This window comes from Oryx dammah, unplaced genomic scaffold, assembly GCF_014754425.2.
Source record: "Oryx dammah isolate SB20612 unplaced genomic scaffold, SCBI_Odam_1.1 HiC_scaffold_5, whole genome shotgun sequence".
Lineage (NCBI taxonomy): Eukaryota > Metazoa > Chordata > Mammalia > Artiodactyla > Bovidae > Oryx > Oryx dammah.
In genome coordinates, this window is record NW_024070189.1 from 97,682,782 (window position 1) to 97,754,870 (window position 72,089).

General features: G+C 48.1%; 1 long non-coding RNA gene and 1 other non-coding gene across 2 annotated transcripts; one reads left to right on the forward strand and one right to left on the reverse strand.

Annotated features, from left to right (window-relative positions):
• The first annotated feature begins 30,952 nt into the window (after positions 1–30,952).
• Positions 30,953–31,025, forward strand: TRNAG-CCC. The gene has a single exon. It is a non-coding gene; the product is annotated as a tRNA-Gly (tRNA).
• Positions 31,026–31,353: 328 nt separating this feature from the next.
• Positions 31,354–36,526, reverse strand: LOC120864094. Its single transcript, XR_005721133.1, has 3 exons — positions 36,514–36,526; positions 36,179–36,279; positions 31,354–31,676 (listed from the first exon to the last, which is right to left on the reverse strand). It is a non-coding gene; the product is annotated as an uncharacterized LOC120864094 (long non-coding RNA).
• Positions 36,527–72,089: the final 35,563 nt, after the last annotated feature.

Genomic DNA, 72,089 nt, shown 5'->3' on the forward strand with positions numbered 1-72,089 from the left:
GCTTGGGCGAGACAATTCATCTCTCAGTTTCAAGTCCGTTTCCGCACTTCAAAAACGGAGATAACATTTTTGACGTCACTGGGGTTCACTGTGAAGGTTAAGCGAGTAAATACAGAGGCAGATAAGACAGTAAGTCTTACCTATGATTTGCTGCTGTGACTTTTGTTCTGGTCCTGGCATAGACGTGGGTCATCCACTGGTGATAGAAATGCAAGGCTTTTGGCTTTCCAGGAGATTTGATGGCGGTCATGCCTGTGCCATCTCCTTGCTGGTGCCTCATCCAAGTCAGAATTGAAAATTTTTTGAACTTCCCTGGTGGTCCCGTGGTTGGGACTCTGCCTGCCCGTGCAGGAGGCATGGATTCGATCCCTGGTCCGGGAAGATTCCACATGCCTCGGGGCAGCTAAGTCTGTGCACCACAAGAACTGCAGTCCATGCACCTAGAGCCTGTGCTCCATAACAAGAGAAGATACTGCAGTGAGAAGCCTGCGCACTGCAACTGGAGAGTATCCCCCTGCTCGCTGCAACTAGAGAAAGCCTGTGCACAGCAGTGAAGACCCAGAGCAGCCAAAAATAAATAAATTACTTAATTAATTTTAAAAATTGGAAAAAAATTTTAAACTCCTAATGGAACCTCAATTATGATTAAATAACCCACATTTGTTGTTGAGTTGCTAAGTCGGATCTGACTCTTTTGAGACCCCGTGGATGGTAGCCTGCCAGGCTCTTCTGTCCATGGGATTTTCCAGGTAAGAATACTGGAGTGGGTTGCCATTTTCTTCTCCAGGGGATCTTCCTGACCCAGGGTCTCCTGCATTGGCAGATGGATTTCACTGGGCCACCAAAGAAGCCCAACTCACATTTAGAGGTGCTCGTTTCAGGCAACAATGCTCAGTGCTTACACGGGCTGTTCCCTCTGCCTGGAATGCTCTTCCCTCACATAATCATGTGACTGCCTCTTCTTAGCCTGCTTTGAGTGCTCAAATGCCACCTCCTCAGTGAGTTCAGCCAGTTAAAGCTGCAGGCAGTACCCCTGCCTGCTTATAACCCTGCAGGTTTTATTGGGTTGGCCTCAAAGGTCATTTGCATTTTTCCATGAGATGTTATGGAATATGTCTCTCTACAGCAATATTTTTCTTCATAGCACACACCACCACTACAGGTACTGAAGGCTGTGTTTGTTGGGTCTGTCTGTCTGCCCCACTGGAGGATCAGCCCCAGGGCACAGGTTCATTCATTCACCACCCAGCATAGCACCTGGCATGAAATAATTCAGTAAATATCTGTGGAGTGAATGAATGAATGAATTCCACTTAGCCATTCCCAGAGGGCCCCTAAGGCTGCTTGGGCCTGTCAGCAATCCTGGGTTTTCTAGGGGTGAGGGGTGGGAGTGACCAGCCATGTGTCCTCCATCTTTGCATGGATACTTCTTTTTTTTGCGGGGGGGTGTGTGAAATTCACCTAATGTAAAATCAACCATTTTATTTTTTTTAAGCTTTATCATCCTTACACCTGTTTTAAAAACAGAATTTAAAAAAAATATTCATTTGGCTGCACTAGGTCTTAGTTATAGCATGTGGGATCTTAGTTTCCTGACCAGGGATCGAACCTGGGCCCCCTGCACTGGGAGTGCAGAGTCTTAACCATTGGACTATACAACTACACAACTCAGTGACATCTAGTACCTTCACAATGTTGTGAAACCATTACCTCTATCTAGTTCCAGAAGTTTTCATCAACGCTAAAGGAAACTTGTATCCATGAAAGCAGTCACTCCCCAATCTTCCCCTCCCCCATCCCCAGTCCCAGGCAACCACCAATCTGCTTTCTGTGTCCATGGATTTACTTATTCTGGACATTGCATACAAATGGAGTCATACGACATTCAATCTTCTATGCCCGGCTCTTTTCACTCAGCGTGAGGTTTTCAAGTTTTACCCACAGTGTAGCAGGTGTCGGTACATCATTCCTTTTTTATGACGGAATGTGGTCCACTGGAGAAGGAAATGGCAAACCACTTCAGTATTCTTGCCTTGAGAACCCCATGAACAGTATGAAAAGGCAAAATGATAGGATACTGAAACAGGAACTCCCCAGGTCGGTAGGTGCCCAATATGCCACTGGAGATCAGTGGAGAAATAACTCCAGAAAGAATGAAGGGATGGAGCCAAAGCAAAAACAATACCCAGCTGTGGATGTGACTGGTGATAGAAGCAAGGTCTGATGCTGTAAAGAGCAATATTGCATAGGAACCTGGAATGTTAGGTCCATGAATCAAGGCAAATTGGAAGTGGTCAAACAGGAGATGGCAAGAGTGAACATCGACATTCCAGGAATCAGCGAACTAAAATGGACTGGAATGGGTGAATTTAACTCAGATGACCATTATATCTACTACTATGGGCAGGAATACCTCAGAAGAAATGGAGTAGCCATCATGGTCAACAAAAGAGTCCGAAATGCAGTATTTCGATCCAATCTCAAAAATGACAGAATGATCTCTGTTCGTTTCCAAGGCAAACCATTCAATATCACAGTAATCCAAGTCTATGCCCCAATCAGTAATGCTGAAGAAGCTGAAGTTGAATGGTTTTATGAAGCCCTACAAGACCTTTTAGAACTAACACCCACAAAAGATGTCCTTTTCATTATAGGGGACTGGAATGCAAAAGTAGGAAGTACAGAAACACCTGGAGTAACAGGCAAATTTGGCCTTGGAATGCGGAATGAAGCAGGGCAAAAGCTAATAGAGTTTTGCCAAGAAAATGCACTGGTCATAGCAAACACCCTCTTCCAACAACACAAGAGAAGACTCTACACATGGACATCACCAGATGGTCAACACCGAAATCAGATTGATTATATTCTTTGCAGCAAAATATGGAGAAGCTCTACACAGTCAGCAAAAACAAGACTGGGAGCTGACTGTGGCTCAGATCATGAACTCCTTATTACCAAATTCAGACTTAATTTGAAGAAAGTAGGGAAAACCACTAGACCCTTCAGGTATGACCTAAATCAAATCCCTTATGATTATACAGTGGAAGTGAGAAATGGATTTAAGGGACTAGATCTGATAGATAGAGTGCCTGATGAACTATAGACAGAGGTTCGTGACATTGTACAGGAGACAGGGATCAAGACCATCCCCATGGAAAAGAAATGCAAAAAAGCAAAATGGCTGTCTGGGGAGGCCTTACAAATAGCTGTGAAAAGAAGAGAAGTGAAAAGCAAAGGAGAAAAGGAAAGATATAAGCATCTGAATGCAGAATTCCAAAGAATGCAAGGAGAGATAAGAAAGCCTTCTTCAGCAATCAATGCAAAGAAATAGAGGAAAACAACAGAATGGGAAACATTAGAAATCTCTTCAAGAAAATTAGAGATACCAAGGGAACATTTCATGCAAAGATGGGCTTGATAAAGGATAGAAATGGTATGGACCTAACAGAAGCAGAAGATATTAAGAAGAGGTGGCAAGAATACAAAGAAGAGCTGTACAAAAAAGAGCTCCAAGACCAAGATAATCACAATGGTGTGATCACTCACCTAGAGCCAGACATCCTGGAATGTGAAGCCGAGTGGGCCTTAGAAAGCATCACTACGAACAAAGCTAGTGGAGGTGATGGAATTCCAGTTGAGCTATTTCAAATCCTAAAAGATGATGCTGTGAAAGTGCTGCACTCAATATGCCAGCAAATTTGGAAAACTCAGCAGTGGCCACAGGACTGGAAAAGGTCCGTTTTCATTCCAATCCCAAAGAAAGGCAATGCCAAAGAATGCTCAAACTACCGCACAATTGCACTCATCTCACATGCTAGTAAAGTAGTGCTCAAAATTCTCCAAGCCAGGCTTCAGCAGTACATGAACCATGAACTTTCAGATGTTCAAGCTGGTTTTAGAAAAGGCAGAGGAACCAGAGATTAAATTGCCAACATCCGCTGGATCATCGAAAAAGCAAGAGAGTTCCAGAAAAACATCTATTTCTGCTTTATTGACTATGCCAAAGCCTTTGACTGTGTGGATCACAAGAAACTGTGGAAAATTCTGAAAGAGATGGGAATACCAGACCACCTGACCTGCCTCTTGGAGATACCTATATGCAGGTCAGGAAGCAACAGTTAGAACTGGACATGGAACAACAGACTGGTTCCAAATAGGAAAAGGAGTATGTCAAGGCTGTATATTGTCACCCTGCTTATTTAACTTATATGCAGAGTACATCATGAGAAACACTGGGTTGGAAGAAGCACAGGCTGGAATCAAGATTGCCAGGAGAAATATCAAGAACCTCAGATATGCCGATGACACCACCCTTATGGCAGAAAGTGAAGAGGAACTAAAAAGCCTCTTGATGAAAGTGAAAGAGGAGAGTGAAAAAGTTAGCTTAAAGCTCAACATTCAGAAAACGAAGATCATAGCATCTGGTCCAATCACTTCATGGGAAATAGATGGGGAAACAGTGGGAACAGTGTCAGACTTTATTCTTTTGGACTCCAAAATTACTGCAGATGGTGATTGCAGCCATGAAATTAAAAGATGCTTACTCCTTGGAAGGAAAGTTATGACCAACCTAGATAGCATTTTCAAAAGCAGAGATGTTACTTTGCCAACAAAAGTCCGTCTAGTCAAGGCTATGGTTTTTCCAGTGGTCATGTATGGATATGAGAGTTGGACTGTGAAGAAATCTGAGCACCGAAGAATTGAGCTTTTGAACTGTGATGTTGGAGAAGACTCTTGAGAGTCCCTTGGACTGCAAGGAGATCCAACCAGTCCATTCTGAAGATCAGTCCTGGGTGTTCTTTGGAAGGAATGATGATAAAGCTGAAACTCCAGTACTTTGGAGTTGAGAAAAGTTGACTCATTGGAAAAGACCCTGATGCTGGGAGGGATTGGGGGCAGGAGGAGAAGGGGACAACAGAGGATGAGATGGCTGGATGGCATCACTGACTCAATGGATATGAGTTTGAGTGAACTCTGGGAGTTGGTGATGGACAGGGAGGCCTGGCATGCTGCGATTCATGGAGTCGCAAAGAGTTGGACACAACTGAGCGACTGAACTGAACTGAACTGAATATTCTACTGTATGGATGGACCACATGAACTTATCAGTTCATCTGTTAATGGATGTTTGGGTTATTCCCATCTTTATTGTGTGGATCTTAAAAGGCACCCCTTTCTCTGGGGACATAAGGGGAACAGATGATATCAGCCCTTGCTCAGGCTTCTGTCAGACACTCTTTAAAAAAAAAAAAGAAGATTTATCTATTTGGCTGTGCTGGATCTTAGTTATGGTACATGGGATAGTTGGTCTTCTTTGCAGCATCCAGGTCTTTAATTGCAGCATGTGGGATCTAGTTTTCTGACCAGGGATTGAACTCCGGCCCCTGCATTGGGAGCATGGAGTCTTAGCCGTTGGACCACCAGGGAAGTCCCTATCAGGCACTCTTGTGCAGTGCACAAACTACACAGCTGTTCATGGCAACCCTGTCTGTGTGGTGCCTCATCTGCACAGTGGGGGAGATAAGGGGCACTGTGAAGACCAAGTAATCAGGAGCTGTACCCCCTCGCCTAGGCTTTCAGATGACCAATCCCCAATCTCTGCGCCCAGCTAACCCTGGGGAAAATCTGCCAGGGAACTGGGCCACTCTGGGTAGTGCCCCAAACTCTCCTTTCCTGTTGCCTTCAGCTATAGCTTCCTTGTCCCTCCAGACTCTGGGGCCCCTCACTGTCCCCAGCGTCTCCCCTCTCCCCTCTGCGCGCATCTCCACCTAGCCTGGAGTCCCACACCCGCCTACTCCTTGCAACCCTCTCTCTCTCTCCAGCACAGTGGCTATTTTTATTTTTCCTTCTTATTAAATTTCCAACTTCTGCAAACACCACGGCCCCTGCCTCGCCGCCCCCTCCCCCTTTCCCTCGGAGCTGATTTGATTCACTTGCGTTTTATTAACAGATTAAAAAAAAAAAAAAAAACCCCACAGCTGCCACCACAGTTTTCTTGGAGGTTTAGGGAAACTAGAAGAAGGGAGAAGTAGGCTGTAGGTTCCCTCTGGGGGTTTAAAAATTCTCCCTCCTCCTTCCATCCGAGGATGTCTGGACCTTTCCATCGTAACCTGAAGGGGGAGGGGAAGGGCTGGGGAAAGAGGTTGGGGCCCCTTGCCGGATTTGGGGGAATTTGATGGATATCAGGATTGTGCAGTCCCCTAGTCAGTACCCTGTCCCAAGACGGAATTGCAAATTAAAAAAGAAAGAAATCTGTATGGAGGTCTCGCCCTTGCCCGGCTCCCGGGTAGAGGCGTGTATTACAGAAGGCTTAGGGTGGGGAGCGTGCGGCTGCCCTGGTGAGCCTCGGAAGTGAGAGCTTAGATTCAAAACACCTCCACGCCAGAGCCGAAGCAGCCCCGGCCCTCTGTCCCTTGGATGGCTGGTGGCGGAGGCCACGGAAGGTTCCAGGCTTCTGGACACCACGTACTCTGGTCCGGCTCTCTCTCTCACCGCGTTTTCCTCCTCAGGAAATGCTGATCCTTATTCCCCACCAATCCCCTGCCTCCCAGAGCTGAGAGCAAATTGCTCCTTCATGCCCCCGGGGTGTTTTCCCCCCCAAATTCTTTGTGTCAGTCTCCATGGCAACCAAGAACCCAGCTGCACTTTATTTCCTTGGGATACAGGATGGGGTGGGGGCGTGGGCGATGGGAAACAGACGAAGTTCCTTTTAGCTGGGACCTTTCTACCCCATTCCTTCCTCCCCTTGGTCCCCCGCCCCTCCCCAAAGGGCTTGAGCCAGCCTTGTTCCATGGAGGCCAGGCAGCCTATCTGGATGGGTTGCTGGGTTGTGGCTCCTCCGGGGTCCCTCGTGGTCCCTCATCAGTTTGAGGAAGGTCCTTAATTTGGCCAGAGGGCTAAAGTTAACTAGTGCCCCGGGTTCCCAGTGGAATTTCTTTTCCCTTCTTTTTCTCTTCTCTTTACCTCCTCAATCCCCTAATCAGGGTGGGTTGGTATGGTTGTGCAGGTTAGGCACTGCACAAGAGGACATAGTGTGAACTCAAGCCATGCTACGAGTGTCCATTTCTCTTTTGCTCGGGAGCACCCTATGAATTAACCTCTGCCCTGTCCTAGCTGACACCGACTCTAGAGTTCACTATTAAGAAAGCCAACTATGTCAATAAAAAGTTCTGGGCTTCCCTGACAGTCCAGTGGCTAAGATTCCATGCTCCCAATGCAGGGGGCCAGGGTTCAATCCCTGGTCAGGGAACTAGATCCCACATGCTGCAACTAAGATGCGGCACAGCACACCCCAAAACTGAGGAGGAAGAGAAGACTTGACAGAATGGGGGTTTTGAATGACACAAGCTACAGATCCTTCAGGATCTCAGTGAGCAAACACGTGCAGGAGTAACTTCTAAAAGGGCCAAGGTTGGGTCAAGGACCGTAGACCGGCTTAGGCTGAAGAGGGAAGGACAGGGAGTGAATATCAAAAGCCCCCAGAGACATAACAGAGCTGGCGTGGATTGACAGCTAAATGAACCCAGTTCTACCCTCTCAACATCCTCGCTCTCTGCCTCCTCATTGGGTAGCTCCTCCCATCGGGAGGAGGGGTCTATCTCCACCCTGGAATCTGAGCTGGTCTTGTGACCCGCTTTGACCAATCAAATGCCACAAAAGTACGAGGGCGGTCCTGAATCTGGGTCTCAAGTGATGCTGCGTGTTTCTACTAGCTGCTTAGAAACAAAACAAACAAACAAAAAACGTTGCCTCTGCCGCAAGACTAAAGCTGGACTTAGCTTGCTGGTGGAGGAGGGACATGGGGGAGAAACCTGTTACACCAGCTGAGTCATTCTAGACCAGCCAAACCCCAAACATGTGGAGAGCCCAACATGGGTAAACAGAATGTGCCTCCCTGGCTCACAGCTGACCAAACACTCAGGAAGGAGCCCAGCCAAGATCAGAGAAGTGGTCCAGCTCACCTGTGGGCTGTGGAACCATAATTAATGCTGATGGTCTAAGCCTCCGAATTTGGGGTTGTTACACAATAAACTGTGGAAAATTCTGAAAGAGATGGGAATACCAGACCACCTGACCTGCCTCTTGAGAAACCTATATGCAGGTCAGGAAGCAACAGTTAGAACTGGACATGGAACAACAGACTGGTTCCAAATAGGAAAAGGAGTACGTCAAGGCTGTATATTGTCACCCTGCTTATTTAACTTATATGCAGAGTACATCGAAACACTGGGCTGGAAGAAACACAAGCTGGAATCAAGATTGCCAGGAGAAATATCAAGAACCTCAGATATGCAGATGACACCACCCTTATGGCAGAAAGTGAAGAGGGACTAAAAAGCCTCTTGATGAAAGTGAAAGAGGAGAGTGAAAAAGTTGGCTTAAAGCTCAACATTCAGAAAACGAAGATCATGGCATCTGGTCCCATCACTTCATGGGAAATAGATGGGGAAACAGTAGAAACAGTGTCAGACTTTATTCTTTTGGGCTCCAAAATTACTGCAGATGGTGATTGCAGCCATGAAATTAAAAGACGCTTACTCCTTGGAAGAAAAGTTATGACCAACCTAGATAGCATGTTGAAAAGCAGAGACGTTACTTTGCCAATAAAGGTCCGTCTAGTCAAGGCTATGGTTTTTCCAGTGGTCATATATGGATGTGAGAGTTGGACTGTGAAGAAAGCTGAGCACCAAAGAACTGATGCTTTTGAACTGTGATGTTGGAAAAGACTCTTGAGAGTCCCTTGGACTGCAAGGAGATCCAACCAATCCATTCTGAAAGAGATCAGCCCTGGGATTTCTTTGGAGGGAATGATGCTGAAGCTGAAACTCCAGTACTTTGGCCACCTCATGAGAAGAGCTGACTCATTGGGAAAGACTCTGATGCTGGGAGGGATTGGGAGCAAGAGGAGAAGAAGGGGATGATAGAGGATGAGATGGCTGGATGGCATCACGGACTCGATGGACGTGAGTCTGAGTGAACTCCGGGAGATGGTGATGGACAGGGAGGCCTGGCGTGCTGCGATTCATGGGGTGGCAAAGAGTCAGACACGACTGAGCGACTGAACTGAACTGTTACACAGCAGAGAGGCCAATAGGGAACTGACAGGTTCATTGGGCACAACTTGTCCCTCCTCAGGCAGGCGCTGGACTCACATCTTGGGGAACTCTTGTTTTGGTTGCCATTATCTTCATATCTGCTAGGAATCCTTCCCACTTCTTCCATTACTTGACATCTCTCTGACTGCATCCCCTCCCTCTCTCACTTCCATTCAGACACATCAACCTCACACTTGCCAAACTTGTTTCCACCTCAGGGGCCTTTGCACCTGCTACTTCCCTGTCTGGAGCCTTCTTTCTTCAGAGTTTCACGTGGGTCCCTCCTCTGTCCACTCCACTGAGAGGCCCTTCCTCACTCAGAAAAGTATACTGTCTTCTGATCCTTCCCCAGTTCCTTCCTTAAAAAAAAAATCACTTGGCTGCCCTTGGTCTCAGTTGCAGCACATGAGATCTTCCACGCAGCATGCAGGATCTTAATTTGTAGCAGGCAAGATATTTTAGTTGTGACGTACAGGGTTAAGTTCCCTGACCAGGGATCGAACTCAGAACCCCTGCATTGGGAGCATCTTAGCCCCTGAACCACCAGGGAAATTCCACCCTTTCCTTTAATCTTTGTTTTTACACCACTTAACACTGCGTGTGTGTATGTGCTATTGCTTCAGTTGCATCTGACTCTTTGTGACCCCATGAACTATAGCCCTCCAGGTTCCTCTGTCCATAGGATTCTCCAGGAACGAATACTGGAGTGGGTTGCCATGCCCTCCTCCAGGGGATCTTCCCAACTGACATCTCTTATGTCTCCTGCATTGGCAGGTGGGTTCTTTCCCACTAGCGCCACCTGGGAAGTCCAGCACTTAACACTAACCTGAAATTATTTCCTTCTCCTCCCCGTCTCACTTCCCCATGCACTTTCTGGTCAATTCCCAATCAAAACGCTTGCCCTCAAATCCTTGTCTCAAAGTTATCCTAACCAAGCCAAGACAGCTAAAGAAGATTCTAGATTTGGGTCAAGGACACCCAGTAGTGCTGGGTGCCATCTGTTGATCCCACTAGAAGCCAGTTCACCACCAGTTATATCATACTTAGGGATGCCAAAGTCAACCCCGGACTTCCCATGGGGGCAACAGAGCCCACCAGGAATGTGTTCTTCATCTGCCTTTCCCCTAATGATGCCACCATCCATGGATGATCATGTCCCAGACCCATGATTTCATTTTCAGTTGCAAAACGGCTACTTCCAGTCCATCATTGCATTTCCCCATTGATGTATCTGTCTTCTTCATTAGGCTGCAAACCTCACATTGCCAGAGATGGAGCCACCAGATACCAAGGAAACATTGGTTGAAAGAATTTGAATTCAGAAGATGGAGCCCATTGGAAAAAAAAATCAAATAGATATTCATTGTTTAAGGCAGAGAAACGTGGTGCCACTCCTGCTTCTGGGATCCAAGGCTACCCAACTCTAGCCTCCTCGGAACTCCAGGCTTGGCCCAAAGTCCCAGGACACAGCCTGACCCTTGGTGCACCTCTATCACCATACCATCCATAGACTCGGGAACTGGAGGGGGCTTTAGGGAGAAAAAATATCGTCTGTCTATAGGTATCAACACTGTGTGTGTTCATGCTCAGTTGCTTGGTCACGTCCAACTCTTTGTGATCCTAAGGATTGTAGCCCACCAGGCTCCTCTGTCCATGACATTTTCCAGGCAAGAATACTGGAGTGAGTTGCTATTTCCTACTCCACAGGGTCTTCCCGACCCAGGGATTGAAACCGAGTCTCCCATGTCTCCAGCGTCGGCAGACGGAGTCTTTACCACTGTGCCACCTGGGAAGCCCAGGTATCAACATTGCTTTCCTTTAAACATTAAAAAAAAATTTTAAACCTCCCCACAATTCAAATGTTTCTCTTATTATCTTCTGCCGAGGGAAAAAATTAATAACACAGCACAATATAAAATACTAAATTAAAGGCATTTTGGAACCAGCAATTATTTCATAAGCTTCTCTTTTATTGCTGTGCTAATGTGCCTAATTGCTGTCTTAATGAGGACATTAATTTCTTGCTAATGTGATGTTATTATAGAAATTGCAGTCAATCTCTTAAAAGGGGGAAAGTGCTGGAAAGCTGTCCCATGAGGCAGGGGTTCTGGTCACCCCGAGGCTGAGGGGCAAATGAGAGGGGAGGAGATGGTGCTGGAACCTAGGCTGGGGGCAGGGGTGCCCAGGAGCCAAGGAAGGAGGGAGGCAGGGGAGTCTGGGAGTGGGCGGTCTGGGGAGGCTCTGGTCACCGAACCAGCTGTCGCCATGCCTGGGGACCTGGGAGATGAGACTGAAGAGGGGAAATGTTAGAATGATAGTAAAACCTAAAATATCAGTGGCAGGCACTGTTGGAACATTTTGTATCTTAATCCTTGCAACAACCTGTGAGACAGAAAACATCATCATCTCCATTTCCAAAACTGAAGCACAGAGAGGTTAAGCAACTTACTCAAGATCACACAGCTAGCAAATGATGGAGACGGGATTTGAATCCAGTTCCTCTGGCTTAAGCACCGAGTTTCCCTAGTCAATGCCCCGCCACCGTCGATGATATTAATAATCTCAAATATTTATTGAGAGTTTATTGTCCACCAGCACTGCACCAAGCCCCCACCCACATCAGATCAAGGTGAGTTCCTTTTAGAAGAAGAGTAGGTCAAAGCACCTTTGCACATTGATACAACAGGAAGGCCAAGGCTGGGGGCTAGGGCTGCACCCCTCTAGAAACAGGACATCCACTGTAAGGGTAGAGACCGCAGGGACCAGGGAAGAGAAATTTCTTTGTTCTGAGTTGTACCATCTGATTACTGTGGTCGGTCAGTGAGTCCAGGTTAGAATTCTAGCTTTCTCACCTCCTGTATGACCTCAAGTATATAGCTGACCTTCTCTGGGCCTCAGATTTTTGTCTATTGGCCAGGGATTACCATGGAATTTACCTTGGAGGGCTATTTTGAGGATTAAGCAGGTTCAAATACTGCATTAGTCAGGATAAGTACACCCCAGTGGCTGTAACAAGCAATCCCCAAATCCCAGCCACGTACACTCCAGGCTTATTTCTCACTTACATGGCAGGTGACTCTGTCCACTTGCAAACTGCGCCTTCCTGTGGACTGTGGTACCACCTCCTTCTTACACCTCAGAACCTTCCATGTGGGGACTTCCCTGGCAGTCCAGTTGTTAGGATCCTGTACTTCCAATGCAGGGGGTGTGGGTTTGATCCCTGGTCAGGGAACCAAGATCCCACATGCTTTGAAGTGTGATGATAAAAACAGCAACAACAACCTTCCATGTGACTCTTTCTATACAGCCTGGAGGCAACAAAGGAAAAGAGAACATGCGGAGAGAGGAAGGGGTGGGAAATTTTGGAAGCCTGAATGCAAAGCATTTAAAGGCCATGTCCACCCACACTGGACAGAAATAGATTGGGATAAAGAGAAGGAGTAGGTGTGAGGTTAAAGTAGCCCAGGTGGGCACCCCAGTGTCCCCCAAAGTTCAGCCACTCACCTCCATTTTCTGCACAACACCTTGTCAAGCACCCAGTGGGCACAACCTGATGGATTCACCCGGTAAAAACACAAGAAGTCATTTTAAAATTCTGGGCTTATTGTTTTCATGAGTAGTGAAAGGAGGAGAAGTCCCCTGATAGCCCGTCCCACACTCCAGAATAAAAGAAGTAAGGATGAAACAGAAGGCTGATTCACTGCGATTCAAGCTTTCGCTAGCATGGTCTGTGGGAATATGTGCAAAGTCATGCCATGGTGGAGACACGCTGCTTTTTATGTGTCAGTGTGGTTGGGCCATGGTGCCCAGATATTTTGTCAAACATTATTGGGGATGCTTCTGTGAGGGTGCATCTTGAACTAGGTTAACATTTATTTAAATTGGTGGACTTTGAGGAAAGAGGTTTACCCTTCATAATGTGCGTGGGCCTTATCCAATCAGTTTGACTTAAGCAAACAAAGGTGATGTTTCCTGGGCAAGAAGGTATGCCTCGTCACACTTTTTAAATTTTATTTATAAAATCGACTTTACTCTGTTTTAAGTTTAAACTAATTCACTCATGAAGGAACTTTCAGGGCCATGAATAGAAAACCACCATGGCTACTTCCCTGGTGGTCCAGGGGTTGAGAATCTGCCTTGCAGTACAGGGGATACGTGTTTGATCCCTGGTCCAGGATGATCCCACACGTCACAGGACGACTAAGCCTGTGTGCCGCAACTACTGAGTCCGCGTGGCCTAGAGCCTGTGCTCTGCAACAAGAAAAGCCGCTGCAGTGGTAAGCCCATGCACGGCAACTAGGGAGGAGCTCCCACTCTCCACAACTAGAGGAACTACATGCGTAGCAATGAAGACGTAGCACAGTCAAAAATAAATGAACTTTTTTTTTAAAAAAGAAAGAACCACCACGAGTGGTCATGAATACATTATAAGTGTAAAATAAATATAATGAAAGCTAGAATGTCAAACTCTACCTAGGGACAGACAGTGTCTCTGGAAGCCTTAAGCAATCATTCCCTTCTATGGGCCTCAATTTTCTCATCCAAAAAGTAGGGGTAATGGGTAGATGTAGACCAGAGAGACAATTTATAAAGTTCCGCTATATTATGGTTCTCCAGAGAAACAGAATCAACAGGGTGTGTGTGTGTGTGTGTGTGTGTGTGTGTGTGTGTGTGTGTGTAGAGAGGCTGATTTTAAGACACTGGCTCATGAAATTGTGGAGCCTGTCAAGTCCAAACTCCCTAGGGTAGGCCAGCAGGCTGGAGATGCAGGGAGAGTTGCAGCTCAAGTCCAAAGGCAGTATGCTGGCAGAATTCCTTCTTGTTCAGGGAACATCAGTCTTTGGTCTGTTAAGGCCTTCAGCTGATTGGACAAGGCCCACCCACAAGTGCAAGTGGTTTATCTGGGAAGTAACTCCAGGAAACACTAACGGAGAGAAGGGAAGTGAGATGAAAGAGGGAGGGCAATGAATGCAAAGTATAAATGTGGATAAGTGTAAATGTGGGTAATTTGATTTCCACAAAGTCCACTGATTTAAATGTTAATCGGTATATTAAAAAGCAGAGGCATCACTTTGCCCACAAAGGTTCATATAATCAAAGGTATGGTTTTTCCAGTAGTCATGTATGGATGTGAGAGTTGGACCATAAAGAAGGCTGAGCACCAAAGAGTTGATGCTCTCGAACTGCAGTGTTGGAGAGGACTCTCAAGAGTCCGTTGGACTGCAAGGAGATCAAACCAGTCAATCCTAAAGGAAATCAACCCTGAATATTCATTGGAACCAGAGATCAAATTGTCAACATCCGCTGGATCATGGAAAAAGCAAGGGAGTTCCAGAAAAACATCTATTTCTCCTTTATTGACTATGCCAAAGCCTTTGACTGTGTGGATCACAATAAACTGTGGAAAATTCTGAAAGAGATGGGAATACCAGACCACCTGACCTGCCTCTTGAGAAATCTGTATGCAGGTCAGGAAGCAACAGTTAGAACTGGACATGGAACAACAGACTGGTTCCAAATAGGAAAAAGAGTATGTCAAAGCTGTATATGGTCACCCTGCTTATTTAACTTTTATGCAGAGAACATCATGAGAAATGCTGGGCTGGATGAAGCACAAGCTGGAATCAAGATTTCTGGGAGAAATATCAATCACCTCAGATATGCAGATGACACCACCCTTATGGCAGAAAGTAAAGAGGAACTAAAAAGTTTCTTGATGAAAGTGAAAGAGGAGAGTGAAAAAGTTGGCTTAAAGCTCAACATTCAGAAAACTAAGATCATGGCATCTGGTCCCATCACTTCATGGCAAACAGATGGGGAAACAGTGGAAACAGTGTCAGACTTTATTTTTTGGGCTCCAAAATCACTGCAGATGGTGACTGCAGCCATGTTAAAAGATGTTTACTTCTTTGAAGGAAAGTTATGACCAACCTAGACAGCATATTAAAAAGCAGAGACTTTGCCAGCAAAAGTCCATCTAGTCAAGGCTATGGTTTTTACAGTGGTCATGTATGGATGTGAGAGTTAGACTATAAAGAGAGCTGAGCACTGAAGAAGTGATGCTTTTGAACCGTGGTGTTGGAAAAGACTCTAGAGAGTCCGTTGGACTGCAAGGAGATCCAACCAGTCCATCCTAAAGGAGATCAGCCCTGGGTGTTCATTGGAAGGACCGATGTTGAAGCTGAAACTCCAATACTTTGGCCACCTGATGCAAAGAGCTAACTCATTGAAAAAGATCCTGATGCTGGAAAAGACTGAAGGCAGGAGGAAAAGGGGACGACAGAGGATGAGACAGTTGGATGGCATCACTGGCTCAATGGACATGACTTTGGGTAAACTCCGGGAGTTGGTGATGGACAGGGAGGCCTGGCATGCTGCAGACCACGGGGTCGCAAAGAGTTGGACACGACTGAGCGACTGAACTGAACTGATTCATTGGAAGGACTGAAGCTGAAGCTCCAATACTTTGGCCACCTGATGCAAAGAGCTGACTCATCAGAAAAGATCCTGATGCTGGGAAAGATTGAAGACAGAAGGAGAAGGGGATGACAGAGGACAAGATGGTTGGATGGCATCACCGACTCAGTGGACATGAGTTTGAGCAAGCTCCGGGAGATGGTGAAGGAGAGGGAAGCCTCGTGTGCTGCAGTCCATGGGGTCACAAAGACTCAGACGCGACTGAGAAACTGAACAACAACTCATTCTAATAAACATCCTCACAGAAACATCCCAAATAATGTTTGATGAAATATCTGGGCATCATGGCCCAGCCAAGTTGACACATAAAATTAACCATCACATCTCCTCAGCTACTAACTTTGTTTTCTATTACTGTGTGTTTCTTTGCCTGAGGGTTTTTCTGGGTCTTGCAGGCAGGAAGTGCTTGGAGCTATCATTCACAGATATGACTGTTACCAACAAGAGACAGAATTTTGGAGGATAAATACCTCAGTTTCTTCGCCTACAGGTGGGTTGACTTTGCAGTATGTGCTCTCTTCTGCCTCCCAGAGGTCCCCGGTGGAACTGCATCCACTCAACAACAACCTGTACTGGCTGCCTTCCCTGTCCCTCTTTCCTAACGGTGCTGTTTCTTGGAATCACCTTGCAGATTAAACTTCTTGCACCTAAGTGGCTGCCTCGGGGTCTGCTTTAGGGGAACTTAGCCTAAGACCTACGGGATTCCCACTATAACCTCTTTCTTACCCTTGTAGCAAAAAAGCATAAGTGAGAGAATGAACAGAATTTTTCTCAGAAAGGAAAACTGATACACGCTCATGATAAAATGAAAAGGTACTCGATTCCGACTGAATTAAGGGGGCGTACTGAGTCTCCCTCTATGCTATTCCCTTTACCTTGATGTAGCCCTGCTAAGTCCTTCCCGTTGTATCCACTCAGACGTCTTATATTCACACGCCAGCATCTGTATGAAAATATTCTCTTTTCCTTTCACAGATGGGGATCGTTGCAGATGCACTGTGCCTCACTTGCTTTTTCTCCAGTTAATTACATACCTTGGACACCCTCCCCAAATTAGCACATCCAAACCCGCCTCATTCTGCTTAGTGGCTGCAGAGCGTTGGAAGATGTGCTTTAAAAGAAGAAGAAGAAGAAGAAGAAGAAGAAGAAAAAGACTTTTCTGGAATGTTCCGCCTGGAAGTCCCAGACCTGAACTAATGAGATGGGAGACCACACTCCAATTCCTCTTGTTTCCAATTCCTGGAAACCTGCATGGTCTTTGGCCAGTCCGACCAGAACGGGGACAAACAGGCTGTGTCTGAGTCAGAGTGAAAGGATTTCAGGCTCCTGCTCCAGCCGCTGACAGTCCGCAGAGAAAAAAAAGCCAAACCAAATCCCAGAGTCATGTGCCGGCTCTGTGGACATGATCATTACCATGGGCAGTTGGTTTCTTTCCCCGGCCTTGCACACCCCTGACTCACGACAGCCTAGGGAGGTGCTGGGAGGTCGATCCATCTCCGTTTTGAGTAGTCAGGTGATTTAGAGGGGGCTTCCCTCATAGCTCAGTTGGTAAAGGATCCGCCTGCAATGCAGGAGACCCCTGTTCGATTCCTGGGTCAGGAAGATTCCTGGTCGGGGAGAAGGGATAGGCTACGCACTCCAGTATGCTCGGGCTTCCCTTGTGGCTCAGCTGGTAAAGAATCCACCCGCAATGCGGGAGACCTGGGTTCAATCCCTGGGTTGGGAAGATCCCCTGGAGAAGGGAAAGGCTACCCACTCCAGTATTCTGGCCTGGAGAATTCCATGGACTATACAATCCGTGGGGTCGCAAAGAGTCGGACACGACTGATTTAAGGGCTGGTCCTGATTGGTATAGATCCATCCAGCATTCTCTCACCTTGACTGGTGATTGGTCAGGCACAGCAGCGGGAACTGTAGGCTCCACTCAGCACTGTCCAGCACAAGGCTGGGCAAAATATCCTCTTTGCAAATAGTTTTATTGGCACTCATGTGTGCAAAACATGTTTCAAACATGAGCATATGTTCATTTTAAAATTGTCTGTGGTTGCTTTTGCCCTACCTGTTGCAACTACATAGCAGAGTTGAATAGTTACAACAGAGACTGTCCAACCCTAGAAGAGCTGAAAATCTTTACTGTCTGGACCTTTACAGAGTTTGTTTACCGCTGGGCAAGTTTATGCTGACAGCATTCTTTAAAAAAAAAATTTATTTGGCTTCATCGGATCTTCGTTGCAGCACGAAGAATCTTCTCACATCATGTGTATCTTTTGGTTGCGGTGCCCACACTCTAGTTGTGGTGCTTGGGTTAACTTGCTGTGAGGCGTGTGGAATGATAGTTTCCTGACCAGGGATCAAACCTGTGTTCCCTGCATTACAAGGCAGAGTCTTAACAGCTAGACCGCCAGGGGAAGTCTCCAGGACAGGATTTTTAATTACCTGTAACTCTCCACCTGGGAGCATTCCTCTGACTCACAGGTGGGATAGGTCGGAAATGGCCCTACAAACAGCCTTTTGTTTATAGTGGATGGGAACAGAAGGATACATTCCCCAGCTCCCTCTCTGCTTGGGTGGAACACTCCTGAGCTGTGTGTCCTACCTGTTCTCTGCAGCATACCCCAGAGGGACTGAATCATCATTGCCCTCAGCAGTATATCCGCATTTACGCTTTACGTTCATTGCCCTCCCTCTTTCATCTCACTTCCCTTCTCTCCGTTAGTGTTTCCTGGAGTCACTTCCCAGATAAACCACTTGCACTCAAATTCATACCTCCAAGTGTACTCCTGGAGGACTCCAAACCCAGACAGAATGTGACAAATTTCAGGCTAGAGAGAACCAGGAAAGGGTCCCTTGAAAAAAGACATATGAAGAGATGATCTCTTCTCCCACTGGAATCTGTTATTTCTGCATATGTTGCCTGGAGTTTGGGGAGCTGTCTTGACACCATGAGGAGAGCCAACCTTAGGACAAAGTTGAGATGAAGAGAAGGCAGAAAGAGCCTGAGCTGATAATGTCACCAGGTGACTGAATAACCAACCCAGGAGCTGCCCTGACTCTGAATTTGCTGTTCAACTAGAATGTGACTATTATTGTTTACGTTGGCTTGAGCAGTGGGTTTTCTTCTTCCTTTCTGATAGAGGGTGAGGTCTGGAGTGGGAGGGACATGATCATTCTATTGGGGTAAACATTGGGCTATCACCCTTCTGGTTAGGCCAGGTTCATGGAGAATCTTTGCAGTAGCCAAAAGTGCAGTTTGCACATGACGGAACCCTTAATTGTCATAATCAATTTTAAAAGGAGAAGGCATTGGGTCATGCAGCTGAAAAGCACAACAGTAGTGTAACTTCAGGCATGGCTGGATCCAGGTGCTTAGATGATGTCACCAGGAGTCCAGTTCTGTCCATCTCTTAACTCAGATTTCCCATATTAGCTCTGTCTCAGACAAGCTCTCAACAGGTGGTGGCAGGATAGTCCCACTTGTCCTGACTAGAGACTGTAACTTGCAAACCTTAGCAGGCAGGAAACATTTCCTCCCCAACAGTTGCAGCAAAAAGTGTAAGGGCTGACTCTCATCCACCCTTCTTGGGTCACAGGCCCATCTTGGACCACACATTTGCTAATAGGAGTGAAGGGAATCCAACGTTGCCATGGTGTTCCACATTGACCAAAAGTGATTTTAGAGGTGGTTCATCAAAGGAAAACTGTAGAAAAAGGAAGAGACGCCAGGGAGGCAAAAGCATCAGACTTCTATGAGCCTAGATTCAGTGTAGGTTGGTAATTGAAACTGAAAGTGCACTCAGCCCAGAGCATTATCACCTTGAACAAACAAAGTCTGGACATAACCTCTCTGTCTGACTCCGGTCTCTTACATAATGATATTTACACAGAACATGGTCTAGGAAGATTCGTGCATTATTGTTCAGGACACCAGAGTCAGAGAGAGGGAGTTAGATACTGTGGGGCTAGGACTCTAGGAGCTAGGTCAGGACCCAAGGGACTAGCTTGGAGAGGAGGACTGATGTCACATTAGTCTGACACAAGCCGAGATGCTGTAACAAAGAGGCCCCAAGATTCAGTGACTTCAACAAGATAAAGAGTTTATTAAAAAAAATTATTGGACTATAGTTGGTTTACACTACTGTGTTATTTTCTATTGTACCGCAAACTGAATCAGTTAGACATATATCAACTCTTTTTTAGATCTTTTCCCTTATAGGTCATTACAGAGTATTGAGAGGAGTTCCCTGTGCTGTACAGTAGGGCCTTATTAGTTATCTGTGTTAGCTATAGTAGTATGTATATGTCAATCTCAGTCTCCCAGTTTATCCTTCCCGTCACTCCCTGCTTTCCCCCTGGTAACCATAAGTTTGCTTGTTACATCTGTGGCTCAATTTCTGTTTCGTAAATATAGAAATGATCCCTGAGAGTACAGTGTTTGAGAGTTTGTTTCTGACTCATGTAGGTGTTAGGCATTGTGGGACAGCTTTGCCACTCACATCAACTTGTGGATTCCCTCTGGGGTTCCCAGAGGAACCAGGAAAAAGGAAGTGGAGGGCAAAGCTTCCTTTGAAGGACATACCTGGAAGGGGCGCAAACCACTTATGCTCAGCCTCCATAAGCTCGAACTTAGTCACATGACCAAACCTAGCTATAAGGGAGACTTGGAAATACAGTCTCTAGCAAGGGAGCCATGTGCCCAGCTAAAACTCAGAACACTCAAATACCAAAAGGAAAGAGGAGAATGAATGCTGAGGGCGACTATGAATAGTATTCACCTTGCTGGGTGAATCTCTTCCATCTGGGACTGGGATCTGCCATCTGGGACCACTGGCCCCAGGTAGAGGGACGGGATCATCCCCAATCCATAACCCCCGATGCCCCACTCCACACATGCAAATTATGTAATTACTTTATTATAATTTATTTCAAAATTTACTTATGTTTTTATTTTTAAATGACTTATTATTATGGATTTGCTTATTTATCACTTTATTTATTCATGTATTGGCCATCACTGAACAGGATAACATGGATAAGATGCCTGGCACTTAATAGGTTCTCATGAAATATGGCAACCACAGAATCATGGTCTCACCAAACCTGTTTCCTCTTCCTGTACACATCAGTTCAGTTCAGTTCAGTGGCTCAGTCGTGTCTGACTCTTTGTGACCCCATGAATCGCAGCACGCCAGGCCTCCCTGTCCATCACCAACTCCCGGAGTTCACTCAGACTCACATCCATCGAATCAGTGATGCCATCCAGCCATCTCATCCTGGGTCGTCCCCTTCTCCTCCTGCCCCCAATCCCTCCCAGCATCAGAGTCTTTTCCAATGAGTCAACTCTTCACATGAGGTGGCCAGAGTACTGGAGTTTCAGCTTCAGCATCATTCCTTCCAAAGAAATCCCAGGGCTGATCTCCTTCAGAATGGACTGGTTGGATCTCCTTGCAGTCCAAGGGACTCTCAAGAGTCTTCTCCAACACCACAGTTTGGAGACAGTATTTCCCAACTTCCTTTGTGGTTAAGCAGGTCATATGGCTGAGTTCTGGCCAATAAGAAACAGAGGAAGGGACTGCTCTGTGTCTAGGATAGGGCCTCTCATCATGAGTTAGCAAATCAGGTGTGAAGGATGCAGGAGCGGACACTGAGCCTCAGGGGCTGGGAAGAAGACACTTTCTCTGTACCTTATATCCTTATCTACGAAAAAGGATAATAGACCCTACTTCATAAGGCTATTTCAAAGATCCAGTGAAATGAATCAATATTTGAAAATTGAAATTAATTCATTCATCTCACTAATAATTGAAAAGTGAAATGAATTCACCTAAACTAAAGGAATTCATGTTTGAAACTGATTAGATTAACAGAGAGTTAAGGGCGATATATGTGTTCAACATATTTTAAAATGTATAATTTGATAGACAAGCACTTACATACCTGCAATCCTGGTTAAGAAATAGAACATGACTGATAACTAGACATTGATGGAATAAATACCTAAATTACACAAATTTGTCACTACTAAATTGTGATAAATGCCTCAGAACAAAAGGATAGGGAGCTAGGAGAATAACCCCAGGGGCTAATTTAGATTGGGAGGGAAGTTGGGAATGTCTTCAATAGTTTGCATTTGAGCTGAGTGAAGGGGAGGTAGAAGTTAGCTGGTGAAGAATGGAGGGTGTAAGGGCTTCCTCACTGGCTCAGCGGTAAAGAATCCGCCTGCCAATGCAGGAGACGTGGATTTGATCCCTGGTCCAGGAAGATCCCACGTGCTGCGGAGCAACAAGTACCCGTGAGCCACAACCACTGAGGCTGTGCTCTAGAACCCGGGAGCTGCAACTCCTGAGCCCATGTGCTGCGAGAGTAGCCCTCACTCGCTGAAACTAGAGAAAAAGCCCAGGTAGCAGCGAAGATCCAGCACAGCCAAAAATAAATAAATAAGTAACATTATTTAAAAAACACAGAACGGAGGGTGGAGCCTTCAAGGGAGAGACACTGAGTAGAAGGCCTGGAGGTGGGCTAACCTGAAAATGGCCTGAGAGCCGTGAGGAAGGGAGAGTGGCGAGAGCGGAGCTGGAAGAGGCCAACAGAGGCCAACAGGCATGTTGGTTTGGACTTTATTTTAAAAGCCACAGGGAGTCCCAAAGGCCCTTGGTTCGATTTACACTTTAAGATGCCTCTTCCACTCGCATCAGAGATGGTCACCACGGAGCTCATACATTGTTGGGGGAAAGAGACAAATATAAAGAGCAAAATAAAATACTCAATAGAAGTTTCAGAAGAGTTCTTGCTTTAGGTAATTTCTTTTTAAAAAAATATGTGATTTATTTATTTGTTTGTTTGTTTTATTTTTGGTTGTGCTGGGTCTTCGTCGCTGCCCGGGCTTTCTCTGGCTGTGGCGAGTGGTGGTCTCTCTCTGGCTGCAGTGTGCAGGCTTCCCACTGTGGCTGCCCCCTTGCTGCACAACACGGGCTCTAGGGCGTGCAGGCTTCAGCAGGCACGGCACGAGGACTCAGTAGTTGCGGCTCCTGGGCTCCAGAGCACAGGCTCAAGAGCTGTGGCACACAGGCTTAGCTGCTCTGAGGCATGTGGGATCCTTCTGGACCAGGGATCAAACCAGTGACCCCTGGATTGGCAGGCGGACCCTTCATCACTGAGCCACCGGGGACGCCCTGGGTAATTTCTGAGTCGAGTTTTGCAGGATGAACAGGGGTTTACCGTGAGAGTAGGAAGGCAGACCAGGCAGAGGGAATAGCACATACAAGGACTTGGTGTTTGTAAAGGGGATGGCAGGTTTCCTAACTGTAAAATAGGTTTAGTGTAGAGGATGTGAACTGGTCAAAACCAGCCCATGGATGTTCTTTGCTTTAAGAAATACATTGATTGCCAAGATCTAAACATTTAATGATTTTGTATAAAAATCTAGATTCCTGGTTTTTCTACAAAAATCAGAAAATCTGGTAACTCTAGGCCTTCATTCCCACAAGACATGATGAAAATGCGTGTTCCAATTTCCCACAGTCACCACCACTCCTATTTGCCTCCCAACACTGTGGTGAAGGCCCCGTTACCATATTACCATCTTATGCACAGCACTGGCTGCTTTCCCTAGAGCAAGACTAGCCATACTTGTGTCTCCAGGTAAAAACGGAGGGCTTCCCTGGTGGTTCAGTGGTTGAGAGTCCGCCTGCCAATGCAGGGGACGTGGGTTCGATCCCTTGTCTGGGAGGATTCCACATGCCATTGGGCAACTGAGTCCATGAACCTTGACTAAAGGAGCCTGCACGCCTAGAGCCTGTGCTCTGCAACTACAGAACCCACTGCAACGCAAAGCCTGCACACAGCAATTAGAGAGCGTAATAAAGACCCGCAGCCTAAATAAACATACAAGTTTAAAAGGGGAAATTTTTTGAAATCTAGGAGAACTGCATGTTTCTCAGGAAATGACAACCCACTCCAGTATTCTCGCCTGGAGAATTCCACGGACAGAGGAGCCTGGAGGGCTACAGTCCCTAGGGTCACAAAGAATCAGACACGACTGAGCAACGAGCACAAGTGCTTCTCACCCTCAACTGGCTTTATCCTTTGTCTCTCCTGCTCAGCGGCTTCTGCAGATGTTTGAGTTTGTCATCCCTGATGCAACATTAGGACATAAAGCTGGGTCACAGGGGCTTTATGTGCGAGCTCAGAAGTGTGGATTTTGTCCTTTAGGCTATGGGGAACAGTTGAGAAATTTTTATTCAATTATTCAACTAATAGTTTGTAGCAGAAGCTATTGATGCCCAATTCACATCCCTCTGGCCTCACCATTTCGACAGGCTCCTGCTGCGGTCCAGCTGCCGCTGTCGGCAGCAGATTTTGGCCGGAGGGCTGTCTCCAAAGCTTTTGAAGACTTCTCTGCTCTGAGCATGGCAGGCTGAACGCGCCAGGCGGGGATCTCCCTACCGCAGGAGCGCCTCTCCACAGGATGGGAGTTGGCGGTCAAATGGACCACCGTGCTCCGCTCTGGGCAGTGTCCTTCACTACCTCCTGGAGGGCTCTGTCACAGCGATAACTGGCTTGAGGACACACTCATCACCAGCTCTTTCCTTCCCTTCTCCCCGACGGATGTTTCCTGGGGTCACCGCCTAGATAAACTACGTGCCTCTGAACCATTATCTCAGACTCTGCTCTGAGAAATCCGGATTAAAACCTGGTTATTAAGCAGGTGTTCTGTGCTGGAGAACAAACAGGACACTTTCTGCTCTCGGGGACCTTGCATTCCAGCTGCAGACGAGATAGCCCACAAATAAGGAAATGAGTGATAGCTAGCTATCATCCAGCTATCTGTATGTACCATATGTATATGTAAAATTTTATATATAGGTGAAATTTTAGGTGGCTATATGGAAAGAGAATTAAAATACAATAGGATGTGGTAGGCTTTTGTATTTTTTTTTTTTTTTTGGCAGTACCATGTGGCTCGTGCGATTTTAGTTCCCCGACCTAGATCAAACCTAGGCCATCGGCAGTGAGAGCACAGGGTCCTTGTCACTGAACTACCATCAAATTCCTGGGTGTGGGGTTTTTGCTTTTTTAAAAGATATTCATTTCCTTCTTTGTCTGCATCGGGTCTCAGTTGCAGCGCTCGGGATCTTTCATTGTGGCGCACAGGCTCTCTAGCTGTGGTGTACCTTCTCGGTACTTGTGGAGCACGGGCTTAGTTGCTCCGAGGCATGAGGAATGTTAGTTCTCCAACCGGGGATTGAACCTGCATCCCCTGCATAGAAAGACAGTCTTAAACACTGGATCACCAGGAAAGTCCTGGTGGGTTTTTTGGAGTTTTTGTATTTTTTAAAATTTATTTGTTATTAATTGAGGGATCATTACAATATTGTGTTTCTGCCATACATCAGCATGAATCAACCATTGACATACATTATGCCCCCACCCTCCTGAGTCTCCCTCCCACCTCCTACCTCCCACCCCTCTGGGTCAGAGCTCCAGTGTGAGTTCCCTGAGTCACACAGCAAATTCCTCCTGGCGATCTATTTTGCATATGTTCGTGTATATGCTTCCGTGGTACTCTCTTCACTCATCCCGCTCTTTCCTTCCCACCCTACCCCCTTGTCCATAAGTCTGTTCTCGACGTCTGTGTCTAAAATATGTCCCCCTACACCCATTTCACCCATGAGTGAAGGTAGTCAGAAGGTATAAACTTCCAGTTATAAGATAAATAAGGCCCGAGGATAGAGTGTCCGGCATGGTGGCCGTAGTCAGTGATCACATACTGTACATCTGCAAGTTGCTGAGAGTAGATTCTGAACGTTTCCCCTCACACATAAACACAAAATTGTAGCTTGTGTGGTAATGGATGTTAACTAAGTTATTGTGGTGATCATTTTGTAGAATATACATACATCAAATCATTAAGTTGTATGTATCAGTCAGTTCAGTCACTCAGTCCTGTCCGACCCTTTTCGACCTGACGGACTGCAGCACACCAGGCCTTCCTGTCCATCACCAACTCCCGGAGCTTGCTCAAACTCATGCCCATTGAGTCACTGACGCCACCCAACCATCTCAGCCTCTGTCGTCCCCTTCTCCTCCTGTCTTCAATCTTTCCCAGCATCAGGGTCTTTTCCAATGAGTTGGTTTTTCAAAACAGGTGGCCAAAGTATTGCAGTTTCAGCTTCAGCATCAGTTCTTCCCATAAATATTCAGGACTGGTTTCCTTTAGGATTGACTGGTTGGATCTCCTTGCAGTCCAAGGGACTCTCAAGAGTCTTCTCCAACACCACAGTTCAAAAGCATCAATTCTTCGGCGCTCAGCTTTCTTTATGGTCCAACTCTCACATCCATACATGACTACTGGAAAAAGGTTGTATGTATACCTGAAGCTATTATAATGTTATATGTCAATTATATATTAATTCAAAAATTTTTAAACAAATAAGTAAATAAAATATACCCATAAATTCTCTGATACTCTTCCTTTCAAAAACCAGAGCCCCTGGGAATTCCCTGTTGGGCCAGTGGTTAGGACTTGGCATTTTCACTGCCATGGGCCTGGGCTCAACTGCTAGGAGGAGAACTAAGATCCCTCAAGCCACAGGGAGAAGCCAAAATGACAAAAAACAAACGGGACTTCCTTGGGGGTCCAGTGGTTAAGAATCTGCATGCCAATGCAGGGGACATGGGTTCAATCCCTGGTCCAGGAAGATCCCACATGCCAATAGGCAACTGAGCCTGTATGCCACAACTGCTGAAGGCTGCGAGCTTAGAGCCTGTGCTCCGAAACAAGAGAACCCACTGCAGTGAGAAGCCCGCTCCCCTCAATGAAGAACAGCCACAGCAGCTAAAGAGAGCCTGAGCACAGCAATGAAGACTCGGAGCAGTCACAAATCAACTCATTAATCAAACAAACAAACAAGTGAAGCCTCATCCAAGCCCTCCAGTCCCGTCTTGAGTCCTGGCTGGAGCAAGTGACCCTCTTCTGATGAACAGAGTGGCACATGTGACAGTTTCAGCCTCTCTCTCGGATCACTAGGGAAAGCCACTGGCCCTGCTGTGCTGACACTCAAGCAGCCCTTTGGAGAAGCCCACATGGTGAGGAACCGAGGCCTCCTACCAACAGCCATGTGGGTGCGCCATCTTAGAAAAGGACCCTCCAACTTCACTCCGGCCTTCAGATGACTAGTCCCCACCACATCCTGACAGCAACCTCATGAGACACCCTGAGCTAAGTCACTCTCACCTCCCTGGTCCTCAGAGACTGTGAGGCAATAACTGTTTGTTTTAAGCTGCTATGTTTGGGGGCAATTCATCCCGGTAGTAATAGACAATGATGTGTGAATTTGGTGGAGGGACCCATACGTACGGTCCAGCCCAAAGCACCTACCTAGAAGCAGATCCTGAATGGGGACTCAGACACCCGTAATTTTGTGGGGGAAGGACTCTCGGGAGACAGAGAGAGAGGGCGAGAGAGGCAGGAAGGATGTGGTCCAGCTCCATGGCATGGAGGGAGAGCTTGGTGTGAACTGCACCGTATAGTTGGTTCACCCTGAGGCGAGGGCGCTGGCCCTTAGCACCCCTCAGTCAGACAGCCAGTGGTGGTGGTGTGGGTTGCACCGCATCTCTAGAGAAGGGGGCTTTCACAAGCACAAGACAGTCCCCAGAAAAGGGGCAGGTGACAGCCATTCACAGCCAGCACCAAAGCAGGAAGGAGAGGGGTGTGCTGACCCAGAAAAGGGAATCTCGTTTGGGTGGGGACACCAGCAGTGTCTCCGGAAGTGGCTGTCAGCCATTTATAGCCGGCAGAGGGAGTGAGCAGCTTAGCCCCATCATTTAGCTCATTTTTGTTTATCAAATACTTATCTCTCATCTTTTAGCATGCCAGGCACCGATCTAAGATCTGTACACACTTAAATCTTCACAGCGACTTACAAAACAAGCGCTGTTTTCACCACCACTCAAGACCGCAGTCTCAGGGACCCTCCCCTCACCACCTGGGGCCCACCGAGCCCCTCTGGCCCCTGCCAGTCACCCCCATCCATCTTGCGGCCCAGAGCCCCCAGCTCTCACCGCCCACCTCCGCCTGGCAAATCCTCCTTCCCGCTCTTAATTGATTCTTAATCTGCAGCCTTGGGGCAGCGCTGCTGAGAAGGCAGGTGGAAATCATTTCCTTCAGCGCCAGCCGGCGCTAAGGGCATCTGAGGGGGAGCCCCCACCCCCCGTTTCTCGCAGTCATGGGCCCACAGCCCCTGCCAAGCCGGGTCCTGCTTATCTGTTCACTCGCTTACTCTCCTGACCCAGGGGCTTTGGGGGAGGATGTGGCAAGAAGAATCCTGTACCTCCCCAGCTTTTCCTCCCCCCCGATCCCCACACCAAGCAAGGGCCAGAGTTTTCTGGGGGTACTGGGTTTGGGCACCATCCAAGACCCTCCTGTCCCCCCAGCCCAGAGGGGCTCACAGGGGTCAATTCTGCCCCTCTGGAGACAACTTGGCCATGTCTGGAGCCCTATTTGCTTGTCACAACTCAAGGAGGAGGGTGTTGCTACCCACAGATAGTGGGTGGAGGCCAAGATGCTGCTAAACCTGTTCCAGGGCAAGGGATCCCAGCAGAGAACGATCTGGTCCCAAATGTCAGCAGTTCCCAGAGTGAGACTCTACTCCCAGACTCGGGGTGCAGCCTTCCCACTGGGGCGCAGCCGGGTGGAGGGCCAACATTACATCAGCCCCCCTGGTGCTGCTAATGTGCAGCCAAGAACTGCGTGAGGGTTGGTTCTCAGGCCTCTCTCCCTCTTCCCTCTATCGGGCTCTCAAGTCTGTTAGCAAAGGGCCAGGAAGAATCTGTGTGGGGAAACAGCCCACACAGACCCTGGCCTGGGCCAGGGTCTCCTTCCACCTCCCTGGTCCCCAGACCTCCCTGGGTATAGGGGCCTGGCCTCCTGACCCCCCTGAGGTGCATGGAGGTGGCGGACGGGGGAGACAGGCCCTAATCGTGAAGTGTGCGTGCTGAAATTATAAGACGGGAATAGAGGCTAAGGGGACGGAGGAAATAAGCCCCGAGGAGAAAGGGGTGGATGTGATGAGAGAGGGGCGGGAATGGAACGAGCCCTGTGGGTCTGTCCAGGGAGGCCCAGGCCCAGTGCCCATGCGCGTCCAGGGCAAGCAGATCACCTTGTCCCCAAACACACACACTCCGCCACTACCCAGTCACGTGCTCACACCCTCACCCCCCCTTCAAGTTCCCACACAGACCCACACCTCAAATTCTCATAAGTCACACATGACCGGTGATACACTCACACACATTCACACACACACACTCACACAATCACACAGATTCACTCAGTCACACACATTCACACACACAAATCCTCACACCCTCACACAGGTTCATCTCTTCACACCCTCACAAGCTCATAGTCACTCACAGTTATTTACTCACATTCACACAGACACACTCTCACATAAATTCTCACACACACAATCACACTCTCAAATTCTCATACACTGTCACACGTCCACACACATCTTCACACATCCACGCATTCCCATACACACTCTCACACCTCAAATTCTCACTCACACATTCTTATATACTCACACATATTCACACACACATACTCTTACACAATCCCACTGACACAGTCCGCTTATGTCAACTTCACACACACACACACACACATGCACAATTGCATGGTTTGTGTCTGTCTCCAGGACATCAGCCCAATGCAAGCAGGGATGTTTACTTATTTATTTTTGGCTGCACTGGTTCTTTGTTGCTGCAAATAGTCTTCCCCTAGTTGTGGAGAGCAGGGGCTACTCTTTGCTGCGGTGTGCAGGCTTCTCATTGCAGTTATTTCTCTTGTTGCGGGGCACAGGCTCTAGGCATGCGAGCTTCAGTAGTTGCGGTGCACTGGCTTAGTTGCCCCGTAGCATGCGGGATCTTCCCAGACCAGGAATCGAACCTGTTGTCCCCTGCGTTGGCAGGTGGATTCCTATCCACTGCGCCACCAGCAAAGCCCCAGGCAGGGATTTATCTTGTTCAGTCTGGTCCCCAGAACTGGGTCAGATACACAGGAAGTGCTCAGCCAAATATGCAAAAGCTCACACAGCCTCAAATTCTCACACCTCATGTTCATGCAATCACCCGCAGTCACAACAGTCGCACACACTCACACATCCTCACAGGCTCATGTGTATACACACACACACACAGAGGCTCTACAAACACTCGTGGTTTCCCCTGCCTGAGCCCCCCTCCCCTCTGCCAAAGCCACCCTAAGACTCTGTAAATGTCACCGGCTGTGATGCTCTGGCCCAGGCAGGCTGGGGGAAGGCCAGGGTGGGAGGCGAAAAGTGAGCTGAGTCCTGATGCCCTCAGCTCCCCATCAGACACCCTGATTAAGGACCAGGCTGGAGGGGGGCGGGCCATGATGAGGACAACTGAATTCCTTTGTCATTGTTCCTTCCCGGATTCACTTTGCATATTTGATTGAGTGTCTCCTCTGTCTGACCCTGCGCTGTGCTCTGGGGGCACCCGGGTGAACAAGATAAAAATCCCTGCCTGACTGGGGCTGCCGTCCTGGAGAGGTAGACACTAAACAAACACGTGTGTGTGTGTGTGTGTGAGGTCGCGATAAGGGATCTTAGAGGAAAATAAAGCCGGAATGGACCGTGGTGGAGGGAAGGCCAGATCTGTAGGCTGAGATTTGAGTGAGGAGGGCCAGGAAAGGGCTGCAGGCAGGGGAAGCAGCACAGGCAAAGGCCGAGAGGAGGGGGTCCAAGCGGCCAGCAGGGAAACCCGCCTGTCTGGAGCAGAGGAGTGACAGGCAGAGCTGGGGATGAGGAGGCCAACGGAAGGCAGAAGCCACCTGCTTCGGGATGGGTCTGGGACCCATTGCCGGGGGTCAGCATTTAATTCCAAGCGATCTGGGTCCGTGGAGGGCTTTAGGGTTCTAGCTGGGTTTTTATGGCCTGCGGCTGCTGTAACAAATAACCACAAACCATTTGGCTTACAACAACGGAAATGTATCTTTCACAGTTCTGAAAGGCAGAAGTCCAAGTTCAGGGTGTGGGCAGGGCCATGCTCCCTCTGAAGTTTCTAGGGGAGGGTCCTTCCTGGCTTCTTTCAGCTTCCAGTGGCTGCAGATGCCTTTGGTTTGTGGCCGCATCCCTCAAGTATCTATCTGGGTCCTCGCACAGCCTCCTCTCTGTGTCTCTCTATGTCTAAATACTCCTCTCATTTCTCTAGTCTAAATACACCTGTCATTGGAATTAGGGCCCATTGCCCAAGAATGGATCATCTCTAGATCCTTAACTGATTTTATCTGCAAAAACCCTGTTTCTGGGACTTCCCTGGCAGTCCAGTGGTTAAGAATCTGCCTTCCAGGGACTTCCCTGGTGGTCCAGTGGCTAAGACTCCGCACTCCCAATGCAGAGGGCCCAGGTTCGATCCCTGGTCAGGGAACTAGATCCCACATGCCGCACAATTCAGATTTCCCATACTACAACTAAAGATCCTGCATGCTGTAACTAAGACCTGGCACGGCCAAATAAATGAATAAAAACATTTTAAAAAACAAAACAAAAGAAGAATCTGCCTTTCACTGCAGGGAACGTGGGTTCAATCCCTCGTCAGAGAACTAAGTTCCCCTATGTGGTGGAGCAACTAAGCCTGAGCACAGCAACTACTGAGCCTCCTGGCTAAACGAAGACCAAAGGCAGCCAAAAAAAAAAAAGACCCTAATTCCAAATAAAATCACATTCATTTCTTTTTTTTTTTAATTTATTTATGTATTTTGGGCTGTACTGGTCTTCGTTGCCGTGTGGCCTTTTCTCTGATTGTGATGAGCAGGGACTGCTCTCTAGTCGTGTGCAGGCTTCTCACTGCAGCGGCTTCTGTTGCAGAGCGCAGGCTCTAGGCGTGTGGGCTTCTGTAGCTTCAGCTCCTGGCTCTAGGGCACAGGTTTAGTAGCTGTGGCGTACCGGCTTCGCTGTTCCGTGGCATGTGGGATCTTCCTGGATCAGGGATTGAACCTGAGTCTCCGGCATTGGCAGGTGGATTCTTTACCACTGAGCTAGCGAGGAAGCCCCCAAATAAGGTCTCATTTTGAGGTTCCTGTTGGACGGGAATTTGGGCAGGAGAGAAACCAGATTCAATCTGATACCCTGGAGTTTAAACAGTGGGGTCCCTCAGGCTCTCAGGCTAGATGCACCCCTGGGTGATCTCCCTCTCTGACAATCTCTTTTCCTTTTGCATGCAATCTGGCCTCTGCCCCACTCCTGGGACTCCTGTCCCCTGAGGCCCCAACTCAAACCACATCCAGCCTGGTGGGATCCAGCATCTTGATCTTTCTTCCTTTCGGCCCTGATGCCTTCCGAGTGGGTTACACTCCATCCCTTGGCCCCCTGGGCATTTCCACCCCATTCTCCACTCCCAGAGACTTTGCTGGAAAACAGCTAATTATGTCCGTCCCCTGAAGCCAGTCTGCTGGGGCCAGGGTGGCACTGGGTGATGGTGCCCTGTGTCCACGGCTGGCGGCCTGCGAGCCAACACACAGAGATTTCTATATGTTTTTAATTCCACAGCAATACTTTGATTAGAGAGCTGTTGTGTTGTGTACGACCTCAGGGACCTCATTATTTTTCTAACTCAAATAAATACGGCGTTTGGAAGGCCGGGAGGGGCGGAGTGGGGGGAGGAGGAAAGGAAAGACAGAAAACCTCATCTATAAAAAGAATTCAGGCCTTAATGAGCTTTTAAAACTTGCCAGCACCCCCTCCCCCCTCACTGATCTATAAACAGAAGATCTGGCTTCTGGCTTCAGCTGCGAGATTTTGGGGGTTCAGGTGGGCACAGCCAGAGAGGGGGGCTCAACTGGGCTTCTAAGATTTTGGAGGATTCCCAGCTGCTGGGAAGATGGGAGCAGTCAGGTCCAAGCTCAGCAGGAATTGCCACCATTTGGGTGCCCAGATTGATAACAGTGAATCTGAGAAAGACCTAGAATTCCCTAATTCAGGAATTCCCTGGTAGTCCAGTGGTTAAGACTCCATGCTCTCACTTTCAAGGGCTGGGGTTCAATCCGTGGTCAGGGAACTAAGATTCTGTAAGTCAAGTCAAGGGGTATAAGAAAAAAAAAAACCTAAACATAGAATTCTCTGATCCCCTAGGCCGTCTTGAGCGGTCCACACTGTCATGAGGAGGAACAGTGGAGAGGTGGTATGGCCTTATCCTTGTGTGTCTGGGAATTCTCCTGCAAAGCCTCCTCCGGGAGAGGCTGGGATGAGCAGATGGGTAACAGGCTGGGAAAGGCGAGGAAGCCAAGATCATAGAGTGTGTACTTGATGCTCTCCCTAAACTGCTCTCATTCACAAATCATCCTTGAGTCTGTCCAGTGGCTGTTGGAAAAAGGGGGCTACCACCAGTTTAAGGAGCCCCTTCTGTGGCTATGGTGTTGGTGATGGAGTAAGGCGATGACCATGGAGCTTGCAAAAGGGCAAGGTGAACTTCTCATCACTGCCATGTTCGTCCATTCAAATAGGAGCAGAGAGCCTTCCCAGAACAGGCAGCAAAGCCAATTTCGAGTGAAGATGAGTTCTTTGGGCAGAAATGGGCTTGGACCTGACAAATTTCTGTGTGATGAAAATTCCAGGGAGCAGGACAGACTCAGGGCATCTGGGTAAGGGCTTTAAAGAAGGACCCAGGATGGGGAGAGGGTGGAAGAGCTAAAAGGAAAGATTCAGGGCATGCAAAGTCATGTGTGGTACCCGAGTGGCTGATGGAGGAGGGGTGGGTGCTGGAAGATGCGAGACTGGGAGGTGGGGGAGCTACGTAAAGGGCAGAGATAGTGCTTAGTCACTCAATCCTGTCTGACTCTTTGCTGTCCCATAGACTGTAGCCCGCCAGGCTCCTCTGTCCATGAGGATTCTCCAGGCAATAATACTGGAGTGGGTTGCCATGCCCTCCTCCAGGGGATCTTCCCAACCCAGGGATCAAACCCAGGTCTCCTGCATTGCGGGCAGATTTTTACCATCTGAGCCACTAGGGAAGCCCAAGAATACTGGAATGGGTAGCTGACCCCTTCTCCAGGGGATCTTCCCAACCCAAGAATCACCTACGTTCCAGGTGGATTGTTTACCAGCTGAGCTACCAGAGAAGTCCGAAGGGGCAGAGAAAGGTGTCCAATCTGAAACAGCAGCCCCTGGGGCCTCCCTGGTGGTCCAGTGGCTAAGACTCCAGGCTCCTAACACAGAAGACGCAGGTTCCTCCCTGGTCAGGAAATAAGATCCTGCATGCTGCATGGGCAGGAGAAAAACAACCACAGCAGCTCCTGTCCTCACTTTCTCTCTACCCATCATAGTTGGGTTCATGTCCTTTCTTCTGTCACTCTCTGACATACTTCTGTGTCATCTGCTCCCTTCACCAGCCTGGCCTCCTGCCTTGCCCCACCTGAGAGTAAGGGCTTTTGCCTATCTTGAAAGGTGGGTGGGAAGGTATTAGCTAGGGCAGTTGTCCTCAGGATGTGAGCAATGGTGTACTAGTAAGCCAGTTGGGATTTATAATGTTTGTCAATTTCCATGGTGTAGATTTTCCCACCTTGGTCAATTTCAAGCTGTGAAAGTGCCCTCTCTGAGGAGAAGAGGGAGGTGCTATTCGCCTCAGTTCAGTCACTCAGTCATGTCCGACCCTTTGTGAACCCATGGACTGCACCATGCCAGGCTTCCCTGTCCATCACCAACTCCCGGAGCTTGCTCAAACTCATGTCCATCGAGTTGGTGATGCCATCCAACCATCTCATCCTCTGTCGTCCCCTTCTCCTCCCGCCTTCAATCTTTTGCATCATCAGGGCCTTTTCCAATGAGTCAGTTCTTCACATCAGGTGGCCAAAGTATTGGAGCTTCAGCTTCAGCATCAGTCCTTCCAATGAATATTTAGGACTGATTTCTTTTAGGTTTGAGTAGTTTGATCGTCTTGCAGTCCAGGGGTCTCCCAAGAGTCTTCTCATACCACAGTTCAAAAGCATCAATTCTTTGGCACTCAGCTTTCTTTATAGTTTCCAACTCTCACATCCATACATGACTACTGGAAAAACCATAGCTTTGACTAGACGGACCTGACTATTTATACTCCACCCCCCAAATTCACATGTTGAGGGATTTCCCTGGCAGTCCAGCAGTAAAGACTTCACGTTTCAAGGCAGGGTGTGTGGGTTCAATCCCTGGTTGGGGAATTAAGGTCCCAACAGGATGTGGTCAAAAATTGAAAAAAAAAAAAAACACCAATATTTCACATATTGAAATCTTAATCCCCACGTTGATCATATTTGGAGGTAAGACCTTTGGGAGGGGATGGGGCCATGAGGGCAGAGTCCCCATGAATGGGATTAGTGCCCTTATAAAAGAGATCCAGAGAGCTACCCTGTCTACCATGTAAGGACACAGTAAGAAAATGCCATTTATGAAACAGCAGAGAGCTCTCACCAGACATGAATCTTCCCGGGTCTTGATCTTGGACTTTCAGCCTCCAGAATTGTAGGAAACCAGTGTTTATTGTTTATAAGTCACCCAGTCTATGGCATTTTTTTATAGCAGCCCCAGTGGACTCAGACAGGAAGTATGAGGGGGTCTCTAGGTTCGCATAAGCTACAGTGTGCTTGTAAACCAGTTGTGGGGAAGGAACATGCCTTATAGTGTTTGCCCGTGGCCAAACTTGGCAGATTTCAAGCTGTGAATATGATAGCCCTGAGCCACGAGCTAGGAAAAGATGTCTCTTGTGAGCCAGTTTGATCCAACTGGGCTACACCACTGGGTGTCATCTCCTGCCCGGGAATTAGCCCTTTTGCAATTTTGGCTCAAGAAAAAGAGAGGAAAAGGAGAAAGGTGAAGCAGGTTTCCTGCCTTCCTTCCATCCCAGGGCCATTGCACTCACTGTTCCCTGGCCTGGCATGATTTTTCTCCAAATAGTAACTGAGTCCTCCCTACCATAGCTTCCCCATAGTCAAAGCTGTGTTTTTCCCGTGGTCATGTATAGATGTGAGAGCTGCACCGTAATGAAAGTTGAGTGCTTTTGAATTGTGCTGCTAGAGAAGACTCTTGAGAGTCCTTTGGACTGCAAGGGGGTCAAACCAGTCAATGCTAAGGGAAATCAACCCTGAATATTCATTGAAAGGACTGATACTGAAACTGAATCTCCAATACTTTGGCCACCTGATGCAAAGAACTGACTCATTGGAAAAGCCCCTGATGCTGGGAAAGATTGAAGGCAAAAGGAGAAGGAGGCAACAGAGGATGTGATAGTTAGATAGCATCACCAAGAAGGGAATGGCAACCCATTCTAGTATTCTTGCTGGGAAAATCCCATGGATGGAGGAGCCTGGCGGGCTACAGTCAATAGGGTTGCAAAGAGTTGGACATGACTGAGTGACTTCACTTCACTTCACTTCACCAACTCAATGGACATGAATTTGAGCGACTCTGGGAAATAGTGGAGAACAGAGGAGCCTGGCGTGCTGCAGTCCGTGGGGTCACAAAGAGTTAGACATGACTTAATGACTGAACAACAACTTCAGTCTAAGCAAACCCCATCCTCCTGCCAGCCCTGCCCCCTAAGCAGTCCAGTACCTTCTGAGCCCCCTGCAGTGGCTAACCGTGCAGATGTCATTACTGCCATATCTGTATTTGATGAGTGGGATCACTGAGACACTGGGAGGTAAAGCACTGAGCTGGAGGCACAGAATCAGCGAGTAATAGACTGGCTGCTGAATCTGTTCACGCAACCACTGGGCTTTGTTACTGCCCAGCTTAATCTCTTCCTCAGCACATTGTGGGCATGTTTTCCTGCTTTGTCTGCTAGAGGCCAGTGTGAGCACCGCCTCTGCTCTTGGAGCATGGCCAAGGCACTTTCTCTTTCTGAGCCTGATTTCCCTTCTGCAAAATGGGCATATAACAGAACTTACCCCCGACGAGGGGCTTCCCTGGTAGTCCAGTGGTCAAGAATCATCCCTGCAATGCCATGGGGGACATCTGGTCCAGGAAGACCCCACCTGCCACAGAGCAACTAAGCCCATCCACCACAACCACTAAACCAGCACTCTAGAACCCTCGAGCTGAATCCACTGACGCCTGCACAGCTGGAGCCTGTGGTCTGCAGCCAGAGAAATCACTGTAGTGAGAAGCCTGCGCACCACAATGAAGAACAGCCCCTACTTGCTGCAACTAGAGGAATCCTTCGTGCAGCAGCAAAGACCTGTGCATGCGTGCGTGCTTAGTCCTCAGTCATGTCCGACTCTTTGCAACCCCATGGACGGTAGCCCGCCAGGCTCTTCTGTCCAAGGGATTCTCCAGGCAAGAATACTGGAGTGGGTTGCCATTCCCTTCTCCAGGGCATCTTCCCGACCCAGGAATTGAATCTAGGTCTCCTGCTTTGCAGGCAGATTCTTTACCGTCTGAGCCACCAGGGAGGCCAACAAGACCCACCACAGTCAATAAATAAATAAATAAACCTTAAAAAAAAAAAAGAGGAAGAATACTTGGCTCAGGGACTTCTAAAGCAGGGTTTCTGGACTTTGGCAATACCAATGTTTAGCAGCATTCCCAACCTCTACCCGCTAGAAGTTGGTAGCACCCACCCTCTAAGTGGGGCTTCCCAGGGGCCACTCATAGTAAAGAAAGAAAGTGAAGTCGCTCAGTGGTGTCCAGTGCTTTGCAACCCCATGGACTGCAGCCCGCCAGGCTCCCCCGTTCATGTGATTTTCCAGGCAAGAGTTCTGGAGTGGGTTGCCATTTCCTTCTCCAAGGGATCTCTCTGACCCAGAAATTAAACCCAGGTCTCCCGAATTGCAAGCTCATGCTTTATTGTCTGAACCACCAGGGAAGCTGCAGCATAGTAAAGAACCTCCTTCCCAATGCAGGAGATGTAAAAGATGCAGGTTCGATGCCTGGGTCAGGAAGCAGGGCATGACAACCCACTTCAGTATTCCTGCCTGGAGAACCCCGTGGACAGAGTAGACAGGCAGGCTACCGTGCATAGGGTCACACAGAGTCAGACACGACTGAAGCAACTTAGCACGCACACACACATGCAAAGTGTGACGACCAAAAATGTCTCCAGATATTGCCAAATGTTTCCTGGTGTCGGGCGTGGGCAGAATCCCCTCTGGTTGAGAAACTCTGTTCTAAGTCAGTGATTCTTCACCCTGTCTGCATATTAGATTCACCTAAGAGTCTGAACTCTTGCCTGGAAAATCCCATGGGTGGAGCCTGGTAGGCTGTAGTCTGTGGGGTCGCTAAGAGTGGGACACAACTGAGCGACTTCACTTTCACTTTTCACTTTCATGCACTGGAGAAGGAAATGGCAACCCACTCCAGTGTTCTTACCTGGAGAATCCCAGGGACTGGGGGGAGCCTGGTGGGCTGCCGTCTCTGGGGTTGCAGAGTCAGACACGACTGAAACGACTTAGCAGCAGCAAGAGTCTGAAAGCTTCCCAAAGCCAGCCCCACCCAATTGCCTTAGATTCTCTGAGGGTGAGGTCAGGGGTCAACATTGTTCGTTCTGTTTGTTTGGGTTTTTGTTGATGTTGCTTTAATTATTTTTTTTATTTTTGGCTGCATCGGGTCTCAGTTGTGGCACAAGGGATATTTTGTGGACTCACTCGGGCTTCTCTCTGGTTTCAGCATGTGGGTTCTGTAGCTGCCAGTTGTGCTGGCTTAGTTGCCCCTCAGCATGTGGGGTCTTAGTTCCACCAGCAGGGATCAAACTCGTGGCCCCTGCATTGGAGGGCAGATCCTTAGCCAATGGACCACCAGGGGAGTCCCATGAGCATTGTTAAAGCTCCGCAGGTGAACCCAGTGGGCGTTTAAGGTTGAGACCAGCAGCAGGAGACAGGTGATGCACCCAAAACGGGCCATCGAGGAGATCTCAATGGAGGTGTGGGCCACATCCAGGGAAATCAGCAGGAGGTGGTGATGTACGCAGGGCTGCCAGCAGCTGGGAGCTGTTATTACCCTGTCTTAGGCTCAGGCTGCCATCACACAGAGCAGATTGCTTAAGTGACAGACTATTTTCTCAGTTCTGGAGGCTGAAAGTCCAAGATCAAGATGCCAGCATGGTTGCTTTCTTTTTTCTTTCTTTCTTTCTTTTTTAAAATATTTTTAAACTTATTTATTTGGCTGTGTCATGCTTTCAAACTGTGGTGCTAGAGAAGACTATTGAGTCCCTTGGACTGCAGAGAGATCAAACCAGTCAATCCTAAAGGAAATCAACTCTGAATATTCATTGGAAGAACTGATGCTGAAGCTGAAGCTCCAATACTTTGGCCACCTGATCCGAAGAACTGACTCACTGGAAAAGACCCTGATGCTGGGAAAGATTGAAGGCAGGAGGAAAAGGGGATGAGATGGTAGGATGGCATCACCAGCTCAGTGGACAGGAGTTTGAGCAAGCTCTGGGAGATAGTAAAGGGCAGGGGAGCCTGGTAGGCTACAAAGAGTTGGATATGGGGTCACAAAGAGTTGGACACGACTGAGTGACTGAACAACAACTATGGTCTTAGCTGTGGCCTATGGATCTTCATTCGCAACATGCACAGTCTTTAGTTGCGGCATGGGGATCTTGTTCCCCGACCAGAGATTGAACCCAGGCCCCCTGCATTGGGCATGCAGAATCTTAGCCACTGGACCACCAGCAAAGTCCCAGGGCTGGTTTTTGATGAGGTCTCTCTTCCTGGCTTGCAGACAGCTGCATTCTCACTGTGTCCTCGTGTGGCCTTTCCTCTGTGTGTGCGTTGAGAGAGAAAGGCCTCTGCAGCCTCTTCTTCTTATAAGGACACCAGTCATATCAGATCATCAGGCTTCACCCTTATGACCTCCAGTAATCTTGCCTGGAAAATTCCATGGACAGAGGAGGAGGAGGTGCCTGGTGGGCTATATAGTCCATGGTGTCCCAAAGAGTCGAAAATGACTGAGTGACTAAACAACAACTATGACCTTATTTAACCTTTTTTTTTTTTTTTTTTTGCCACACTGCACAGCTTGTGAAGTCAAGTGGGCCTTAGAAAGCATCACTACGAACAAAGCTAGTGGAGGTGATGGAATTCCAGTTGAGCTGTTTCAAATCCTGAAAGATGATGCTGTGAAAGTGCTGCACTCAATATGCCAGCAAATTTGGAAAACTCAGCAGTGGCCACAGGACTGGAAAAGGTCCATTTTCATTCCAGTCCCAAAGAAAGGCAATGCAAAAGAATGCTCAAACTACCACACAATTGCACTCACCTCACATGCTAGTAAGTTAATGCTCAAAATTCTCCAAGCCGGACTTCAGCAATAGGTGAACCGTGAACTCCCTGATGTTCAAGCTGGTTTTAGAAAAGGCAGAGGAACCAGAGATTAAATTGCCAACATCTGATGGATCATGGAAAAAGCAAGAGAGTTCCAGAAAAACATCTATTTCTGCTTTATTGACTATGCCAAAGCCTTTGACTGTGTGGATCACAAGAAACTGTGGAAAATTCTGAAAGAGATGGGAATACCAGACCACCTGACCTGCCTCTTGGAGACACCTATATGCAGGTCAGGAAGCAACAGTTAGAACTGGACATGGAACAACAGACTGGTTCCAAATAGGAAAAGGAGTATGTCAAGGCTGTATATTGTCACCCTGCTTATTTAACTTATATGCAGAGTACATCATGAGAAAATGGGCTGGGCTGGAGGAAAAACAAGCTGGAATCAAGATTGCCGGGAGAAATATCAAGAACTTCAGATATGCAGCTGACACCACCCTTATGGCAGAAAGTGAAGAGGAACTAAAAAGCCTCTTGATGAAGGTGAAAGAGGAGAGTGAAAAAGTTGGCTTAAAGCTCAACATTCAGAAAACGAAGATCATGGCATCTGGTCCCATCACTTCATGGGAAATAGATGGGGAAACAGTAGAAACAATGTCAGACTTTATTTTGGGGGGCTCCAAAATCACTGCAGATGGTGATTACAGCCATGAAATTAAAAGATGCTTACTCCTTGGAAGAAAAGTTATGACCAACCTAGATAGTATATTCGGAAGCAGAGACATTACTTTGCCAACTAAGGTCCGTCTAGTCAAGGCGATGGTTTTTCCTGTGGTCATGTATGGATGTGAGAGTTGGACTGTGAAGAAGGCAGAGCACCGAAGAATTGATGCTTTTGAACTGTGGTGTTGGAGAAGACTCTTGAGAGTCCCTTGGACTGCAAGGAGATCCAACCAGTCCATTCTGAAGGAGATCAGCCCTGGGATTTCTTTGGAAGGAATGATGCTGAAGCTGAAACTCCAGTACTTTGGCCACCTCATGCGAAGAGTTGACTCATTGGAAAAGACTCTGATTCTGGGAGGGATTGGGGGCAGGAGGAGAAGGGGACAACAGAGGATGAGATGGCTGGATGGCATCACGGACTCGATGGATGTGAGTCTGAGTGAACTCCGGGAGATGGTGATGGACAGGGAGGCCTGGCGTGCTGCGATTCATGGGGTCGCAAAGAGTCGGACACGACTGAGCGACTGAACTGAACTGAACTGCACAGCTTGTGGGATCTGTTTCCTGATCAGGGATTGAACCCAGGGCCTTGGCAGTAAAAACAACAAATCCTAACCACTAGACCACCAGGGAACTCCCTCATTTAAAACTATGCTGCTGCTGTTGTTTAGTTGCCAAGTCTTGTCCAACTTTTGCAATCCCATGAACTGTAGCCCACCAGGCTCCTCCATCCATGAGATTTCCCAGGTGGAGTGGATAACCATTTCCTTTACCAGGGCTTCTTCCTGACCCAGGGATGAAACCCACGCTTCCAGCATTGACAGGCAGATTCTTTACCACTGAGCCACTAGGGAAGCCCTCATTTAGCCTCACTTGCCTCCTTAAAGGCTCTGTCTCGTCATACAGTCACAATGGGGGGATAGGGCTCCAACATGTTAATTTGGGGGGGACATAATCCAGTCCATAAGAAGATAAATGGAGGAGCATCCAGCATGGAGCCGGACTGTGAGCTCCCAGAGATTTCGGTGCTGGGCTCACAGCCACTCTGTGAATCTGGGCTGTTGATAAAGAGCAGGGAGACTGAGTGGGGCTTGCTAGGCCCTGCAGCGGCTGATGCATCCACAGATGGGGCACGAGGGGAGGCTGTCAAAGCCCCCTCCAAAGTGTGAACCATGCAGGACAGTGTCCCCAGAGCTGAGGACCCCACACATGCACACACACATGGGTTCTCAGACCCCTCTGCCCATCAAGGCTGGTTGGAGGCAGCTGCAGAGCGGACAAAACACGGGGCCCAAGCCAAGGTCTCCAGCTCTCCAAGTTCACATTCAGTAGACATAGATGGATGCTTTCTGGTTCTATATTTGGGCAGGAAGGGGATTTCCCACCCCTAAAACATTCCAGAGAAGCTGGGAAGACATAAAAGGCATGCAGAGCTGATGGGAGGCAGGAAAGATACACACATTGCTCAGGTCAACAGAGGGAGGAGGGGAGACCCAGGACCCCAGCCTGTGACACCTGACTATAAAACCTGAAGCTGGAAACAAGCCTCACCCCCAGGGGGACAGAATGCATAAGTGTATCTGTGTGTGTTTGTGTGTGCTCAGTCGTGTCCAACACTTCGCAACCCCATGGACTCTAGCCTGCCAGGCTCCTCTGTCCATGGAATTTTCCAGGCAAGAATACTGGAGGGGGTTGTCATTTCCTTCTCCAGCGGATCTTACCAACCCAGGGACTGAACCCGGGTCTCCCGCATCTCCTGCACGGGCAGGCGGGTTGCTTACCCTGCACTACCTGGGAAGTCTGTGTGTATGCGTGTTACGGTACATATAACATAGCATGTACCAGGTTTTTTGGCCATGTTGCAAAGCATATGGGATCTTAGTTCCCCAACCAGGAAATCCTCCCACACCCCCTGCATTAGAAGCATGGGGTCTTAATCACTGAACCACCAAGGAAGTCCTACACTTACCATTTTCAATCTTAACCGTTTTTAAGCATACAGTTCAGTGGTATGAAGTACATTCACACCCTGGTACAACCATCACCGCCATCCATCCCCATAAGTCTTTTCACCTGGTAAATCTGAAATTGTATTCCCATTAAATAATAACCCCCCACTCCCTCTTTCCCAGACCTTGGCAACCAGCCTTCTACCATCTGTCTTTCTGATGTTGACTAATCAAAGATCCTCACCTAAGTGGAATCATACAATATTTGTGTGGCTGGATTATCCCTGAGCATAACGTCCTCAAGTTTCATCCATGTTGTAGCATATTGCAAAGCTTCCTTTTTAAGGCCAAATAAAAGCTCATTGTATGAATACATCACATTTGGTATATTTATCCATTCATCAGTTGACAGCCACTTGGGTTGCTTTCATAGTTTAGCTACTATTGCTTCCCTAGCGGCTCAGATGGTAAAGAATCTGCCTGCAAGGTAGGAGACCCAGGTTAGATCCCTGGGCCAGGAAGATCCCCTCATCCCCTGGAGAAAGGAATGGCTGCCCACTCCAGTATTCTTGCCTGAAAAATTCCATAGACAGAGGAGCCTGGTGGGCTACAGTCCAGGGGGTCACAAAGAGTCGGATATGACTGAGAGGTTAACACTTTTACTATGAATAATGCTGCTAGGAACATGGGTACACAAATATCTCTTTGGGACCCTGCTTCCTATTCCTTTGGGTATACACCCCGAAGTGGGTTTGCTGGGTCAGAGTAAGTATGTCTTTAGATCCAGCAAGACCTACTATGTGCCCAGCAGTATTTTAGGACTGGAGATGCAGCAATGAACAAAACAAATAGAGGCTCCTGTCCTCCCAGAGCCCATGTTCCAACAGAGAGGGAGGCAATGAATTAGTTAAATAAAATAGAAGAAGATGATGGGACTTCCCTGGTGGTCCAGTGGCTAAGACTCCACGCTTCCAATTCAGGCAGCCCAGGTTCATTTCCTGGCCAGGAAACTGGATCCCACATGCTGCAACTAAGAATTCATATGTGGAAACTAAAGATCCTGCGTGCCACAACTAAGACTCAGTACAGCCAAATAAATAAATAAATATAAAATATATATAGAAGGTGATAAGTTCTGGAAGGAAAGTAAAGCAGAGAAGAGGAATGAGGAGTGCCAGGAATGGGTTACGGTTTTAATCAGGTGGCCAGGGAAGATCTCATGGAAAGGCTGACTTTTGAGCAAAGAGTTGAAGGAGGTGAGAGAGCCATTTAAGTTATATAGTGCTACATAACAAATAGTGGAGGTGATGGAATTCCAGTTGAACTATTTCAAATCCTAAAAGATGATGCTGTGAAAGTGCTGCACTCAATATGTCAGCAAATTTGGGAAACTCAGCAGTGGCCACAGGACTGGAAAAGGTCCGTTTTCATTCCAGTCCCAAAGAAAGGCAATGCCAAAGAATGCTCAAACTACCGCACAATTGCACTCGTCTCACATGCTAGTAAAGTAATGCTCAAAATTCTCCAAGCCAGACTTCAGCAATATGTGAACCGTGAACTTCCAGATATTTAAGCTGGTTTTAGAAAAGGCAGGGGAATCAGAGATCAAATTGCCAACATCTGATGGATCATGGAAAAAGCAAGAGAGTTCCAGAAAAACATCTATTTCTGCTTTATTGACTATGCCAAAGCCTTTGACTGTGTGGATCACAAGAAACTGTGGAAAATTCTGAAAGAGATGGGAATACCAGACCACCTGACCTGCCTCTTGAGAAATCTGTATGCAGGTCAGGAAGCAACAGTTAGAACTGGACATGGAACAACAGACCGGTTCCAAATAGGAAAAGGAGTACGTCAAGGCTATATATTGTCACCCTGCTTCTTTAACTTCTTTGCAGAGTACATCATGAGAAAATGGGCTGGGCTGGAGGAAAAACAAGCTGGAATCAAGATTGCCGGGAGAAGTATCAATCACCTCAGATATGCAGATGACACCACTCTTATGGCAGAAAGTGAAGAAGAACTAAAGAGCCTCTTGATGAAAGTGAAAGAGGAGAGTGAAAAAGTTAGCTTAAAACTCAACATTCAGGAAACTAAGATCATGGCATCTGGTCCCATCACTTCGTGGGAAATAGATGGGGAAACAGTGACTGACTATTTTTCTGGTCTCTAAAATCACTGCAGATGGTGATTGCAGCCATGAAATTAAAAGATGCTTACTCCTTAGAAGGAAAGTTATGACCAACCTAGACAGTATATTAAAAAGTAGAGACATTACTTTGCCAACAAAGGTCCGTCTAGTCAAGGGTATGGTTTTTCCAGTAGTCATGTACGGATGTGAGAGTTGGACTATAAAGACAGCTGAGCACCGAAAAAATGATGCTTTTGAACTGTGGCGTTGGAAAAGACTCTAGAGAGTCCCTTGGACTGCAAAGAGATCCAACCAGTCCATCCTAAAGGAAATCAGTCCTGGGTGTTCATTGGAGGGACTGATGTTGAAGCTGAAACTCCAATACTTTGGCCACATGATGCGGAGAGCTGACTCATTTGAAAAGACCCTGATGCTGGGAAAGATTGAGGGCAGGAGAAGAAGGGGACGACAGAGGATGAGATGGTTGGATGGCATCACCGACACAATGGACATGGGTTTGGGTGGACTCCGGGAGTTGGTGATGGACAGGGAGGCCTGGCGTGCTGCGGTTCATGGAGTCGCAAAGAGTCGGACACTACTGAGCGACTGAACCGAACTGAACTGAACAAATCACTCCAAAATCTAATGGCTCTAGACAACATAGGACTTCCCTGGTGGTCCAGGGGTTGTGAATCCGCCTGCCAATGCAGGGGATGTGGTTTCAATCCCCGGGTCAGGAAGATTCCACATGCCACCAGTCAACTAAGCTGAGTGCCACAACTACTGAGCCCATGAGCCCTAGAGCCTGTGCTCTGCAACAGGAGAAGCCACCACAATGAGAAGTCTGTGCACCGCAACTTAGACAGTAGCCTCCGACCACTGCAGCTAGAGAAAGCCTGTATGTAGCAACAATGACTCAGTGCAACCAAAAAAAAAAAAAAAGAATACTGCATTCAACCATTAAAAAAAAAACAAAAACATGGATGACCATGATATGGGAGTCGGGAATCTGGGTACCACTCAGGTGGTCCTCTGGCTCATGAGGCTGCAGTCAAGGCAACCACTGATGTTTATGGTCATCTCAAGGTTCAAATGGGGAGAAGCATGCCCAAGACTGTTGGCAGGGTTCAGTTCCCCAGCGGTGACTGGTTGAAGGCTACTCTCCATTCTTTGTCAGCAGATCTCTCCATAGGATGGCACACATCCTGGTTATTGGTTTCATCAGAGAGAGACAAGAGTGCTAGCAAGAGGGGGAGTCAGCAGGACAGGAGTCACAGCCTTAATACCTAATCACGGATGTGACACTCTGTCACTTTGGCCATCTTCTACTGATTAGAAGTGAGCAGTTCAGTCGACACTAAAGATGAAAAAAACTATAGAAAGGCAGGGACCATGGAAGAGCATCTCATTGACACTGCCGACTATAGGATTCAGGTGGATATCTGGGAATAATATACAAGGCAGAAAGAACAGCATGTGCAAAGGTCCTGAGGCAGGAACAAGCTTGGACTGTGGTTGGGGGAAAAAGGACAATGCGCCTGGAGCAGGGACGAAGTAAGGGGAAAGGATACAGCTTGAAGGCAGAGAGGCCAGCAGCCATCCTGAGGGCCATGGGAAGAAATCTGAATTTTTTTTCTGAAAGCAATGAGAAACCACCAGCCAATTCCAAGGCAAGGCATGGGTCATCTAATTCATAGTTTGAGGCGATTCCTATGATACTTGTGGAAGTAATATGGTACCTGGGGTCTGCTTTAAAGTACTCCCTTAATTAGCAGATGCAAATTGGTATACAGAAACTGGATAAACAACAAGGTCTTACTGTGTAGCACAGGGAACTGTATTCAATATCCAGTGGTAAACCACACTGGAAAGAAAATGGAAAAGAATGTATACATACATGTGTAAACTGAATCACTTAGCTATACTCGACATTGTAAATCAGCTACACTTCAGTTTTAAAAAAGATTTTAAAAGACTCCCTTGAAAATACGTTGGCGGGGTGGTCAGAGATGAAACAAGATGGGCAAAATGTGGATTATCATAAAAGTCAGGTGACAGGATCATATGGGCTCTTCATACTCTTCTCTCTACTGTAGCACATGTGTGAAATTTTTCTATAATAAAAAGGGAAATATTAACAACAAACCATGTATCAGGTTTCTGAGAGGTGAACAACCTGTGGAGGAGTGAGGGCAGAAGCAGAGGTCTGAGACAGAGGTGACTACAATGGTCAGGCTACAAGCCATCAACACGTTGGCTAATATTAGAGGCTGCTGATACCAAGTGTTGGTAAGACAGGGAGGAGCTTGAACGCTCATCCTCAGCCAGTGTGTCAAAGCAGGTGCCAGGTTGGTTTGTTTGTTTATAAAGTTACACAGTTACCACACAGCCCAGAAATTCAATTCATAGGTATTTACCCAACTGAAGTGAAAACATACATTGGTGCAAAGATCTGTTGGCAAATGTTCACAGCAGCTTTTTTTGTTGTTGCCAAAAAAACTGGAAACAACCCAAATGTCTAGGACAAGAGAATGGATAAATAAATTGAGGTCTGGAGATGTTCCTGGTGGTCCAGGGGCCAAGACTCCGAGATCCCAGTACAGGGGGTGTGGGTTCCCTGATTAGGGAACTAGATCCCGCATGCCACAACTGAGAGTTGGCATGCCACAACTAAAAAGATACTGCATGTTGCAACTAAGAGCTGGTGCAGCCAAATAAATAAATACAAATTAAAATGTCAGAAAAACAAAAACAAGTTGAGGTCCCTTCATAGCATGGAATGTCACTGTTGTTCAGTTGTTAAGTTGTGTCTGATTCTTTTGGGACCCCATGGACTGTAGCCCGCCAGATTCCTCTGTCCATGGGATTTCCCAGGAAAGAATACTGGAGTGGGTTGCCATTTCCCTCTCCAGGGGATCTTCCCCACCCAAGAATGGAACCCATGTCTCCTGCATTGCAAGTGGATTCTTTACCACCAAGCCACCTGGGAAGCCCACCATGGAATACTCTGCTGCAATAAAAAGGAACAAACTACTTATAATTTGTAAGGGACGTGGATAAAGATCTCAGGATGTTAGATACTGAGGAGAAGCAACCAGACAAAAGAGACCTCCCCGTGTGGTTCCATTTGTATGAAATTCTCCAAAAGGCTAGGTTAACTCATGTTGACAAAAACCAGAATAGTGATTAGGATTGGGGATGGGAGGGATGGGAACCTTCTGGGACCATCTGGATGAGAATGTTCCATACTTCGATGAGGTGGGGGCCCTGCACGCAGTCATCCGACCTTACAGGATGTACATAATCTCTCGATAAAGGGCAGGGGGTGGGTGGGGAATGGTTGCAACCCTGGCCTGATAACAATGGGGTGAGAAGCAAATGGGATTTTCTACTCAGTTCCAAGGCAAGGCCTACAAGCCTTGCTGGTGGGCAGGATCTGGGGGTGAAAGGAGGCCCCCTGGCCTCCGCCCTTGAGGAGATGGGGAAGCCCAGGCCTCTCTTCCCCCACCCCCCACCCCCTCCCCGGGTGGGATGCGCTGGCGGGTCTAAAAGCTTCTCTTCAGAGGCCCAGGCGGTCGATAGCAGACACCCCGGCTCCTTCCCGCCTGCCTGGCAGCCCAACCCCTTCCCGCCAGCCCAGCTCCGGGGAAGGGACCTGGGCTGGGGTGGGGCCTGCTCCGCCCAGCCCCACGTCTGACTCAGGTCCCCCTCCTCACACGCCCCTCCTTCTCTAGCCCCAGAAGTCCCAGCCACTGTGACTTGATCTCGTCCAGTTACTGGAGAGGGGCACCCAGGCAGCCACCCCTGCGGGCTGCACTGTGATGAGCCTGCCTGCGCCCCTACGCCCAACCCCCGCTCCACTCGCTAGAGGCACAGAGAGCCCGGGTGGCCCCGTGAAAGGCGAAAGGTAAGGTCTTCCTTATGGGAGCCGCCGATCAATCTTGACGTAGACCCACCTCCTTCGTGTCATTCAGGCTCCTGTTCTTTCCTTCGTGCTTGCATTCATTCATTCAACAAGTATTTACTGAGTGTCTAAGAACTCTAAAGATCAAAACCAGCACCACCTCCTCTCCTGGAGCCCACAACGGGAATCAGTTCAGCTCAGTCGCTCAGTCGTGTCCAGCTCTTTGCGACCCCATGGACTGCAGCATGCCAGGCTTCCCTGGCCATCATCAACTCCCGGAGCTTGCTGGAATAGCATATGATGAAGCCACAAATGAGGAGGGCACACATGTAATTTAAAATTTTCCATAAATAAAATAAAATAAAATATTCCAGTAGCCACATTCTTTAAAAAGTCAACAAGAAACAGATGAAATGAATTGTCATCATATATCTTATTTAACCCAATCCAGCCAAAATATTATTTCAACACATAATCGATATGAAAATCATGAGATATTTTACATCCTTTCCCCAGCACTAAGTATTTTGAAATCCTGTACGTTTTCAGTTATAGCATACTTCAATTTGGAATGGGTTCGTTTGTTCGTTTGCTTTTAAGCTGCTCCTCACTGGCATTCAGGTTCTTGGTTCCCCGACCAAAAAGTGAACCCGAGCCCCGGCAGTGAAAGTGCCCAGTCCTAACCATGGACCTCAGGGAATGCCCAGGGACTTTTTTTTTTTTTTAAGTACAATTGATGTACACTATTATATAATTTAAAGGTGTACAGTATAGTGACGGGCTTCCCTGGTGGCTCAGCTGGTAAAGAATCCGCCTGCAATGCAGGAGATCCTGGTTTAATTCCTGGATGGGGAAGATCCCCTGGAGAAGGCAACCCACTCCAGGATTCTTACCTGGAGAATCTCATGGACTATAGTCACAAAGAGTTGGACACGACTGAGCGAATAACCACAGTATAGCATAGTATGGTGATTCTCAATTTTTAAAGGTTATACTCCTGTATAGTTATAAAATGTTGGCTATATTCCATTTGTTGTACAATATATCCTTGTGAATTATTTCATGCATAATGGTTTGTACCTCTTAATCCTTTACCCCTGTATTGCCCCTCCCCTTCCCTCTTCCCACTGATAACTTCTAGTTTGTTCTGTATATCTGTGAATCTTGTTTTTAGTTATATTCACTAGTTTGTTGATTTTTTAGATGCCCCATAGAAGTGATATCATACAGTACTTGTCTTTCTCTGACATATTTCACTTAGCCTAATACCCTTCAAGTCCACTCATGTTGCAAATAGCAAGATTTCATTCTTTTTATGGCTGAGTAGTATTCCACGGTGTATATGGCTCAGTGAAACAATCCTCCTGCCAATGAAGGAGACACGGGCTGGATCCCTGGGTCAGGAAGATCCCCTGGAGGAGGAAATGGCAACCCACTGCAGTCTTGCTGCCTGGGAAATCCCACAGAGAGGAGCCTGGCAGACTACAGTCCATCGGGTCCCAAAGAGTAAGACACGACTTGGCAACCGAACAACATATGTGTATACCATATCTTCTTTATGCGTTCATCCGTTGATGCACACTTAGGTTGTATCAGTCATTTTCAAGGGCTGAGGAAGCATACGTGGCTCATGGTGACCCTGTGGGCTGATGCAGCGCAAGAGGATGGTGGGGAACAGGCAAAAGGGGTAAGGGGACCCTGGGAACACAGGGAGTCATGCAGGTTTCACTCAAGTGAGATGAGGACCCCAGGAAGATTTTGAACAGGACAGGTACTTGATTTGTTACAAGATTGCTTTGGGTGCTGTGCTAAAATAAATGGGGAGGAAGCAGGGTCTTACCTTGAAATGCATTAAAAAGTGAGGTAGATAGCCTTCAGTAGATGAATGGGTAAATAAATTATGGTGCATCCACAACATGGAATATTATTCAGTGCTAGAAAGAAATGAGCTAGCAAGCCATGAAGAGACATCGAGAAGACGTAAATGCATATTATTAAGTAAAATGAGGCAGTATGTGATGACTACAAACAGTATAATTCCAACTATACGACTTTCTGGAAGAAGCAAAACTATGCAGACAGTAAAAAGATGAGGAGGGAGGGAGGAATGAGTAGGTGGAGCACGGAGAATTTTTAGGGCAAGGAAACGGTTCTGTATGAGACTATAGTGGTGGATTCACGTTATTATACATTTGTCCAAACCCATAGAATGTACAGCACCGAGAGTGAAGCCTGTGGGAAACTGGGTAATGATGGCGGCTCATCAGCTGCCACAATTGCACCATGCTGGTGCGGATGCTGAAAGCAGAGCAGGCTATGCATGCTGGGGAGCAGGGCAGGAAGCATATGAGAAACCTCTCTACCTTCCCCACAATGTTGCTGTGAACCTAAAATCCCTCTAAAAAATAAATTATTAATTAGAAAAAAAATTTACAGAGGTGGTTGAAGTCAGAAAGACAAATAGGGTATGGTACACTTATATATGGCATCTAAATCATGACACAAATGAAATTATTTATAAAAACAGAAATAGACTCACAGACATAGAAAACAAATTTGTGGTTACCAAGGTGGAAAGGGGGTGGGGGTAGATGAATTAGGAGCTTGAAATTAACAGATACAAACTACTGTGCATAAAACAGATAAGCAACACTATGTATACCTACTGCATAGCACAGGGAACTATATTCAATGTTCTGTAATAAACTAAAGTGGAAAAGAAAAAAAAGAGGTGGGTGGATAGATGGATAGAAAGACAGATAATGACAAATGGAGCCAGACGTCCCTTGTAGACTCTAGGTGGTGGGTGTGTATTCACTGGACAAGTCTTTCAAGTTGTCTTTACTTTTGACAACATTTAAGCTAAAATATAGAAAAATAGACCTTATTTGTTTCCTATGGCTGCTGTGACAAATGACCACAAACTGGGGTGACTTAAACAATAGGAGTTTGTTCTCTCATAGAACTAAGAGTTTGTATCCCGAAACTAAAGATCCCGCATGACACAACTACGAGCTGGGGCAGTGAAATAAATAATTTTTAAAAGGAACCCACTGCATAGAGAAAGGACAAACATTACTTCATAAACTTTTCCTGTCAATTCTGAACCTGGGTAGATGACACTGCAAAGTGACAAATTAATTCGTTGACCCCGATCAAAACGCTTGAAACAGATGACATTTGGGGCTTCCCAGGTGGCGAGAGTGTAAAGAACCCGTCTGCCAATGCAGGAGAGAGGTTTAATCCCTGGGTCGGGGAGATGCCCTGGAGAAGGAAACGGCAGCCCATTCCGGTATTCTTGCCTGGAGAATCCCACGGACAGAAGAGTCTGGTGGCAACAGTCCATAGGGTCACACAGAGCTGGACACGACTGAGGTGACTCAGCACAGCACACACAACGTGTGAAACCTGTTTTCTTGTTCAATGAATATATTGCAGTCGTCATGTGGTGTCAATAAGTATAGGTGTGGTCATTTTCATTTTCTACTATGTACTGGGTTGACCAAAAATTTCATTTCGGTTTTTCCATAACATTATCAGTTCAGTTCAGTTGCTCCGTCATGTCCGACTCTTTGCAACCCCATGAATCGCAGCACGCCAGGCCTCCCTGTCCATCACCAACTCCCGGAGTTCACTCAAACTCATGTCCGTCGAGTCGGTGATGCCATCCAGCCATCTCATCCTCAGTCGTCCCCTTCTCCTCCTGCCCCCAATCCCTCCCAGCATCAGGGTCTTTAACAATGAGTCAACTCTTCGCATGAGGTGGCCAAACTATTGGAGTTTCAGTTTCAGCATCAGTCCTTCCAATGAAAACCCAGGGCTGATCTCCTTCAGAATGGACTGGTTGGATCTCCTTGCAGTCCAAGGGACTCCCAGGAGTCTTCTCCAACACCACAGTTCAAAAGCATCAATTCTTTGGCGCTCAGCTTTCTTCACAGTCCAACTCTCACATCCACACATGACCACTGGAAAAACCATAGCCTTGACTAGATGGACCCTTGTTGGCAAAGTAATATCTCAGCTTTTCAATATACTAACTGGGTTGGTCATAACTTTCCTTCCAAGGAGTAAGCATCTTTTAATTTCATGGCTGCAATCACCATCTGCAGTGATTTTGGAGCCCAAAATATAAAGTCTGACACTGTTTCCACTGTTTCCCCATCTATTTCCCACGAAGTGATGGGACCAGATGCCATGATCTTCGTTTTCTGAATGTTGAGCTTTAAGCCAACTTTTTCACTCTCCTCTTTCACTTTCATCAAGAGGCTTTTTAGTTCTTCTTCACTTTCTGCCATAAGGGTGGTGTCAGCTGCATATCTGAGGTGATTGATATTTCTCCTGGCAATCTTGATTCCAGCCTGTGCTTCTTCCAGTCCAGCGTTTCTCATGATGTACTCTGCATATAAGTTAAATAAGCAGGGTGACAATATACAGCCTTGACATACTCCTTTTCCTATTTGGAACCAGTCTGTTGTTCCATGTCCAGTTCTAACTGTTGCTTCCTGACCTGCATATAGTTTTCTCAAGAGGCAGGTCAGGTGGTCTGGTATTCCCATCTCTTTCACAATTTTCCACAGTTTCTTGTGATCCACACAGTCAAAGGCTTTGTCATAGTCAATAAAGCAGAAATAGATGTTTTTCTGGAACTCTCTTGCTTTTTCCATGATCCATCAGATGTTGGCAATTTGATCTCTGGTTCCTCTGCCTTTTCTAAAAGCAGCTTAAACATCTGGAAGTTCACAGTTCACGTACTGCTGAAGTCTGGCTTGGAGAATTTTGAGCATTACTTTACTAGTGTGTGAAATGAGTGCAATTGTGCGGTAGGTAGTTTGAGCATTCTTTGGCATTGCCTTTCTTTGGGATTGGAATGAAAACCGACCTTTTCCAGTCCTGTGGCCACTGTTGAGTTTTCCAAATTTGCTGGCATATTGAGTTCAGCACTTTCACAGCATCATCTTTCAGGATTTGAAATAGCTCAACTGGAATTCCATCACCTCCACTAGTTTTGTTCATAGTGATCCTTTCTTTCTAAGGCCCACTTGACTTCACATTCCAGGATGTCTGGCTCTAGCTGAGTGATCACACCATCGTGATTATCTGAGTCATGAAGCTCTTTTTTGTACAGTTCTTCTGTGTATTCTTGCCACCTCTTCTTAATATCTTCTCCTTCTGTTAGGTCCATACCATTTCTGTCCTTTATCGAGCCCATCTTTGCATGAAATGTTCCCTTGGTATCTCTAATTTTCTTGAAGAGATCTCATCTTTCCCATTCCCATAACATCATAGAAAAACTCAAATTTTTTGGCCAACCTAATATGTGGGCAACTTTCTAGGCACAATCTTCCACAGTTTAATAGCTTTCCTTAAAGGTTTTGCAATGATGATAATAATTGCAAGCACCTATCATGTGCTTAGTAGGAGAATTTTGCACACATTACCTCATGGAATCTTCATGATATGCTCCGTGACATCAAGTCATTTGCCTGAGGTCACGTAGCTTGCAGTAGGAGGAACCAGGATTGGAACAATGGCTGTCTGACTCTGGGGCACTTAACCACTCTGCATTCCTCTTTATAGATCTTGGCATATCCCTAGAAATGGACTTCCTGGGTCAGAGAGTTTTACAGACTTAAATGACAAATATCTGCACTGGCCTCCAGTGTATCACTTTACACTCCCATGAGAGTGCACCAGTGTGTCTTCTCAAAATTTCACACATGCTGGTAAGCTTGACAAGTAAAAGAGATCCTTTAACTGGTAAATGACCAGGTGGCACATCTTTACAGAGGTTTGTTGAATTTTTATCATGCCTTTGTGGGCCCTATGCCAATATCATATCTGGGACATTTGTCTTTTTCTTATTGAACCATAAGGATTCTTTATATATTAAAGCTCTTAATGCTTTGTCTGCCATACATGTGGTCAAAAACCTAATTTCCTTTGACCTGGGATGACTTTAAAAAGCCACACAAGTCTGTTGGTGTTGCACTTCTGGCCTCAATAAATGTTTCTGTTTTTATTTTATTTATTTTTGGCTGTGCTGGGTCTTCGTTGCTACTCAGACTTTTCTCTACTTGTGGTGAGTGAGGGCTACTCTCTAGCTGCAGTGAGCGGGACCTGCTCTCTAGTTGGCATGCAGGGGCTTCTCATTGAGGTGGCCTATCCTGTTGCAGAGCACAGGCTTCAGGGCTCCCAGACTCCAGAGCACAGGCTCAACAGCTGTGGCGCATGAGAGGCCTAGCTGCTACGTGGCATGTATGATCCTCTTGGATCAAGGATCGAACCCATGTCTCCTGCACTGGCAGGGGGATTCTTCACCTCTGAGTCACCAGTGAAGCTCCAAGGTTTCTTTTCCAACAAGACCTCATAACAGGCAGCACTTTATTGGTGATGTCTTCAGAAGCAAAAGTGGGGACCAGTGAGATCTTACAAACCTCAGTCTTTATTCAGACCAACATTTGAAAAACCTCTTGGCTTTTTTCATGGCAAGAAATTTCAGGCCTAGGAGTCAGGACCCCCAGCTTTTTGTCCAGGTTCTACAGTACAATTTTCAGCTTCTGCTTCTTCCAAGTTTGGAGAGCGTGAAAATCAAAGTGTTAGTCCCTGGGTCACGTCTGACTCTTTATGACCCCCATGGACTGTAGCCCACCAGGCTCCACTGTCGATGGAATTCTCCAGGCAAATATACTGGAGTGGGTTGCCAACTGATGGGAGGCCGATCAGTGATTGGTAAATCCAGCCACACCCACCTCTCCACCAAGCCACGCCCATTGAACACGAAGTCTCCCTCTTCAGCCACGCCCATCTCTTCTAGTAGAGTGGAAGCAGCAGATAAACAGAAATGGGTGCTAGGTCTGCGACCCCATGGACTGTAGCCCACCAGGCTCCTCTGCCCATGGGATTCTCCAGGCAAGAATACTGGAGTGGGTTAACATGCCCTCCTCCAGAGGATTTTCCCCACCCAGGGATCGAACCCACGTCTCTTAAGTCTCCTGTATTGGGAGTCAGGTTCTTTACCACTAGCACCACCTGGGAAGCCCCAAAATAGAAATGGCTGACCCTCAAACATAGTTACGGAAAAACTGTACAGGGAGGGAGGCAGGCAGGAAGGGTCCCTTGACCTTGATGACAGTCAATCCCTTGGTGCCCCCAGTAAACATCTGGTTAAGGAAGAAAGAATGGCCTTGGCTGCTTGAACTGACCACTCTTCAATATAGTCTTATCAGGGCCTATTGTTTCTCTGAGCCTCTTTTGTTTTTTAATATTTCTTTGGCTGCACCAGGTCTTAGCTGCATCATAGGGTCTGTCATTGTGGCATACCCTGCGGCATGTGGGATCCTAGTTACCTGACAGGGATCGAACCCACCTCCCCTTCCTTGCAAGACAGGTTCTTAAACACTGGACCACTGGGGAAGTCCCTTTCTGTGCCTCAGTATTGCCATCTGTAAAATGGAGAGAATTTTAAGGATGCTATGAGTTGGCATCTGTAAAGGGATTGGAATGGTGCCTGGCATGTAGTAGGTCTTCAATAAACAACATCACTGTTTCTCAGTTCCACTGTGTTACCACTGAGGATAGTGTTAAAGTGTTAGTCGCTCAGTCGTGTCTGACTCTTTGTGACTCCATGGACAGAGGATGGAATTTTCCAGGCAAGGATACTGGAGTGCGTTGCCATTTCCTTCTCCAGGGGATATTCCCGACCCAGGGATCAAACCCCGGTCTCTGGCGCTGCAGGGAGATTCTTTACTGTCTAGCCACGAGGGAAGCCCACCACTGAGGATAAGGATTTGATGGAAAAGCAGGGCCCCAGGGCACCTTGAACCAGCCCCGGGGGCAGGCAGGGCTCTGCTTGGTGTCTTTACCTGGTGTCACCTGGGAGGACCTTCTGGGAGTGGGGATGGGGTCCCAACTACACCCCTCCACAGCCCCGAGTCCCCCTCATCCACATCTCTGTCTTCAGAGGCCCAGAAAGGGCCCCCTGGGAAGGTGGCACCGTGGGGACTACAGTGCTGCCCAGCACAATTACCGTTTTCATCCTCATTAAACCACATTTTCATTCTAATTAGAGTTTCACCGCCTCCCAGAGAGAAGGGCCGATTACTTTTCACATCATTACCAGCCTCTCCTTCCCTCCCTCTCCACCCTGCCCAGGTGCCTATTCCACACCGGCTTCTCTCCCTCACCCTTTCCCCTCTCTGTCCATCTCCATGGACTAGACAGAATCACAGAACATTTATTAGTCGCCTATGGGATGCCGGGAGTTGGTGATAGACAAGGAAGCCTGACATGCTGCAGTCCATGGGGTCGCAAGAGTCAGACACGACTGAGCAACCGCACTGAACTGATGGGAGGCGGAGCTCGGAGTCAGTAACTTACACCCACAGCATCCTCGACTTAGCTTTGCTCTACCTCACTGCACCCTCCCCCCTTTTAGATTTTATTTATTTATCTTTGGCTGTGCTGGGTCTTCACTGCTGCGCCTGGGCTTCCTCTGGCTGTGTCGAGTGGGGGCTCCTCTCTAGTTGCAGTGCAGGTTTCTCATTGCAGAGGCTTGTCTTGTTGCAGAGCACGGGCCCTAGGGCGCAGGCTCGGTAGTTGTGGCTCATGGGCTTAGTTGCTCCGTGGCATGTGGAATCTTCCCGGACCAGTGATCAAACCTGTGTCCCCTGCATTGGCAGGCGAGTTCTTAACCACTGGACCATCAGGGAAGTCCTCATTGCCCCTCTTCTCTCCAACTCATACCCCTCCAAACACGCCCTGTGGTTTACTTGTTCTGTTTATTGTCTGTCTCTGCTCCCTTGGAACATCAGTGCCCATTTGTATCCCCAATGGACTCCCTTTCTGGGCACACTGACCCCACAGCTTCCGACAACCCACCCCTGGCTGCTGCACTATTGCCAGGCTGGGCAGAAGGTGATGGAGAGCAAACGCACTGCTGGACCAGTCCTTGCCCAGTGACGGGGGAAGAGTGGGGGGCAAATACCCCAGCTCCCACAGCCCCCGTGGGGAAACTCAGGTGTGTTCTACTTGGCGTCTCAGCATTTCCCTGGCAGGACTGAGCCGAAGTTGCCCGCAGTGGAGATTTGGTCACGAAGACACTTTCATCCAATGCCTTCCCTCCCTTATTCAGCCTCTCCCCTAACCTTGCTTCCTGGGGTCACCTTCCAGATCAACCACAGCCTGGATCTCCCAACCTCCTTAGGATCCAGGGAAACCAGATCCCGGAGAGAACCACTTCAGTCCTCAGCACCCAGGGGATGGTTGAAGAAAGCTTCGGCAGCTCTCCCTAACACAGAAGCTCCGTTTCCACAAGAATGTGGCATCACTAGGCTGTTTTAGTTTAGTTTAGTTTTTGGTGTGGGCTTCCCTGGTGGCACAGTGGTAGAGAATCCACCTGCCAATGCAGGATATGCAGGTTAAATCCTTGGGTCGGGAAGATTCCCTGGAGGAGGAAATGACAACCCACTCCAGAACTCTTCCCTGGAAAAATCCCCATTGACAGAGGAGCCTGGTGGGCTACAGTCCATGGGGTCGCAAAAGAGTCAAACATGATTTAGTGACTCAACAACAACTTGGAGCATCTTGGGACGGGTAGCCCTTTCCCAACTCAGGCTGAGAGCACCCATACCAGGGACCCAAGTCAACCTCTAGGTGTCTCAGAGCTTGGGAATCTACAGGCACCACCCTCACCCCACAAGGGGTAATTAATTAATGCTAATTAATATCTATGTTCACAGAGCCAGCCAGGCCCCTGGGCCTGGAGCATCCAAGGAAGAGAAGTATGAGAAAGCTGGCACCTTTTCAAGCAATGGGGATTTTCAGACTGCCAAGGGTGGGCAGGCTGGGAAGGGTTCATGGTGGCCAGCAGGGAAACAGAGGCACAGGTGAAGAGCAAGCAGCCCTGGGCAGCTGCAGAAGGGATTTGCCATTTGTTTTGTTTTCTCTTTTACTTTTTGTCTGCACCCCATGGTACGTAGGATCTTAGTTCCCCCACCAGGAATCAAACCCGCACACCCCTGCACTGCAAGGCAGAGTCTTAACCCTTGGACCACTGGGGAAGTCCCTTCATTTGAAAGAACACGACCAGCCTTGGCAAGAGGCCAAGAGCCTCTGGCTTCACGTGAGCTCTGGGTCCCATCCCTTGAGCTTCAGTTTTCTCATCTGTACGTGCATGCTAAGTCACTTCAATCATGTCCGATTGTTTGTGACCCCATGGACTATAGCCCACCGGGCTTCTCTGTCCATGGGATTCTCCCAGCAAGAACACTGGAGCGGGTTGCCATTTCCTTCTCCATTTCTCATCTGTAAATGGGGCCAATAGTCTTTTTTTCTTCTACATGCAAGGAGAATCATCAAGAGTGTATGCATGTTGGACTTCCCTGGTGGTGCAGTGAATGAGAATCTTCCTGCCAATGCAGAGGGACACAGGTTCGATCCCTAGTCCAGGAGTATTCCACAGGCTCTGGAGCAACGAAGCTCCTGCAAGCCCCAAGTACTGAAGCTCAACCGCCTAAAGCCTGTGCTTTAGACTAAAAGAAGCCACAGTAATGAGAAGCTAACCAAGGGCAAGGAAAAGTAGCCTCCACCTGCTGCAACCAGAGAAAGCCTGTGCTGCAGCAAGAAAGACTCAATGCAGCCAAAAATAAATTAAAAAAAAAAAAACTTTATAAAAGATTTTATGCCTGTAAAATGGTTTACTTGCAAACTTCCTTTCCGTGGCTGCCTAAGGAGAGGATTTCTGCAGCCACGTACCTCAGTTTCCCCTCTTATGCACACAAAGATCAGGGAAGATTCCGCTCTGCTGCCCCTCCCTTTAGAAGGCTCCCAGGGTAGGGCCCCACTTCACTGAAGACTCAGAAAGATCGCTTCGGATCGGCCTTAAATTAATATCGCCATCACAAACGTGGCAACGAGACGGTTCCCTGGCCCCTGATTAAAAACAGAAGTCTCCCCCACGTTCGCGGAGACGGAGCAGAAGGGAAAACAAAGACGTCGCACACTCGCCGCCAGATAAATACAGACGCAAACACATGCACGGCAGATAAACACACACTGGCACACCAAATATACACACAGCCGGCTGCCGAACTCGGGGTGGGCTGGCACAGCCTGGCTCCAGTCATCCCACAGCCCACACCCTCGTCCAGGAACGGCCACACGGGAAGGTAAAGAAACCCCACCCCACCCCCACACAGATGCTGCCAAGCCTGGACCACTTCCAGGCCCCTGACCAGCGCAGTGCTTATGGCCAGGAGCCAGACGTGCGCCGATGCACGCCCCCAGCAACCAGGCCTTAGTCCAAGCGGGAAGGGACTTGGCGGATAAATACCTCTGCTCCCTCTCCTCGCAGCTGCATGGTCCATGGGCCTCCCGGCGCCCCTGGAGCATCTGCAAGCCCTGTCTCTCCACCCCTCCCCGCTCTATCCACCCCCTCAAGTTTCCCCCCTCATCTCCTGTCTTCATCTGTTCTGGCTGCTCTAACAAAAATACCTAGACCGGGTGGCTTGTAACAGCAGAAATTTCCTTCTCACAGTTTTGGAAACTGGATGACCGAGATTATGGTGGAGTTCTGGTGAGAGCTCCCTTGGAGGTTCATACAAGGCCAACTTCATGCTCTGTCCTCAGGTGGCAGAAAGAGGAAGAGGGACCTCTCTGGGTGCCTTTTTAAAAACTTTTAATTTTGTATTGGTGTCTAGCCGATGAACAATATTTTGATAGTTTCAGGTGGACAGCAAAGGGACTCAGCCATGCATATACATGTCCCCATTCTCCCCCAAACTCCCCTCCCACCCAGGCTGCCCCATAACACTGAGCAGAGTTCCATGGGCTATACGACAGGCCTTTGTTGGTTATCCATTTTATTTATTTTTATTTTTTTAACACCAAAAATATTTTGTATTGGGGTATAACTGATTAACCCCACTCCAGTACTCTTGCCTGGAAAATCCCATGGACAGAGGAGCCTGGTGGGCTGCAGTCCATGGGGTCACGAAGAGTCGGACACAACTGAGCGACTTCGCTTTGACTTTTCACTTTCATGCACTGGAGAAGGAAATGGCAGCCCACTCTGGTATTCTTGCCTGGAGAATCCCAGGGACGGAGGAGCCTGGTGGGCTGCCGTCTGTGGGGTCGCACAGAGTAGGACACGACTGAAGCAACTTAGCAGCAGCATAGCTGATTAACAATGTTGTGATAGTTTCAGGTGAACAGCAAAAGGACTCAGCCATACATGTACATGTCTGCATTCTCCCCCAGACTCCCCACCCATCCAGGCTGCCACATAACACTGAGCAGAGTTCCCTGGGCTATACGGTAGGTCCTTGTTGGTTATCCATTTTAAATATAGCATGGTACTCATGTCCATTCTGCTGCTGATGCTGCTAAGTCACTTCAGTCGTGTCCGACTCTGTCCATTCTGAGTCCCTTTTATGATGGCTCCACCCTCATGACTTAATCCCTCCCAAAGGCCACACCTCCTAATACCATCACATTGAGTATTAGGATTTCAACATAGAAATTTGGCAGAAATACAAGCGTCCATTTTATCTCCCAAACAAGCCCTGTGCCTTCCCCCCTTGTGTCACAGTCTGCTTCTGAGGGAAGCCAGCCCAAGGCACTCACAGAGAAGCAGAAATGTACATCTGTACACTGGATGGGTGGGTGCCTACCAGAAGGGTATACAGCTGTAGGTCTCAGTGGGGGTGGTTGTGCCCCTCAGGGGATGTTCAGCAGAGTCTGCAGACATTTTCGGTTGTCACAACTGAGGAAGTGCTACTGGGATCTAGTGGGTCAAGGCAAATGAAGCTGCTTAACACCCTACGGTGCACGGGACAGCCCCTCCCCACAGCGAAGCAGGATCCAGCCCCCTGTGTCAAGAGTGCTGAGACTGAGAAATTCTAGTCCATGGGAACCCAACTGCCTCGCATACCTTGGCATCCACGTAGAACTGACCTCCATGTAGAAACAGCTGAATGCACCCATATCCAGTGCAGACAGCACTGGGGTTCGCAGGCAGCCTCAGACCAGAGATGCACTAGGCACCAGGCCCTCATAGCAGGCAAATAGCAGGAACCTTGAAGAATGGTGTGTTAACCAACAGGATGCAGAGGTCCCCTGTGCCTCACCAGAGGGGACCTGCACAGTCTGGACAGAGCCCACATGCCAAGCACCGCTCTGAGAGCTTTTCATGGGAATAATCCACTGGACATTCACAGCCATCTGGGGAGATAGGCCAGTGACTGTTTAAGCTGGGACTTCCCTGATGTTCAGTGTTTAAGAATCCATCTTCCAGTGCGGGGAACTCAGGTTCAATCCCTGGTCAGGGAACTAAGATCTCACATACCATGGGGCAACCAAGCTGATGCACTGCGATGAAGACACAGCTCAGCAAAAAAAAAAAGTAACCCCCCCACAAAAATATCCCTGACAATTAATCTCATTTTACAGGTGAGGAAACTGAGGCCCTGAGAGAGGAGTTTGTGCCCGGGGCCCCAGCTAGAAATCTAGGGGCCCCCACTGGTATGTGTAGGCACCTGTGGAGACAGAAAACAAGGTGCGAGGGAAACTTCCCCATCACCATCTGGGGCCTGAGATGAGGTTCAGGGAAGATTTCGACTTTCTAAACGGATTCCTGTATCCCTGTGGGTAACTAACAAATCCATTATTTAATTTTTTTTTTTTTGACCGTCTGATGCTGGAGTTTGGACACACCTAGGGCTCTAACCCCAGCCTCACCATTTTCTGACTCTCTGAACCTGGGCCTGCTGGAGCCTCAGTTTTCCCTTCTGTAAAATGGGGATTCTTCCATTCAGTATTCCACAAGTAGGCTCTGAGGGCCCACCAAGGCCAAGCACGGAACCCAGATCCAGTTTATAAAGGGTTAAGACAGGACAAGCGCAGAGCAAGCATTTCCCCTACCCTCAAGGCACCCTTCCTCAGGCAGGAGGCTGCTTAACTAGTTCTGCGTGAGCAAGAGCAAACGTGGGGCGGAGCCCTCAGCTCCTCTCAGCCTCACCTTCCCCGTGCCTCCGACACCCCCAGAAGCTGAGACCCCTGGTGGCGTCCAAACTGCGGCCAGGGGCTGACCCCAGGAAGATAAGGGCGGGGATTAAATCAGCAGGTGCCTCTTCAACCACCAAAAGCTCAGGTTTTCCCACCTGTGCTTCCCGCCGCTAAAAGTGCGCGGAGCGAGCGCCACCTGTGGGCCACCGGAGGGAGGTGCGTGCGACTACCCGGAAAGTGGGTCGCCCCTCCCATCTCTCCCCATCCAGAACTTGTGGGGTGGGAGGCCACTCAACAGTTTTGGATGCAGCCCCTGCCGTCCGTCTACAAAATTCTCCTCCACGTTCCGCTTTTCCCAGCCGCTGTTTCCACACTGTAATCTTGTCGCCCATTTACTTCCCATTACCAACAGTTATCAGCACTTACCTGTACGGGGCTCTGTTCTGGGTTCAGAGGACACAGAAGGAAGATAATAGGTAAAACTCCCTGCTATTCTGAAACATTCAGTCTGGGGAGACGAGGAAGAGGAAAGCCACCCAGGAGCCCATTCCTGGTTGAGATGAGTGTTCTGAAGGTGAAAGTGAACAGAGGATGTAAGAGGACAGGAAGCTTGCTCTGAATAAGCGCAGTAGCCGGGGCTCTCCAGGCGGCAACGTTTGCACAGAGGCCTGAGAGGGATATGGGCTTCTCAGGGGGCTGGCGCTAGTGGTAAAGAACCCGCCTGCCAACGCGGGAGACATAAGAGACCTGGGTTCAATCCCTGGGTCGGGAATATACCCTGGAGGAGGGCATGACAACCCAGTTGAGTATTCTCATGGACAGAGGAGCCTGGCAGGCTACAGCTCATACGGTCACAAAGAGTCAGACACGACCAAAGCAACTAAGCACGCACTGAGAGGGATAAAGCCCCAGCCACCCCAAGACCGGGGCAAGGCATCCCGTGGAGGACATAGCCAGTGCAAAGGTCCTGGGGCAGACAGAAAGGAGCTTGGGGTGTTGGACAAGAAAGGATCAGGGTGGCCAGAGCTGAGCTGTGGAGGGAGGGGTCAGCTGTGGAGGGAGATGTCAGATACTCTTTTGGAGACAAATCTGACCCTACACTCCCCATCCCACAGGTCTCCCTGCTTCCGTGCCCCTCCTTGAGGTGTCATCTCCTAAGAGCTGGAGAGGAAAAGAGTAAACCTCAGACTGAGCCGAAAGCCCTCTATCACCACTCAGCTCCACATAGATACCATCCTCCCAACCCACCATGAACACCTGCGGGCAAGTGTCCCCCCCACCCCCCTGCACACACCAGAGAAAAAAACCCCAGACCATGTGACCTGCCTTCCTCTCCCAGGCGTTTGCCTCCGAGGATATTGACTCCAGTTATACCACCAAAGGGCATGTGTAGTGGAGAGGAATGCAACTCTATGTGGGGACCTAGAGTTGGCCTCTAAAGCTTGCTGAGGGGGACTTCCCTGGTGGTCAAGTGGCTAAGACTCCACGCTTCCAATGCAGGGGGCCTGAGTTCAATCCCTGGTCAGGGAACCAAGATCCCGCAAGCTGCAATGAAGATCAAATTTCCTGCATGCCACAGCTAAGACCCAGGACAGCTTAAATTCATAATTATTTTTAAAAAGAAGTCTCATTGGGGGATGTTGGAGGCTAGATAGATGGGCCAGCGGCAAAGCAGGGGGTCTCTGTGGACCTGTGTGTCCCAGGGACCATTGTGCACCAGTTGCCTCACACCAGGAACTCTGCACTGAGGCATGGGGTCATCTCTGCTCCTCATCTCCTGTCACCTCCCTGGGAGACCCGGAGAGCACACAACCAGCCTGACTCCTGAGGCCAATGCCTCTTGGCCGTGGTGAGCGGGCATCTCCTGTCCTCACTGAGACCCCTAAGACTGCCCCCATCCTCCCTGTGGCCAGCCCATGTCTCTGGGGTCCTCACCCCTTTTGAGGTTGGGATCTCTGCTTCACTCCCCTTGGCCAGAGAGAAAAACCCTTAAGGGTTGTTGCCAGCCCCACACCCCAGGCCCCTTGCCCAGCCCCATCTCCCGCAAAAGCAAAGTCTCCTTGTGTAGCCTGACAACCCCAAAAGGAAAATGCCTGGGTTCCATGGGCACTGGTCCCTCCATCCCTGCTTTGGGATGGGATGGGATGTGTTGGTGCTGAGGGAGGCTGGGAGGCTGTGAGTCCCCCTCAACACTGCCAGGGAAAGAGAACCCTGCCCCCAGTCCCAGCTGGCTTCAGCGTTGGGGACTGTCTGCCTCTTGGGGAGGGGGGCGGAGCCTCTTGGAGCTCCTAATTACGGTTTCAGAGGCACAGATTTAATTACTGCCTTGCGAAGGGTTAATTACCCCTAATCGGTTGGGAATCAGGCAATTCTCATGCCTTCGGAGAATCCAAATATTTCCCCTCCCAGAAGCCCCCCCTCTACTTCGAATCTTCTCAATTTCCTTGCATGGAGGTGTGGGGCAGGCTGGGCGGATCGGAGTGGTGGGACAGGGAGGGTCTGAAGCCACCAGTCTGCTGGCAGAGAATCCACTTTCTGGGCAAAAAAGGGACCCAGCGGGCCCAGAGGGGGCTCCATGAGAGAGGGCCCACTCAGCATCTGGGGCCTCTCTGTTCCTCCCAGAGCCCTCTGCTGGGCTCAGGAGATCAAGAACTGCCCACCTCCCTGCCTTTCTCCTGATGCCCTCCCAGGGCCCTAGACACACCCACTGCTTCCCACTTCAGGCCCTGGCAGGCCCCTCTACCTGGCTTCCTTTCCCCACACTGCCCCAACCATGATGCTGTGTCTGGGAAGTTCTGACCCCAAAATGTCATCTCTTCCAGGAAACCCTCCCTGACCACTGTCTCCCCAGGCGCCACTCCTTTCCCCGGAGGGCTCCGGGCTAGCATGCTTTACTCCTCTGAGAAACTGCCTTGTTTTATACTCAGGCTGGGTGACCCGGGGCTCCGTTTTCCTCATCTGTAAAGTAGGGGTGATGTCAGCAGTCCCATCAGAGTCTTGGACCATGACTGTGGTGACCCCCAGGGCTCAGGGTGATTTGGGACATCCTTCTGCAGGGTCCCAGGAGATGAAGATTCTGAGCAATGCTCAAGGGTAGTGAGTTGAGGGCAGGCGAAGTGAAGTTCGGGTGAACAGTTAGAAGTTAGAAGTTAGAAAGGAGGACAATGATCAGGCTGTTTTGCACCTGTTTTACAGGTGGGGAAACTGGGGCTTCAGGAGGTGAAGTTACCCAGGGCACAAAGCCCTCTAGTGGGAGAGCTGGATTTCAGACCCACATTTGGCAGAGTCCCACAGGGGCTTCCCTGGTGGTTCAGGTGGTAAAGAATCTGCCTGTAATGAGAGAGACCCAGGTTCGATCCCTGGATCAGGAAGATGCCCTGGAGAAGGGAATGGCTACCCACTCCAGTATTCTTGCCTGGAGAATCCCATGAACCGAGGAGCCTGGTGGAGTACAGACAGTCCATGGGGTTGCAAAGACCTGGACATGGCTGAGCAACTAACATACAGGCCCTGAATTAGGGAGGGGTGAGGCTAGGGAGGCAGAGATGGGAGGAGGGTTGTTAGGAGGGAAGGTAAAAAGTGCAGTTTGACTCAGTTGTGTTGGCTGTGTTGCGGGAGGGGTGGCAAGAATGATGGTTTAGACCAGGATGGGGTAAGGATTAAATTAGGGATAGGAGCGAAGAAGGGAAAAAGGGAAGGAGGGAGAAAGACAGAAAGAGATGGAGGGAGAGAGAGAAAGATGAAGAAAGGAAGGAAGGAAAAAAGAGAAAAAAGGAAGTGGAGAGGAAAGGAATGGAAAGAGGGAGTGGGGAGAAGGAGCTGGTCAGAACTATTTCAGTGATAAGTAAACATTCAAACCCAAATTGACTTAAGGACAAAAAATATTAATAATTTAATGGTTCATATAGCTGAAAAGTCTAAGGTGTGTTGGCTTCAGGCACAGCTGGATCCAGGGCGTAAACAAAGTAATGTTCCCCTCTCAAATGCGTGTGTGTGTGTTAGTTGCTCAGTCATGTCCAACTCTTTGTGACCCCATAGACCCTGTCCATGGAATTCTCCAGGCAAAAATGCTGGAGTGGGTTGCCGTTGCCATCTCCAGAGGATCTTCCCAAACCAGGGATTGAACACCGGTCTCCCACATTGCAGGCGGATTCTTAACTGTCTGAGCCACCAGGGAAGCTCCTCTCTCAAATGAGCTGTCCTCTAGTGAGCTTCACACTCAGACAGCCATTTTCCACAGGGTTTAAATGGCCTCACAATCCCTGGTTTATATCTTATCAGCCCTGGAACTCTAGGGAAGACAGCTACTTTGACAATAGCTCTGGCAAAAGTCCTGGGGCTGCCTGTCCTTGGACAGACTGGGATCCATGTGATTTAGGAATCAATCATGGTAGTCAGAAAAATTGGAGTGTGTCCACTGACCAGGTCTGATCTTGTGATCGCTCCTGGTGATGGGGGTAGGCCTGGCCCCACCAGGCCTAAGTGGATAAAGGGTGAACGAGAAAGAGACAACTCACTCGATGAATTTATTGAGCACCTACTGTATGCCTGGTTCTGCTTTAGGTGCTGGAAATATACAAGAAACACCCCTTGTGCTCATGGAGTTGATACTCCAGGTAAAGATGTGAATTATAATGATAGTAGAAGGTGTGGTGTAGAGGGATTTCCCTGGTGGTCCAGTGGTTACGAATCCACTTCCAATGCAGAGGACGTGGGTTTGATCTCTGGTCGGGCAACTAAAATCCCACATGCCACTAGACAGCCTGTGCACCACAACAAAGACCCAACACAGCCAAAATAATAATAACATTAATAATAAAGTGTATAGTTTAATAAAGAAAAATAAGGTGTGGTAGAGAGAAAATTAAAGCAGGGGGAAAGGACAGAGACATTTGAGGAAAGGGAACTGAGCTGTTTTTTATTTTTTAATATTTATTCATTTATTTGCCTGCACCAGATTTTAGTTGAGGCGTGTGAATCCTTAGCTGGGGCACTGGGACCTAGTTCCCTGACCAGGGATCAAACCCCAGCCCCTCGCACTGGGAACGGGGAGTCTTAGCCACTGGACAACCAGAGAAGTCCCAAGGAGCTGAGATCTTTTTAAACAGGAGGTGGTATGTGAACAAAGACTTGAAGCAAAAGGAGTAAAAATATTTGGGAAAGGCAGAGGGAACGGCTGTGCAAAGGCCCTGAGGCTGGACTGTGTTGGGTGTGTTTGAGGAACGGTGAGGAGGCCTGTGTGGCTGGAGGAAATGTGTGAGGAGGAGGGTGGGAAGCAATGGGGCCAATTGTTCAGGGCCTTGAGGGCCACGAGGACTTTGGATTTTGGCCTGAGTGAGATGTGGTCCACAGAGGGTTCTGAGCAGAGGAGAGACGGGACCTGACCAGACTCAGGAATTCACGGAAAGAATAGACGGTCAGACTCACAAAGCAGCTGTCATAGACACACACACACAGAGGCTGGGTCTTTACCCACCACGATCCCGCTGATCTGCCCGCTACCATCCTCTCCCTGTGTTTCCCTGAGGTTCTGAAACAGGAGGGAAGAAGGCAGGGCAGAGCGTTGCAAAGAATGACGTAGCCCAAGACCTCAACATAAACCGACTGGAACCCAATGGGTCCAAGATGGCAGACAAGTGGACGTCCACTAGACCTTAAACTTCAGTGTATGCTCATTGTAACAGCAAGCTAAGCGACACACCCACGGGTGCCACGACACTTCCAAGGCTGATCTTCAAAGACCCAAACTGGGAGGTGGCCCACTTCTTGGAAGTCGCCACCCCTTCCTCAAAATAGATGAATAATCCTCCCACCAGGTGCCAACGGTAAAGAATCTGCCTGCCAAGAGACTCGGGTTCAATCCCTGGGTCAGGAAGATCCCCTGGAGGAGGAAATGGCAACCCACTCCAGTATTCTTGCCTGGGAAATCTCACGGACAGAGGAGCCTGGCAGGCTACAGTTCACGGGGTCGCAAAGAGTCAGACACGACTGAGCAGCTGAGCACACAGTCTTCCCACTCATTAGCCTGTGAAAGTACCCAGCCCCTGAAAGCTAACCACACCACATCTCGAGGCTGCCCTTGCCCTCTGTGGAGTGTGTTTCATTCTAAATAAATCAACTTTTTACCTATCACTTTGTCTCTCACTGAATTCTTTCTACAATGAGACATCAAGAACCTGAGTTCCATTAGGTCCCCAAACCAGCTGTGTGATCTCAATTGGAAGACTGTGCATTTTGGCCAGGTTTGAGCCCTGGCCATGTGGGTTCAGGTCCCAATCTGAGGTGAATGCTTTCAGTTGGGTTTGTGACCTTCTCCCATGACCCACAGGGAGAGGCACGGGTTGGGTGAAGGGCTGGGAGGACAGTATAATACCTCGGGCTTCTCATTCCCGGAAGCCCCCAGCCCCACCCTGATCCAGGGCACTTGGGCAAGACTTCTGGGAAAGTGTTTGCTTTCTGCCTTCTGCAGGTTGGTGGGAACAGGAGTGGCTCGGGGAACAAAGACACATGACCTAGCTTGACTGGAGCAGGGCAAGAGGGAAGGAAGCTGATCACTGAGAAGCCAACAGAACCCAGGAAGTCCTACGGACACAGGGTCTGCCCCATCGGGGTCCGGAGGTTATTTCAGGCTTTGCTGGCACCGGGCTCTGTTTGGATCTCAAGTCAGGGGCTGTAGGAAGGTGGCAAGCTCTGTGGTCTGGCTCAAGTAGAGCTGTTGATGGAAGGGCCGATAAGGACCCTTGAGCTGGATTTCAGCCCTGAGAGGTTGGGCAACATCCTGTTTGGGCATCCTGTCTATGGTTTTCTCTCTTGCAGTCCTGCCCTGACCCTGGTGGGAGAATTTCAGACTGGCAAGCAGGAGCCAAGTACCCACTCAACCAGAAACCAAAATAACCCCTGTTTGAATTTTCCAAAGAATAGGATACACACATGCAAAAGGAAGAGGAAGGAGAAGAAGAGTGGATGGGGGGAAGCTCTTATACTCTATTTCCTGTTCTACACAAAAAGTCATTCTAAATAGACCGGAGCATGCACGTGCGCTCCGTCATGCCCAGCTCTTTGCGACCCCATGGACTGTAGCCCGCCAGGCTCCTCCGTGCAGGGGATTTTTCAGGCAAGAACACTGGAGTGGGTTGCCCCTTCCTCTCTAGGGCATCTTCCCACCCGGGGATCAAACCCAAGTCTCCTGGGTCTCCTGCATTGCTAGGCGGGTTCTTTACCACTGACCCACCTGGGAAATAAACCACAGACCTGAACATAAAACCTAAAACTATGGGGAATTCCTCGGAGATCTAGTAGGCTAGGACGTTCAGTGCTTTCACTGTTGGGCCTGATTGGGGAACTAAGATCCCACAAGCTGCACAGTGCAACCAGAACAAACAAACAAAAATTTAAAAAAATCCAAAAGAAAACAAAAACAAAAATTCCCTTAAACGATAAAAGTTCTGGGAGAAAATAAACGGGGCAATCTTTGTGACCTTGGCTTAGGCAAAAAAATTTTAGCACTGTGTCTCCAAAAGCATGTTTTGTAAAAGAAAATATGAATAACTTGGACTTCATTTAAGTGAAATGTTTGGAAAATGAAAAGACAAGTCACAGACCAGGAGGAAGTATGTGCAAATCCTATATGTGATAAAGGACTTGTATCCATAATATGTAAAAAGCTCTCAAAACTCAATAATAAGTCTCAACGGCCACTCACGTTTAAGACTCTAAACAAGGTAAAAATAGACGAGATTTTCTAAACTCTGATATAAGGTACCTACCGAAACCTCACAGCAAATATCAAACTTAATTGTGAAATAGTGAAAGATTTCCCTCTGAGATTAGAACAAGGAAAAATGGCCACTATCACCACTTGCCTTCAACATTGCAATAGGGGACCTAGCCAAGGTAATAAAGAATATAGAAGATTTAAAGATTGAAAAGTGAAAGTGTTAGTTGTGCGTGATTCTTTGCAAACCCAGGGACTGTAGCCTGCCAGGCTCCTCTGTCCATGGGATTCTCCAGATAAGAATACTGGAGTGGGTAGCCATTCTGTTCTCCAGGGGATCTTCTTGACCCAGGGATTGAACTTGGGTCTCCTGCATTAGCAGGCAGATTCTTTATCATCTGAGCCACCAGGGAAGTCCGTAAAGACTGAAATGCAGTAACTAAAACCTTCACTGTTAGTGAATGACACTATTATGTACATTGCATATATAATAAAATCTACTGCTAGGGGCTTCCCTGGTGGTCTAGTTGCCAAGACTCTGCACTCCCAGTGCAGGGGTCCAGGTTCACTCCTGGGTCAGGGAACTAGATCCCACATGTCACCCTCGCACCGTGACTAGAGAAGCCTGCGTGCTGCAACAAAGACCCAGCATAGCACCCCCCCCAAATCTACTGCTAAACTAATAGAACTGAGTGACTTTAACAAAATCCCTGGATACAAGGTCATTTTTTTTAATAACTAATTTTTATTGGAGTGAAGGTCAATACTTTAAATTCTATTTCTATTATATATCAGCCACAAGGTATTGAAAAATAACTTTTTAAAAAACTAAATAATAAGATATTGTACAACATGGGGAATAGAGGCAAGATTTTATAATAACTATAAATGTAGTATAACCTTAAAATTATAAATCACTACATAGTGTACCTCTAACAATATTGTACAGAAACTATACTTCAATAAAAAACAAAAACAGGGAACTTCCTGGTGATCCAGTGATTAGAACTCAGCACTTTCACAGCAGCAGTTTGGGCTCAATCCCTGGTTAGAGAACTAAGATTCCACCAACTGTGGAGCATGGCCAAAAAACCAAAACCACCACAAAACCCCTCCACAAAAAAAAAAGCTCAATAAAGTAATTAAAAACTCAATTAAGGGACTTCTCTGGTGGTTCAGTGGTTGGGACTCCAAGCTTCCAGTGCAGAAGACGTGGGTTCAATTTCCTGGTCAGGGAACTGGGATCCTACATGCCCTGCAGCATAGTCAGAAAAGAAAAAAAAAAAAAAAAAAACGTTGCAGCTCTGGGAAACTACTGGATATAGTGACTAAGAGTAAAAAGGAGAAGAGGGCGATAGCAGATAAGCCGGCTGGGTGACATCACTGATGCAATGAACATGAACTTGGGCAAACTCCAGGAGATGGTGAGGGACAGGGAAGCCTGGCATGCTGCAGTCATGGGCTTGCAAAGAGTCAGACACAACTGGGCAACTGAACAACAACAGGTGGTCCAATGGCTAAGACCCATGCTCCCAGTGCAGAGAGCCCAGGTTCAATCCCTGGTCAGGAACTAGATCCCACATCCTGCAACTAAGAGTTCACGTGCTACAGCTAAAGATCTCGAGTGCTGCAGCTAAAATGTTACATGCCACAAGAAAGGTAGAAGATCCTGCGTGCTGCGACTAAGACCTGGTGCAGCCAAATAAATAAATGTTTCTAAAAAACAATTTTTAACGGTTTTAAACAGATAATTCAGCAAAGAGGATATTTGGATGGCAAATGAAAATAGGAGAAGATACTCAAGATCATAAGTGGTTAGAGAAATGCAAA